A 72089-nucleotide genomic window follows, 5' to 3' on the forward strand; every position below is an offset into this window, starting at 1 on the left:
TTAAAGCTTTTAATTCTGGCCGGAAATAGAAAATAAGAAGTGATAGTAAAGATTTAAAATAAAATAAACGTTAGTAAAACTTAAGATCCTTACAGATGGGCCCTAATAGGGACCCCTGGGGGACCCCGGCCATAATGAGATGCTTGGTGGAATTTGTACCAGAGACGTGAACGACAAAATTTCTACCTGTTAGGTAGGACTTTGTGATGTTTGTGATGTAACCTGGAAACCCCAGATTGTGTATTTTGTAAACGAGTGCTTCCAGCCAAACTCTGTCGAAGGCTTTAGCTATGTCAATACACAGTCGTCCAGTCACTTTGTTGGTTGTTAGACCTTCAGAAATCATCTCCACAACCCTGTAGAGCTGGTTGGTTGTACCAAGTCCCTTCCTAAACCCGAACTGGCTTGGGATGAGAATGCCGTTATTTTCCAGGTGGTTGTTTATCCTTTGCAGTATGGTGGCCTCGAAGAGTGTGCTAAGAGAGGATAGCAGACTGATTGGACGGTAAGCTTCTAAATCTGTTGCTTGTTTTCCGGGTTTTAAGATTGGGTATAATCTTGGATAGTATTGCATTTGGATCATCTTACGACTGCGCATATGAGTGTGCGCAAGTGCAGAATACGTTTTCGCGTGCGCGTTTTATGTATAATGGACGTATAAGCTAAAATTATCTAATTATCTATTTCAGTTAATGTTGATGATTGCGTGGTTCCTTAATTTTCGAATTGCATCCGGCTTATTATTTTTTGCAGACTGTAAGAGCAATTTTATAAAAGTAAGCTTAAACTTTCGATTATATCAAATAGAATTTCCGATATATATTTGTTAATATGTAAAGGATCTAAAGCGAAAGTATGTTTTGAAATCCGAAATCTGTTTATCAATTTCACGCTGCGCGGTGGGGGGATCGCCGCGGCGGGCGCGTAATGAATTGGAAGTTGATCTGTCAAAACTATCCTTATCTTCAGCGCAGATGTTTTTATTTTATTTGGCTTATAATTCCTTACCAAATGTAGTATTTCATCTCGATATGCTCCGTCTTTGATATGATTTAAAACAAGTTCCTCGTCATTAAAAGTCGCTTTCGATAGCGAAGACAGTGACAGAGGTTATTGAAAACGAAAAAATTTCGATTGACAAATTAATCGGTGTTCTAGACACAGCAATTATAGGACTTGAACAGCGGTACTTTGTAACTGAACAAGAAATTATGTCTGTTTAATAGAATTAAAGAGAAAGTATTATCATATGAAACGAAGCAATACTTAAACAACTTACATTGAAAGAAATGTTTAATAAAGTAAACAAATAAATATTAAGCTTTTTCTTTTTGAAAATTTTGATACCCTTTAGATCATAATTGTTCTTTATTTCATAAATTACGGTTTCATATTTTTAATTTTAGAATTTCTGCATGCCATCTTACGAGATTTAAACTGATGATCTATAATCCGGAAAAATCGATAATCCGGAATCGCCGAAGTCCCGACGAGTCCGGATTAACGACTTTTGACTGTATATCATTTTTATTTTGTTCTTTTTCCATTAAAGGAGCTAACCTAAGACCACAAAGGTTCGATAATATTCAGGTCTGGTGACTGTGGTGGCCAGGGGAGATGGGACAACTCATCCTCGTGCTCAGAAAACCAGTCCTGGACAATGTGAGCTGTGTGAACAGGGTCTTTGTCGTCTTGGAAGACACCATCACCATCGGGGAACAAAGTTTGTACCATGGGATGAACTTGATCGGCCAAAATGTTCACATAAGTCTTGGCAGTCATGTGCCCTGACACAGTTCATTTGGGGCTAGCAGAGAACCACGATATGGCTGCCCAAACCAGAACAGAACCCCCGCCATGTTTCACTCTTGGCAACAAACAGTCTGTATTATAGGCTTGAGATGGCGTTCTCCAGACGTAAACTCGGCTAGAAGTGGGAAACAATGTGAAAGAAGACTCGTCAGACCATATTACTCGCTTCCACTGCTCTATAGTCCAGGCTTTATGACTTAAACACCACCTTTTCCTGTTACGGGCATTAGCGTCACTGATGAGTGGCTTCTCAATTGCAGCACGGCCAGCAATTCCCTGTTTATGAAGCTCCCTTCTCATTGTTTTGGTACTCACAGGGTTTGGTAACACAACATTCATTTCAGCAGTAACTTTTGCAGCTGTGGTCTTATTTTTCGTCACAATTGCCCTTAATGATCGTCTGTCACGATCACTCAGGACACACTTTCGTCCGCCCTGTGCTTTAGCAGATGATGTTTTTCCGCTTTTCAAATATGCGGAATAAATCTTCGATACAGTACCTCTTGAAACACTAAACACCTCGGCTACCTTGCTTACGGAAGCACCTACCATACGTGCTCCAACAATTTGCCCACGTTCGAAGTCTGTTAACTCTGACATAGTGCAATGACAACCTCACATAACAGTACTCCGACAACAACTGAACTGTTTAGCACATTTACGAAGTTGTATAGGTGGCGTCAGTAGTCAAAAACGCCAGCGCCACGTACATTTCATTAAAATCAATCTTTCTTTTCAAACATGCATTTCACAAGGTGTTTCCATATTTTTGTCCATCCACTGTATCTCATTGATATATTATAAATATAGCTTAAACATGTTTTATGTGCATACCCAAAGGGGGTGGGAAGTAAGCCTTGATTCAAAATCTGTTTTAAAGCAATAAGTAAATGAATAAAATACACTGGTTCTATTAGAATGTCAAAAAATACTGTTATGTATTCTATAAACAAATCCAAATTATCACATCATACTATATAACCCTGGTACAAAAGAAGAAATGTCTGATTAGAAACATACTCTATTTATTTGGTAAAAAAGAAGAGTAAAACATATGCAACATCCCATTATGAAAAATCCTGCAAGCCATTACAATACTATAAGACATTAATTAGTAAGGTAAACATCAGTTGATCATTCTTTCACAACAGCAATAAATGTTTTATTTAAAATTCCTAATAACATGCCAAAACAGATTCACAATTGATGCCTCATTTAAGGTCACACAAAAGTAAATCCGATTTAGCTGACTATGAGATCTTCTATTGTAGAGGACTTTCTAAGGAGAACTGGCTTGTATTCACATTACACATGGGGAAAAACCACAAAAAAACCAATCATGCAGCCAGCCTGTTCGGAAATAGAACAGAAGATGGAACTCCCAGCATTCAGTAACTTTAACCATTCAGCTGTTGGTGGGCCTAATTATTATTCGAAGAGACAAACAGCAATTTTTCAGTGACAACTACTCTACTTTTTTACAGACAGAACTGAACAGCAAAAACTTCTTAAACTCTTGATTAGATTCTAGTTTACTTTCTTCCTTTTAAAAGCAGGAGATGCAAAACTTTGCCGCTGCTGCCTTTTATTTTGAAGAAGCTTCTTGAGACCAATTCCACGGGCAGTCAAATAATATTTTATTATCTTTGTTTGATATTGCAACAGGAGGGAATATTTACCTCGCCTGCTTTCTTACAAATCATATTAACAAATTCCACATCCATAGTTACATTTCCATGTATTATTTCGTCTCGAAAATTTTGAATTATTTTTTCACACAGAAGGCACAATTTAAATATTTCTGGAGAAGGACATTTAAGCCCACCTAAATTTGCAAAATTAATTATGTACTGCTTATTTTCATCAATGGAAGGAGTATTTTGCTCACAAACTAAGAGAAACTGTGAGCATGAATTACAAGCATTTTTCAAAACAGAATTTATTGCAGCTCCTGCAATATAACAGACGTTATTTTCCTCACTAAGGGTGAGATTCTGTAGAGATACACCAGTAACTTCTGGTATGGTAACAGGCTCTAAAGCTTTTTTCTCCTTCAGAAATTCAAATTCATCTTTCGCATAGTTTAATAAGTAAATATCTGAATCAGTAGCATAACTGGAGTTCTTAATGTCAGATATAAACTGAGATAAACAGATAAGCTTTAATGCTTTCACAGCTTGCAAAGCACTTGGCTTCAAACCAGCTTTTCTGCGTATCAGAGAAAATACATTTTCTAGAGCATCTTGTGTCAATCTGCTCGTCAAAATAAACTGAAAATCATTTAGAAAACATGCCTCTGCTAACTGTATGGCTGATAAAGCAGAAAGAATCAAACCAGTATGTAATGGTTTCCACCCTTTACCAATTTTTATAAGCTGTATAACATTAATAAATTCAAAAAGTAACTCAATTTTTTTGCTTTTATTTGTCACAGAAATTGAGTTCTTTCTACATCTAGAGGATAGCATTTGAAACCACTGACATATAAATCTTATCCACCATGCTGTTGTAAGAGCATTAGGGCTTATCTCTTTTAAAGCTACTGCCTTCTCCAATCCCACAGCTGTTTTAATTGGAAAAAACCTCACAGCAGAAGCAACATTCATTTTACCAAAATGTGAGGGGAAGAGGTCTTCTTTGCTGAGATGATGCATAGTTCTCAAACCACAATTTTGGTTTGTTTCAGTAATCCAGATATCTTTTATAAATCCTGCAGATACATGCAAAGTAACCAAATTTTCTTTATTGCAAACATAACTGGGCAGTTTTATACTATGATTAAGAGTTGCAGACCAGAGATTTTTTAAAAGATGTGGCACATCTGCAAATACATAAATAATTTTGCCCTTAATTTCAGTAGTGAAATTATTTCTTTGGTTTCAAGAAACAGATATTCCCAAAGAATTCCACAGGCTTCTATTTACTGCTGCCATATCGCTAACAATACCAACAACATTAAATCCAACAGAATTGACAGCTTCGATAACATTGACAACAAGTTGTTTGAGCTGGCATCCTGTTACCTGTCCAGTTATCTCATGGGCAACCACTTGCTTCCATTTCAGCTTCAAACCTCTTAGTAAAATAACTAAATAGTGATTTCCTGCACCCTTTTGATTTCCTAATGTACATTTACCAATAAATTTCCGTTTTGAAATATCAAAATCAGGATTGCCAGAAATCTCCATTTCATCCAATGATAAAATACAGTCTTTATCACTAGCATTCATTTTTTCTCCTTTAATTTTCAAAGGTTCAATCATCTCACTGATGACTCCAAAATTCATTTCAATACCTCGAAGTCTTTTATTTAAAGTGCTGTATGAAGGCACGGAAAACCTATTCTGTGCAAGTAATTATAACCATGCTTGCCCAAGGCAAATCTAACTTTGAGGCCTTTTATTATTCCCTCGTTAGACCATTTTGCAATGCTTCTACGAGGAATTTTTAACATTGCTATTTGTTCATCTGAAAGAAATGTTTTCACTCCTTTCAGCAATTCCTCATGCTGTACTTGAAGGTCATGAAGTTGAATTTCAGTGCTATGCCCTTTTTTTAAAACATTAATTTCATTTTTTTTGGTTGCTGTAAGTTCTTTCAGTAATATTTTGTTCTGGCATTGCAGAAGCAATTTAGTCCATTTGTAATAAAAACATATTTTTTATGAAAAACCATAAAAATAAAAAACACATACATTACAAAAATTGGATGTAACTGAAAAGTGCTTTGGTAAACCAATGCCTTTTAGATGCTGTGGGGTCAACAGTTGTGGGGGATTAGGCACAGTGAAAAGAGTTGGCACAGCATTGGGCTTGAGTTTTTTACGCCCATCTTGCCTAGAGCATTCAAATTGATTTTCTTCAAAATGTACCTGCATATTTAACAAAAGCATGCATGAAATTTAACATTAAAATCAAAAGCACTAGTATTAAATTACAGTTACATATATTATAATTTAAGAATGTAATTTTCTGATAAATTTAAATTTTTTTATGAAAATAGAACAAAATTTTTAAAAAGTAATCATGTTTGTAAAACTACTTAAAACATATTTCCTGCTCACACACTAAAAATAAATTTAAAGTACCTATAGTTAAAAATACAACATTAAGATTTACTACTACAATAATATTTAAATTAATATTTAACTTCTTAAAAATGTCTAAAAATACAGAATATATTTATCTTACTATAAAGAAAAAACAAAATCATTTATTATTTGGATCATACCATCCAGTTTTTAACATTGGCGCCAACTATCCGATTTGGCGACAATACATCAGAATCAAAACATAGAATGCTACTTTAAATCACCAATCGTACAGTAAAATTAAAGAAAAGAAAAAGGCACATCACATTTCTAACTGAGCACAAAGTTTACATGAAATGTATGATACAAATTTTACAAACGGTATAAACTTTTCACAACAAAATAAACAACATGAAACAACGATATTTTACTGCACAAACACATACACATTCCGCAGTTGATTTTGTACTTATAAAATCAGTTGATCGTCAATAAGTGACAGTTAAATGAAAATAAATATTTTAAAGTACCAAGAAGAGTAATTTTTCTAACATTCTATGGAAAAATACGAAGCTGAACTTACCTCACAAAGATACGCTCCTGGGCCCGGGATCCATTGATCTCGACGAGAATTAACTATCCATTTTCTTCGTCTTTCTTCATTTCTAGGGAAACGAAACATCCTAAAGTCATTTTTAGACTGATTCGCACAATTTGGTGCAGCACAACCACCCATTTTTCTGAAAATTAGGTCGAAATCGATCCACAAATATGTCAAGAAATCAGTGCTAATCCAATAGCGAATACCAACAAGTTAGCTTCAAAATGGATGATGATTCAGCTCCCCTTTATAGTGGCCTTACCCTACCCCACATTTCGAATTTTTGACGTCATGGACAAATCGACTAGTTTCGCCTGGATGGTAATTCTTGAGCATGCGCTGAAGGGTGAGAAGTAACATAAACAGAACTTTGGCTTGCGCTTCTAAACAGTATTAAGTATATTGTCTGAAAGTGTATTCGTTTATGTTATTGCATAATTTTACTGTTTCTGTAATAAGAAAACTTCGGAACAGCTTTAGTATTGGTCCTTTTGGTGATTTTTTGATTTGGCAACAAACTTCGGTCGCCAAGGTAGACCCATCTTTGAAGATCGGAAAAAAATGGCGGATTGTCAACAAAACCCGAACTAGACTAAATAACAATCCTGAAAAATAAGCTCTTAATCAGAATAAACAGTCTTTCTCTAATTTTCAACATTTCTAGTACTGCTATGATAAATTCTTGAAACACTAACGTAAATGAATTTATGGCAGTGATTATGTTATGAGTAATGAACATGAAATTTACAAAAGGCTAATATTTTAAATTACAAAATATAATATTAATGTATTAAACATTAATATTTCAAGTAGTTAGCTAATATTTATATTATATTAGTACTTAGCTAATATTTCAAATTAAAAAAAGGTTAATTTTTATGTTATGAATAATGAAATTTACAAAAGGTTAATAAATGCATTTCAAACTAGTATATGTTACTTTAGTTTCTTAGATTCTGTTATTAAAAGAGAATAAAAAAAATATTTCAAAGTGAAGGAAATCAAATTAAATTGTAATGGGCAAGTTTTGTACCAGTGTTAGAAATACTTTTTATGATTAAATTTTGTAAATAGTAAAAATATTAAGAAGTGTGTATTTTTTAATCCCTTAATTTATTACAAGTAATTTATGATTATAATTTAAAAGCTAAAATTAAATTATCATAATGAGTAAATTTTGTACCAATGGTAATAATACAATCATCTTAAATGATGATTTCTGTGAAAAATTCGAACAGTCATTGGAATCCACTAGTGGTGGAGTGATAAGCCACTGAACAGTGGTAGTTCAGGCTGGCTATATGGGAGTTTCTGTGGTTTTCCGTACATGTAATGTGAATCTGAGCCAGTTTCTCTTAAAAAGTACTTTATGAAGGCATCCTTCTTCTGCTAGCCAGCATATATATTTATTTTCTATTCATAATTCTCTCTTATTTTCTTATTTCTTAATTCTAAATCTTACTTCTGAAGTGAAGAAGTGTTGCATCTATAGGTCGAAAAATATGGTCAGTATGTTTGTAAAATCCTGTTCAGTTTTGGACAGCATTTAAATAAAATAAATAATTTGTATATGATGCAAACAAAAATGCATTACACTATTTCATATAGTGAATAATTAATCAGGGAACAAAGTATATTGTAACGTTCCTTTATTTTGTAACCAGAGTTATTTTATGCTTGGGATCTTTACTGTCAATTTCCTCACCAGAATCCAAATGAAGTTTTTAGTTTGTAAAACAAATCGTGTTTTACCTTTTGAGGCCACATTACTAGGTTGCTAGATAAGGTAAGATTTGTAGTCTTCAGTCTTGCATTATAATTGCTGATCGTTGAATTCCATGCCGGTTAAGTTTTTAACCAACTTTGCATTAAATTAATTTGTGTAGCCTTTGGCTACAAATTTATTTGAATTTAAATTTTACATTTGAACTTAATTGTTATCAATAAGTTATCTTGCCACAAGTAGTTGACTGAGTCGTGAGCACAAAGTGTGCCTTCTGTTCTGTACATCTAAACTTTATAACAGAATAAAAGAATATCTTAATAAGAATATATCTAAACTTTATAATAATAACATTTAAAGACATTGAAATCGGTATCTAAGTGCTTGCCATGTAGTCAAATTTTTATATAATTGTACTTTTATTATAGAGTTTTTATTACAAAAAATTCAGATTTCTGTTAGGTAAAATGTTTAACTAATGTAGAAAATTTGCATACAATTTAAAATAAAAAGTCGACTGTTATGTCAACATACTATTAATGAAAGTAAGGTACTATTCGGTTTCGAGGGCCGTAAAAAAATTGTAGCGAAAAAGTATGCGTGAAAGCGCCAAATCTAGCAAACACGCCCATTTAACAGCGTGCCAAATCTCGCGTACGCGCTGATTTCAGATTGCGCAAGTTTATATAGTTCTATATTTCTTAAGACGCCATTGAAATACTAGTTTAATTTTTAATTCCTTTTTTGATATCCTATGGATTTAACAATTTGGGACTTGCCTATGATGAAAAGTCTGCGATAGAATTTTGGGTAAAGTGCAGAATCACCCACTGCTTGACGTGTTTTTAAGAATTGCACATACTCGGTATCCATGTACACATCAACTTATTTTTACTTAAAAAAAAATCCCAGAATTGCACAAAAGTGGCACTGCGCACACCCTTGACTTTATCTATGTACACATCGACCTATTGTCACTTAAAAAGTAAAAGAAAATTGACAAAATTCCAATTGTTTTTACCCTTGTAAAAAGCGGCAAAGAAATAAGCGGGCGATTCTGCACTTTACCGAAAATGTTTTCAAAGAAAAGGCATCATTCATTATAGAAAATTATATTTGAATAACCAACGAGATGACATTATGCTTTAGCGATAACTCGGCAGCGAAATATTATATGAAATTAAACGTTCATCTAAATTAAAACATCAATATTTAGATAGTTGTTTACTATTATACTTCCTTTCTTGCGTTAGGGTTGCCGCAATTACTTTTGGCAGCACTGGCATCAACAATAGTTTGGCGATTTTTTACGGCCCTCGAAACCGAATAGTACCGAAAATAATAATACTCAGTGAAGGTTATTCATATACAGCTATTAAGTTGTCAGATTTACAAAATTTGAGAACTCTAAATTATAAGCAATATATTCCATAACCTAAGCAACATTATATTTTTGATAGTCAGACAAATTATAAAAATGTTATAAAGCAATAATGAAACCTAATTTTGGTCCTGATTTGAACCTATGAATTCATGCAATTACACATCCCTATAGTTCTAACATGAGGAAAATAAGTATTTTTAGACCATGGTAATTTTGATCTCCTTAGCAAAGGAAACACCAAGAGTTTACCTCATGCTACTGAAAATGTTTTTTTTTTTTCTTTTTTTCTTGGCAGGGGGGGTGGAGTTTATAATATGCAGAGTTGACATATGAAAAAATGTACAGACTTATGTGATGTAATATTAAAAGCACCAGTTTTAACTATCAAATTTTGGCTTTTTAAAAAATATTTTAAATGTTGTCCTTTCCTAACACAAAAGTAACTTTAAGAAAAACATGCAATTTATCCCTCCTGCCATGAAAGCTCTGATATCTACCAAATTCGTTAAAGTTACATGGACAGAAATGGTGGCATGTTTTTATAGCTCAGTATTTAGGGTTACCAAGGTTATCATAATTTTTCATGTATCGCTCCAAAATGTCGCCAAACAAATTTCTCGCCTAAAAGGACTAATACTAAAGCTGTGCCAAAACTTCATTCGGATAAAATTTATTTTAACGCTGAATACTCTAGGTACTATCGTAATCTTCGCATAACCTTTCACATTGGATTTTGCCATATCATTTTAAAATATATTGTATAATAAAGATTAAATCAAAGCAAATTACTTTGTTAGAGATGTGAATGTTCTAACTGAATTTTCTTTTTATCACTTATTATTTATTTCCTCTTTGGAAACATATTCATATCTGGCAAATAATTATCTCCGCTGAAAATTTTTTGATCGTTTAAAAACTATATTTGTCAATAATGTTATAAAAACTCACTAATCTAGTGCTTCATAGATCAATATGACAACGAATTCCAAATGTTTTTAAAACCATTCTTTAATCTTTATTTTGTAGTAGATGCAACTAATGTCACGGAGAAAAATTATTTCAATAAAAAAGTTCTCCATGTTAATTCAATAGCAAAATTATTTCTATTTCAGTGAGAAATCCACTTTTAATGCTTAAATAACAGACAAATGTAAGCTAAGCATTTTAGAAGTTTTAAATATAAGCTAAAGGTTTATTGTACAGTTTTATATAAGAAACGTAATAATTTATTTTCATTCCTTTTAAATTGGCATATTAGTTTCCAATCAACTAAAATTTTTGGGAATTTAGAGACTTAACACACAGTATTCCGTCACTTAAAATATCAATTAATTGTTCTTTTTCATTTAGAGATACATTGGAATTGAAAATACCAAAGGCAAAATGGGTTACAGATCCAACCTAATTCCTTATTTGGAAATTTTTCAAAAAAATTTCTGTCAATTTTATCATATGTTGTTTTAAACAAGAAATCTGTATTATTTTCTTTAGTAAATTGTGAAAAAGCATGTTTCTGTTTCTTTTTTTTTTTTTTTTTTTGTTCAATTCTCCTTGCCAAAGTATTGGCTTAGTTTTAAAAGCTTACATTAATACAAACTGCGACACAGTGTGTCTAGGTAAGATTATTTGTTTCAAAATGTCTGTTAATAATTTCAAATATTTTCTCTCCAGTTGCTTTTCCTTCCCAAATATTACAACATAAAAAATATTCTACTGCGTCGTTTTCAAAAACACATCTCACATAAACGATGAAATGAAACATTTTAGTAATGTCGGTAGTTTCATCAAGTTTTATAGTAAAGACTGGATTTTGTATTCTCTAGTGTCTGATATGACAAAAATTTGGTAAGAAACAGTATCTTTTTTTTGTGCTATTGCTTTTAAATCGTTACTATATTTTTCTGCGTGCATAAATGATGTCATTTTAATTGCTGAAGGAAGAATGAGCGATGCTCCAATTGTATGAGGTTTTTAAATTTTTTGCAATTAAATATGAAACTTTTAAGATGCCTGTAAATCCTTTTCAAGAACTGCTGTATATTTTTTCAAAAATACATTTTAATTTTTCATGCTCTCAGTTCATTCCTTAAAAAAATTCTTCAGATTTATTTACTTAATCTTTATGTTTAGTTTCTGAGGTACTTTTCAGTTTCACTGACGCAAATCTCGCCAAGCAGACTTTGTTGACGACATACAGTATACACATAAAAAATGTTAACAAACGTTAGTTCTAAGAATTTTTTATTTTGAAGGCACAAATATTTTAATATCTTTTAAAATTTTGTAAAAAGCCAATAAATAAAGATAATAAATTTGTAAAAAAACATTAAGAATTTACTATGTTTTCATGGTTCAACATCCTGATTCGCCGGTTCATATCACATAACACCACGTGATCTCATCTCACGTAAAATACGCTACAAAAATCTAATTCTCTCAGTAATTATCTACATTAATTTCAAGTTAAATCTTAATTTGGAATACAAGTTTAAATACAAGAAATATTTCAATTCGTACAAATAGCTTACTCAGAAATTATGTAAAACCGCAGTGCTTTACTTCACTACTGCATTCTCATTAGAATTGATGAATTTAACCCTTCATTTTGCCTTCGGGTGAGTGGTGTGATTGCAGTCTAAATTTTAATTATCCTGTAAAAATTCTATGTAGTTGTATGCCAGTATTGAAAGAAACAATCTGATAAGAAATGGCTGCGACTTATTTCAAAAATGAGGCGGAAAACAATGGCAGTGAAGATATTCCGTTTGGCATCAGTAGCACCGTTGTTGGCGACTTTATTATTTGCGGCGGCAAAATAGGAAAAGTACCGTTTCTAAATGTATTTTGAATTTCGCAGGTTTCATGCTTTCCATTTGCCAAGTTTTCACTGCATTTAACACACAATGGATATTCTTTTTCCATTGATAATGCAACATGTAAAACAGTATAAAATAAACTCTTGATATTTACTCATTTTTTTTTTTTTTTTTAGAAGTAGAAAGAGAGCCAATGGTTAAATTTTTGTTTGCATTTTCATTAATAGTTTTTCTCTAAGTTTATTTGATGTTGGTGCATCCATCCCATTTCTCTTACAAGAGATTTTGGGCCATTTAACCATCATGAACAAAATTGCAACGAAAACAAAATTGTTTTTATTATCCTTTGAGACACTACTGAATTTTCCAATGCTTAGGAAATGTTATGTGCTTACTTGACAACAAATTTGATTAGAAATAAGAAACATAGTTTATAAATGATGTGTATTACAATTAGAAATTGCATGCAAGATATTACCAAGATAGCCGAAAAAACTAAATCTTAGCTGCGCGTATGCAGTTGCTTTGAAATTTGATTCGAGTTGTTTGGAAATCATCAAACATAATGCATAAATCAAGTGAAAGCAATAAAATAAGAATTAAAATATGGAAATGTTTAATTTAAAATTCCTGGCAAATGTTAAAAAACATCCAAAATTCTCTTCAAATTCTGTATATCTTTTATTGTCAAATAAATTTCTTTGAATTTGGTGACCCCCCACAAATTTGTTCATGACTCCCAGGTTAAAATTTTGTAAAAAAACAAGTTATCAATTGCATTTTGGAAAAAAAAAATCAGGCTTGTCTTCAACAGAACAGCATACAATAGAGTATTTTCAAATTTACGAGAAAGTACGACTTATGTGAAAATTTATAAACATTGACTGTCTAATATGAAAAGTGAATTACGGTTTAATATGTTATGTTCATAGCTTGTGTATTTTGATTATCTAACTAAATACAGAATGATCCATTCCTTCAAACTTCTGCTGGAATAACTGCTAGAAATTCTATGCCATTTCAGATGAACAGAAAGCAAGTGTTTTATTCTTATTAAACAATTACAGTACTCTCTCTAATTACAGTATTAATACTTACAGAGAATAAGTTAGGTTATTTAACTAAAGTGCAATCAATTTTATTCCTATTTACATGAATGACGTATACCACAATGCTGTGTTGGCTGGTGACCTAGCGATGATGAGTCAAAATGCATCTTTGCATTCAGGCATAACTCCTTATAAGAATATAACCATGCACTGGAGTCCTAGCTTCAGCAGGTACATTTTGTTATGCTATTCAATCTCTGTGGGTCTTAAATTCTAAAAACTTTTCACTCCTTAATTCCAAAAATTTTGTTACTTGATATTTCTGTAAATTCCAAAATTTGCACACCTGCCATAACTGCACAGGCTGTGGCCTCAGTTATCCAATGTTCCAACAAAATCAAATATTGTAACGTTATTTTAGACCAGACTTTCTTAAACTGTAGATCGCAACCCCCATCTACAGCAGGGGTCGCAAAAAATTTTAGTAGTTTTGGTATTTCTTAAACTTAATATAATAATTTTACAATTACCCAATACTTTTACACAATGTATCTGAAGATAGATAAAGATAAGACAATACAGACAAAGAGAAAAACAAAAATGTTTCAACGCATTCTGTTTATAATATAAATGTTCATTTTACTTGCTTTGCACGTGACGCTGTCATTTCGTCTGTTACTTAATTAAAATTTTCACATTGTTCTATGTCTTAAAATGAGAAATTCAAGATAATGACCTAAAACTGCAATACTATCTTACAATACAAGTGGAAAAATTGACATTTCACTCGCGCTTGTCAGATTTTTGCAATGCTTATGGGGTCTTGCAAAATTTTCATAAATATTTTGGGGTCGTGGAAAAAATCTATGATAAAAAAGGGGTCACGACTGAAAAAAAGTTTAAGAAGGCCTGTTTTAGACCAATCAGTTTCCTCACGCCAACCCATTTTTTTGCCTGCTTTGTTTCTCAGCCGAATAATGTTTCTGTGGGAATTTTTCTATATTTTTACCGTTTCAGCTGAATGGAAAAACACGCTAAAATGTTTCAAATGACTATTAGGGAAAGAGAATCAAATATCCCACATTATTATTATCTCTATTTATCTCCTGTTTGTTTCTGAGTTATGTTTTTTGGTAGAATTTTTCCATATTACATATTTCAGATCAACAAAAGATCAACTTTTAAAATATTGAGGAAAAGCATGTACTAAAATGTTTCAAAATGAAAATTTGGGATAAATAAATATATAAATTAGTTTTTTCTAGGAGTGTAGTTCTTATATATAGTATATAAAGAAATTTAGAAACAACTTTTCACAAAGACTAAAAAATTGAAGTTCAAATGATCTTCATAAAATCCTATAAATGTGGAACAAGAATAATTTAAAATGTAAAAATTAACACGTTGACTGCCGCGTGCATTTTACGTGATTTGCGCACGACGCCAACTTGAAATTTTTATTATGCGATATATATTATGTTGAAATATTATCTACAGAACATAATGTTATATAATTGTGCTTCATGCTGGGGGTCACCAGCGACCTCCAAACATCTCTAGACCATTTTTGTGATTTATAATTTAAATTTTTACGATTTATTATTCTTCAAACCATTATAGTAACAATGATACTATTTAAAAATTTATCAGTATCAATATTTATTTTAATTATGTATTTTACTATTGGTCACATTGCCAGTGGCACCCACGGCGCTGTAGCCAAGTCGAGTGCCGGTCACCGGTTATCCCCACGGCAGTCAACATGTTAAAATAAACCATCACAAGGAAAACCAAAAAGTAGTATAAAAGAACAAACAAGAAAGGTGAGGAATCCAACCAACTTTAACATAATATCGTCAAGAGGAGGTATGTCGAATTTAATTACATTTCCCCTTCTAAAACAAAATCCTTCCTTTTCTGTATCCAGAATCAGCTGATGAACCATTTCAATATATTTTTTATCTTAATAGTTCACCAAAAAATTCTAGTCCTCCTCAAAGCGAAGGAAAATCATTGAAAATATCTTTCGATTTAAAAATATTTTTCTAGTCTAAAAAGAATCGAAAAAGAAAACATGCTCTTAAAAATGTAGAAAAAATTAAAATCCTGCAGTGGAAAATCTTTGAAAGTTCAAAATAATTTTAACACAAAACTTCACTAGAACCTCTTATCAAACAGCAGTAGCAAAGGAAAATGGGAGGGGGGAGTAAAATCATTAAAAGTATCTTCCAATTTAAAAAGATTTTACTAGTCTAAACAGGATTTTATCAAGTTAATTTGAATTTGAATTTTTATTCTTTCTGAAAAATTGGTTCTAAATTTCTTTCTTTATATATTAACTGATCAATTTTTAGCAGCATAATGCACAAAAAGTTTTGGAAGGATTATAAATTTTCTTTTTAAAAAATTATTTGTATATACATAGTCCAAACACATCTGTATATAGTGGAATACGTTTAACGTGAAAACGCTTAAGGCGAAATATCGGTTAACATGAAATAATGCAACGGTCCCAACAAACTACTATGTATTTTCATGCAATTTGTTTCTCTGAACATGAAACAAAAATTGCTTAACATGAAAAGATATCCTTTCTGGAAATGAACAAAATACAGAAAACACTGGCATCGCTGGCGAGATTTAAGTGGCGTGAAATGAAAGAGAGGTGGTTTCACATGTTTCGTAGAAAAGAGGCTAATTTGGCTTTGAAATACCCTCGGAATAGCCTGTGACACGAGCCAGTTTTGTTTATCTACGGTACTTTCGCCTTCCACGTCTACAAATGCCACACAAACATCTCATCTCTCATCAGTTAGCTTTGGAATTCAGTGATGAATATATGGCAGTGTGAGTAAAAATTAGTGAGTTTGGCTCATATGTTGCACTGCATAGAATTCAGCGACTCCAAGGATGAATGAAAATTATTTTCATTACACACAATTCTCAAAAGTATCAGATTCTTCGGCGCCGAAAGAAATGGAGAAGTAGGATATTGAAACTGAGCTGACACTTAATAGAAATGTTTGAGAAAGTTTATTAATGAACTGTCTATTGTACTATCAGAAGAATTTGTTGCAATAGTTTATGATAATGTGTGTACAGCCTCAATTATGGCAGACAAAGTTATTTTGGAGTTTGTTCAAAGCTAAAAAAGGTTGATCTTTACAATATGGTAACTGGTAGTTTGACGACATTTTGGAGGCGATAAAGGTTACTACCGGGACTTTGGTAATAATGTGAGCAGTACTCAGTTCCGATTACGCATTATTTTGTGTGAGGGAAATGAGAGATCATGGGATATGTCATGTGATATTAATGGACGAATTACGGTTCTTGAATCGGAAAAGGGGGGAAATCGGGAAAAAATCTGGAAATTTTGTATTTGGTTTATTCTGTGTTGTGTGAAACAGTGTTCGTGAATTTTTGGATCCCATGGCCGTAACTAAAGAAAAGTTTATCGGACACGTAATCAAGATTCTGAAGAAGATTAGGTAAGTTAGTATTTTTAATTATTTGAGGATATTATTTTTATGCATTGTTCTAAATGTAAGGTGGAAAGGAATTTTGTATTATTGGGAAAATTGTTATTAGCAATGATTTAGTTTAAAGTAATTAGGATTGTAAGGTAATTTTTATTAATTTAATGTATGTGCTCATTTATATTTTAAGTAGTGTTTTTGAATTTAATTATATTTTAATGAAATGATAGTTATTTTGTGAATTTTATGTTTGTAGGAATTTGGTATACGTTTAAGTTGAAATAAACGTGCATGGAAATAATTTAAATATTTGATATTAAGTATTTGTAACGCTTGCGGTATGAATTCGTTGGTGACGTGTATAATGTAATAGATGATTTAGAGGTTAAAGTTTTTGGATATTTTATTTATTTTATATGTGGAAATGTTCATATTTGTAAAGGGTAAATACTTTTTCGCGATCAGGTAATTTCATATACGTTCTTTTTACCGGGTTTAAAGATTGAGAAAATTGTCATGTATTTTTGTGAAATTTTTCTAATTTATGAGAAAGAAGCAGTGTACATGGATATAGTGAAGAGTGTGCGCAATGCCATTTTTGTGCAATTGTGGGATGTTTTTTTAAGTAAAAATAAGTCGCCGTGTACATGGTTTATGTGTATGTGTTATTTTGAAAAACGCGTAAGGAGTATGGTATTGTGCACTTTTTCCCAATTTTGCAGTGAATATTTGTCATGATTAAGCAGTTTTGTTTGATAAAATTTCTAGCATAAGTGTAATTCGGCTACTAGATTGTTGGAAGAAGTGTTTAGTAGCTAAAAAGAAACATGTCTTTACTTCGTGAAGATAAAATGGCGGCGGGGGGAAAAAATAGAGGGTTGCTGTAGGAGAGTTGGTCGCCAAAAAAACGCCAAGTTACCATAATGTAAAGATCAACCCTAAAAAATTATCATTGATGCAGATTCTGATGACGAAAATAAAGTGAATAATGCAGTTCCTGTTCCCACCTCATCCGAAATGAGGAACATCATAAAAAGTATGGACAGTTATTCAGACACACATTCCAATGGTGAAATGAATAACAAAATGTTTGACATTGAACAATTTGATGCTAAAAAAGACAATGCAAAGAAAAATATCAGATTATTTTCCCAAAACTCAATAAATGTTTTGTTTTTCAAAAACTTGAAAATTTTGTATTAAATTCCATCAAGTTCTTGTGGATGTTTTAGTTTCATTGGTTTTTATTAAATACATGCATATATACATATCTATGTAAATAAAATGTACTCTAATAAGCTTAATTTTGTTGAATATATGCTTTTTTTTTCTTTTTTTTTTTTCTTTTCAATATTCTTTATCACGAAAGAATATTTCAGTCCCCTCAGTTTTATGTTAAATGATTTTTCACTGTATATCTGTTGCACATAAATCCCTTTCTTACATAAAATATAAATGTATGTATAGAATAACTAAATAAATTGTAAAGGAAGTTTAATTAGCAACTATGAAATCTTAAAAAAGTACATAGTATGAAATTTATAATGGCAAACATTAAAAATAGATGAAAGTAAATAAAATTTAAATTATAGAATGCACTTTATAAAATTAATAATAAGTGGTTAAAAATATATTTTTTAATTACTTCAAACATGGAAGTTATTTGGCAGAGATTGTTGGATATAAAATTACTACTTCAAATTTTCAGATTACTATTATTCATATTTAAAGTTTCAACTTGCAGTCTTAATCCACATAATAACCATTGTAAAAATCACCCGTTATCATATTCCAAAGATCAGCAGCATACATTCTTTTCAAAATTGTGCATAATATTAAATATTGGCTTTTGATAGTCAAGTTGATACAAATAAGATGAATTGATTCTATGATTTTAGACTAGTAGTTTATTCTTCCATTCACATATTACAATATTTCATTTTTTATATGCCCGGCTATCCAAAACTTCAAGAGCTTTCCGGATATTTTTTTTTGTTGAGTTTTTACTATACATACATTTCAGCATTTACATCGTCACAAATGCACAGACACATACTTGAAGTGAATTTACTTTTACAGCTAAACACAGGAACTGGAAAACAAAAAAGTACTTATTCGGAGATTGTATTTCTTTTTCCTTCATGAAAATCAAAGTTCATTACACAAACATGCATTCACACTGCACAAGCATGTATGGAAATTCTTAATACATTTAGTAATCCTGATAATTGATTACGCATTTAGTAAATAAATCAGAAAATATTTTAATGTATAACAAATGAATAAAGTAGTTAAGCTTTTATAAAACAGAGCATAATACAACAGTTACGAAGATATTTAATGTTATAAAGTTAGGTAATTTAGTAAATTTCAGTTGTTCACCAAAGCAATCAATTATAAAGTTCCTTGTATATCTTTATAAATGAACTTTATTGCTGTTTTAAGCAATTAAACAACTGTTCAAGTTATTTTAATAATTTTGAAATATATACACTAAAAGAAACAATAAAATGTATTAATCTATTTGTCAACCTTGATTTTGGCACTAAAGTCTGCAGAATGCTTCGTAGTTTTTAAGCACATAGAGGTACTGCAATTCTTTCTTATTCCTTGATTTGAAGTTTTCTGCAATTTTTTTTTTTTTTTTAAATTGCTGTATTGGCACACATACAATTTGGAACAGCTTTAGTATAGCCCACCTTCAAAGTTTGGTGAATTTGGTTTGGCGCCAAAGCACATGAAATACGTTGTTTTGAAAAATGGTTGCCATCCAGATTTTCGACGAAACTCCGTGTTTAAAAAAATGGTAGCCATCTTGATTTCACCAGAAATCGTGGATAATAGAAATAAGTTTATGACTATTATACACGGTTTTAAGAGAAAGAAATATTAAGAAATGATTAATAAAAATGATTAAGGTTAAAAGGATGTAATTTTAAAAACAATACCGGAAACCTTTAGCTATTTCACCTTTAATAAATAATTTGGTGTGACGTCACAATGTATTCTCCATGCTACGTGTAATTTGTAATTTCTCTTTAAAAAAAAAAATAATGAATTGTTTATTATTGTAAATTAACATCAAATTCTTTAAATTTACATTTCTGAGCTTAGGCGTAACTGAAAATAAGTATAATAAATTGTTTATATTTAAAATTATCATGATACAGTAAGCGAATTCTACCAGTTATTACAATGATAAAGAACGTCGCAGTCTCTCATACTTGTATTTCATACAGGTTCCATATTTTCAAAGATTTTTAAGCTTTAGCATTTATACAAATAAAAAAAAAGTTTTTTTTTAATTAATACTCTGGAACATATCAATTTTATCATATTTACAAATTAACATTTTGCTACGTAACAACATAATCCCTTATATACCAGTAAGTAGACAATTTTCATTATTTTCTAAAAATTTTGAAATTCACATTAATGAAAAACAGGTTCTTAAATTTCTAAATCACATTATATTCTCTGTAGGCAGGCATACTAGAATTCTACACATAAATAAATAAAAAATTTAATTTCTCGCAATGAAAGAAAATAAATACTACAAATTAGGAACACTAAGCAATGCTTCACATACACACACACATACAGTGTCTCACAAAAGTGATGGGACACTTGTGCTTTACAAAAGGAAACTGTAGTAAAATAAATTAAAAAAAAACATGTAAAAATTTTTTGTGGGTGTGTTTCATAATTAAATTTAGTAACAATTACTACATAACATACATTTTCTCAAAATATTAAAATATCAATTTAATAAAAATACAATTGTTTAGAACGGAGCAAAAAATGGCTCACATAAGTGATGGGACACTTACTTTTCCATCAAATATTTATCCAAAAATTTTACTTTATAAAAGGTTTTAATATTTTGTTGGATTTCCTTTTACTTTTAAAACATGATTTAATCTTCTTGGGATGGATTCGACTAATTTTTTTGCGATTTCTGGAGTGATTTTACCCTATTCTTCTTGAAGCACCGATATTAATTAATTGTCTTTCCTGGGTTTTCTCCACACCAAGATTTTACCGTCAGAATCAAATATATTAAATTTACTCTCATCAGCAAATATAACTTCATTCCAGTAATCAGAATTCTTATTTATGTTGGATTTTGCGAAAGCCAGTCTGAGGTTTCTATTCTTTCCACTCACGAAGAATTTTTTCCCGGCTGCTCTACCGTGATATCCAGCAAATCAAATTACTCTTCCAATAGTCTCAGGATTAACAATTACTCCATATAATGCTTGTAAATCAGCAGCAACTTTGGGAGCACTCATTCTTGGATTTTTTTAATATTTCGAACGATAATTCGCTTTAGTCCATTGGATAGCTTTGATAGTCGGCCAGGTCTTCTTTATCCTGAATCATATGATTCTTTTTATATCGTTTAATGATATTAAAACCTGTTGAATGACTCAGGTTAACGGTTTCAGCAGTTTCTCTAATAGAATTTCCACGTTCAATATGCAACTTAGTAACTAATTTTCGAATTTCAGGCAAAGTTTCTTTTCGTTTAGCATTCATGGCTGCACAGAGATAAAAAACACAAAAATTCCAAAACAAACTGGAGAGAAATACTGCAGACGATTGCGATAAATTATTGCCAATTGCTTTGAGTAAAAGTACAAACCCCAAAAAAATATTTTTATTGCTTACTTCAGACGATTTTTGTTGCATAGTACGTAGTAGTATCTAATGGTGTCCCATCACTTATGTGAACCATTTTTTGCTCCGTTCTAAACAATTGTATTTTTATTAAATTAATATTTTGAGAAAATGTATGTGATGTAATAATTGTTACTAAATTTAAGTATGAAACACACCCACAAAAAAATTTTACATGTTTTTTTAATTTATTTTATTACAGTTTCCTTTTGTAAAGCACAAGTGTCCCATCGCTTTTGTGAGACACTCTATTATCAAAGAACTCATATTATCAAGTGCGATTACGATTGCAAACACTACGTATTATAATAATGAGGTAAAAGTTACTTATAGGGTCAAAGTTTACAGTTTTGCTACTGTTGAGTAGATCGTCGGGCTATCGATATATATCGTAAGTCGGAAAGCATTATAAACATATCAAAACCAAAACATTAAAATACAATTTAAATGAAAAATGATGTCTTAAATATAATTCACAATTAAAACAACAATACAAATTTAAAATACACAAACGATATGTTAAACATTGCATATAAAATACATTACATTACAGCTCGTCATCACACATTATCTCATTTTCCTTTGTAAACGACGATCCGTATTCGCCCGAAAAACATCAAAGCTCGGTGTCCATGTACACATCCATCTATTTCCACCTTAAAAATATCAGAGAATTGCACAACCTCGGCATTGCGCACTACATTGGCTTTGCCCATGTACACATCGATCGATTTTCACTTAAAAAAACATCCTAGAATTGCACAAACTAGGCACCGCGCACAACCTCGGCATTGTGCACTACATTGGCTTTGCCCATGTACACATCGATCTATTTTCACTTAAAAAAACATCCTAGAATTGCACAAACTAGGCACCGCGCACTACATTGGCTTTGCCCATGTACACATCGATCGATTTTCACTTAAAAAAAAACATCCTAGAATTGCACAAATTAGGCACCGCGCACAACCTCGGCATTGTGCACTACATTGGCTCTGCCCATGTACACATCGATCTATTTTCACTTAAAAAACATCCTAGAACTGCACAAACTAGGCACAGCGCACAACCTTGGCATTGCGCACTACATTGGCTTTGCCCATGTACACATCGATCTATTTTCACTTAAAAAACATCCCAGAATTGCGCAAACTAGGCACCGCGCACAACCTCGGCATTGCGCACTACATTGGCTCTGCCCATGTACACATCGATCTATTTCCACTTAAAAAAATCCTAGAATTGCACAAACTAGGCATCGCGCACTACATTGTCTTTGCCCATGTACACATCGATCTATTTTCACTTAAAAAACATCCTAGAATTGCGCAAACTAGGCACCGCGCGCAACCTCGGCATTGCGCACTACATTGGCTCTGCCCATGTACACATCGATCTATTTGCACTTAAAAAAATCCTAGAATTGCACAAACTAGGCATCGCGCGCAACCTCGGCATTGCGCACTACATTGGCTCTGCCCATGTACACATCGATCTATTTCCACTTAAAAAAATCCTAGAATTGCGCAAACTAGGCATTGCGCACTACATTAGCTCTGCCCATGTACACATCGATCTATTTTCACTTAAAAAACATCCTAGAATTGCGCAAACTAGGCACCGCGCACAACCTCGTCATTGCGCACTACATTGGCTTTGCCCATGTACACATCGATCTATTTCCACTTAAAAAAAATCCTAGACCACCAGGTGCATTTTGTACATAACATATTAACAGTACATTATGTACAAAAATGCACTCCTTAATGTTTGCCCAATCGAAGACTTCAAATGTGATAGATGATGCAGTACGGAAACTCGTACAAAAAATGTGAAATCAATAGCCATTTGGAAGTGTGCTATGTGATCAATGTTCATAAAATGTATGTAGCATGCGAGGTAATTTTTTAATTTCTAGTTCATTTCCAAAAATTGATTATTGTATGTATACCATTTATGAAAAGGCAGTGTTTTTAAAATCTGATGAATCATTTATTATTACTCTGAGGTTTTCGAAGCTCACTGCTGTCTATCTTTACAGGTTGTCTGGAACTAGTGATCAACAAGGAATGTATGGCACATAACAGAGAACAAATCCTAAATTCCCACCATTTTTTTTATTGATCTATTAATCCCTTGATCTATGATTTCATCAGATCGGTTATCCACTGAATATATCAGGCCTATGATTATAAAAAAACTAACGTACCACAGTCTACCCATGGCTACATCAGCTGAAAACTGATAATAACTGAAATCTACTTTTCTCACATATTCTAGGTGCACATCCAATATCTGTTTATCTTCATGCAATGGCTGTACGAGGTGGTATACTCCAAGTTTAACTGTTTTTTAAACCATGTACTTTAAGTCTAACTGATTTGCTTACACATGTACAGTTAAACCGTGTATTAAAATTTATTTGTATAATAAATATGGCTTTATCTCCCGTCTTCAGTAATGTTATGCTTTTAAGGGCCATCAGTGTTTTAAGATTACAACAGTTATTTATATTAATGTTAACCCCCCAAAATAATAAATCATTGTGGAAATCTACAAATTAGACAAACTGCAATTATCATTTTCTTCTAATATTTAATCTAAAGCAACGGTTCTCAACCTTTTGACTAACGCGTACCATCTAAACAAAAATTGAAAACCTTTAATATCACCACCACTCCTGAACAAAGCTCAAATCACATAAATTTACGAGTGTTAGAAAAAAAACTCAATCAAGATGTTGGGTTTTAATTTTTTAATTTAATAGTTAAAGATACTTTGCTTCTTTGTATACCATGGTTGAAAACCCCTGATCTAAAGAAATGTTCCTATGTTGTTTAGATTCATCCATAATCATTCTGCAAATAAATTGAGGAAATTTTTATATTTTTATCTATTAACAGTCAAATGGTAATTGCGTTAAGTGATAATATCAGTAGAACATATTCGCTGTACTGATGATTTTCATACTCTTTCTCAAATGTACACATAACTACTAATAATTTATTCATAGTAAATCATTAATAGAAGATTTTACTCTTTGATGAAACACATTTTACTTAACTTATCTTTTATGCGCTTTTGTAACATACATGTTAAACGTCAGTTTACATATTTTCTAATTAATATTTCTTTCACTTAAATCATCATTTCCTAGAAACCGGTATTGCTGTTTGTTATTAATTTTTCATTAAAATGCTTTCATAAGTTTTTTTTTCCTTCTCAGAATTTTACTTCATGTGATGAATAAGCATTATTTCCATTAAGTTGGAAAATTTGGATCTAGGAAAATATAAAGTTTGTCCAGTTTTGTCTGACATCATTCTAAATCTCAAAACAAATCTATAGCACATTACTTTAGAGACAATTTTGATTAAAAAATTTGAGCAAAATAACATTAACAAGAGAAATTATCCTAGCTGTATCTAAGCAAATGTTCTGTGATACATATTTATGTAGGTATAATATATTTATGATATATTTTATTATAAAAATTAAGAGTTTTACTAAACATACATCACTTAACCTAACTTCATATTTAAAGACACAAAACATTTGTACACTGATCTCAGGCAGGTCATGGCTGGCTTGGTCTTTCATGTATTTTCTATTCAGAAAAGCAGGTATGAGACAAATATCATTTAGTAGCTTCCATGAGAGCATCTCTCAAGCAAAATACTTGTCAAAATTAATTAATTAGCTTTTAAAGGTACATTAAAAGCATGATGTTATGAAGAAGAGAAAAGTTTCACAAAGCAGAAAAAAAATCTAAATTACAAATTAGCAGGAAATCCAGCCTTAGTCCTACGAAGCTTTATTATAGCACTATTATATTTATTGTTTTAAACTCTAATTCATTTACTCAGAAAAACCATTCTATTAAGAAATTTTATATAACCATCATTAAGAAAAATATATTGTTTTTATATGACTACTTCATAATAGATATACAAGACTTAGTTGAATATCAATTGTGTAGATCTTGTGAAATTTTAATATATAATTAGGTGCTTTATTAGTGTTGGAAACATGATTTTGTAAGTAATTATTTTCTTCTCAGAAGACATGCTGTATTTTTGTCTTAAATCTGGCTGGTATTTTCTAGGGAAGATAATCTTTTAGAAGACTTTTGCTTAAATTTTTGTTTGATTTATCCCTTAGAAAATTTCATGAATATCATGATGTTGACTGAGCAATGCTACTAAGGCATTAGTTTTATATCATTATGCCACAATGGCAAATGGTATGAGAGCGACTAAATGGCTAGTCAATAAGACAGTGATTATTTCTGGTGTTTTTTTACTAAACACGATCTGTAGCTTTCATAAGTATAATAAAATCTGAGATAGAGTTAGTAATTCATCATGAATCTACTTGACTGCTTTATGTAATTTTAAACAATGCCTAAGACCTATGGAAAAGCCACTTTAATAAGGAAGTGTACCAAGTGTCTTTCTAAATTTACAGCTGATATCACTCAAAACAGTTTTATGTATCTTATCATGCACATAAATAATGTCATGATGCATTTTCCCAACATGATGATAATATAAGTCGAGCCTCCAGCAATGCACACTTCACATTATCAGATATACCCCATTAAATAGAGAGTTCCTGATTTCGAAGCAGAGAACCACTGTACACATATATAGCAATCCTGTAACTGTCTAGTAGTGGGTGGTTTTACTATACTTTACCTTGTTGTAATGATGCTATTAATTATATCTTCAAAGATATCCCTAATTAATATATATTCAAATATTAATTTGATCCAAGACACTCTGATATTTATTAGTAACAAAGTGTCATGCACATATTATGCGAATATAATTATTTTGGCTTTGTATATATTGTTAATGTTTACTTCAGGGAAGTTTGGCTATGTTGTAATTGTAAGTCACTTTGTTTTTTATTTGCAATCTACTGGTGGTTGGGAAAAGTATAAAAGAAAATCATCTAATATGAATGTGTTGTCAACTCCATTGATGGCTGCATGAAGTCTTTAGGCGCTATCTATCCTGCATCAATAATTTTTTATACAGAAATATGCAATAGTTTTATAAACTATGTAAAGTACTTACTCTTGAAGTCTCTTAGATAACTGTTAATCAATAATACACTAATAGCCATTAAAATTGCTATAGCATGAAGGAAAGCAAATAAAAAAATATTTGTCGTGCATAAATAGCATGGCATGAAGATAAAATGATTAAATTTGTAAGCAGCTTGGGGGTTTACAAGGGTGCGAAATCAGTCGAAACAACTGCTCCACCTGGCAGCTAAAAACGGCCCTTATCCAGTTAGGGACTGAGTAGAATTTCACTTGAATGACAGAAATCGGCATCTCATTCCATTCTGATTCAAGTCCATGCCACACTTCATCAATCGTATTAGATGGAGAGGGTTGCTAGGCCAGTCCTCAGCAAACCACGAGCAGGTATTTTCAATGGGTGACAGATCTGGAGACCGTACAGGCCAGGGCAGCATTCAAATGCACTGCATACCGAGGAAGGTCAGAACACAATGTGCAACATGTGGTCTTGAATTATCCTGTTGGAAGATTGCATTTGGCAGGCCTCAAAGATAGGGCACAGCCCCTGGATGTAAGATGTCACAAATGTACCGATCTGGCATTCAAATTACCATCGATCCGAACTAAAGATGTGTGTGCCATGTGCTCAGTGGCTGCCTATACCATCACATTAGGGTTCTTATGCTGATTTTGAATGCAACCAGGCGATGTGCGGTCTCCTTGGAGCCTCTAGACACTTATACGATCATCAGAATAATGCACACAGAAACGGGACTCGTCTGAAAAGACGACATTGTACGCCTCCTATATCCAGCTTTGTTGTTGGACACACCACAGTAGCCATCTTTCTCTGTGCTGCATTGTTAAGGAAAGCTAAAGTAATGGACACTGTGCTGATAGTCTATGCTGATGCAAACGTTGACATACCGTACGAGCAGATACTGGGCATGCTGCAAATATGCCCGTTTTCTGACTAATGGTCTGTGATGTGGTTGTAAATTTGGAGGGCTGACCTCACAATATGCCTGTCCTTTCAGATATTAATGGACGGCATGGGACAGCAATGAGATCCTGCATGCCATTCAGTATAATCCTCAGCATTCCATACATGCCATGTTCGCTTAACAGTGGTTGGATGTCGACTAGTGCAGCGGGCGATATCACAGAACGATAATCCACACACTCTATAGGCAACAATCCTGGCTCTATTGAATTCTGACCCTTGCTGGTAAGCATTTCTTCTTATTATGCAAGGCATACCATCATATTCTGAGCACTTTCCAACCTTGCAAAGTGCTTTCCGAATGACAAATCCACTACACAACTTTTTGAAATTATTAATTCACCATGCCAAACTTTGCCTAGAAATACCATAATGACCGTTTCCAAGTTTTTGAATGCTTATTTTTTTCCTGCGATTCACATAAATTAGTATGCAACTGAATACCCACATCCAAAACTGAAACAATGTTTTTTGATACATTACTTGTGACAATGACAAAGTAGTGTTCTAGTTTGCCTTTTTGTACCTTTTTAAAAGACAGACGTCATCAGAAGTTGCTCTATATTTTTAAATAATCGAAAACAATATTCTTTTTCAGAATATCGGTTATTACTGCAAATATTAACAGTCCTCCATTTTTTAATTTTAGTTCCAGAAAATATTAACATACCAATGAAATATTAAAAGATTAAACTGTTCTTCTGTCAAAAATTTTCAAAAATACAAAACCAGTCTTGTTTTATTAAAAAATAAATAAAAAATCCCTTCATGCCAAGCTCCAACTCCCTCAAAATTGAATCTCTAATGTTAAATAAAAATTCTCTTACATTATATCACAACCTCTGATATTTGAAAATCTAAAGTACAATAATAAATACTTTTATGTTCCGGTAACGAAATTTTTTTTGCATAATTATATATTTTGTTTGCCGAAATTTGTCTTCCTAGTAAACGTATCTTATGCCGTCCAAATAAAATACTTCAAGCGTTATGTCTGAAAAGTTTTGTGTTCTATATTCTTTACCAGCTGTACCTTTCAGCGGTTTATTATTAATTCAGAATTGTATATGCATACAAAATTTATTACGTCTTATACAGCAAACTACAAATTACACTTTCACAACAGTTCAGAATCCATGCAATCGGCTTGTCACGTGACCAAACAAGTGACGTTTTTTACGTAGCAAGTCGGTCAGCCAATAGTGATTCAGCATTGTCACAGCAGGGCGTACGGCGAGTACGTTTTAGGAACATGCATACCGTGTAGGTGTTTTTGGAGCTGCTATGTGTAATCCTGCCGTACGGGCTAAATTTAAAATTACACGTCCAGTGTCGTTTGAGTTATAGCAGTTCCACGCGCGGTGTCGTGCATTTAGGTCTCTACCTATAATATTGTGTTTTCCAAGACTAAGTAAAATTTGTAAGTCAGCCAGGACTGCCGAAACATTACGTCGTGGTGGCATGTAAGTGGAGACAAAAGTGTACGTTGTGGAAGTGTTTGTTGTGAGTGTAGTAGCAGAGGCCTGTACGACCGAAAGCTGCGGAATTGTGACAGGTAGATGTGGGATACAGCGTTTTATCAGGAGTGCGGTGCCTCCCCCCTTGGGCAGGAGATGGTAGGAGATCTGTTAGATCTGTGCACAGCATAATTCTGTACAAAGATAGGTGAGGCAGGGCCAAGCTTGTGTTCTTGTAGGAACATAATATCAGGAGTGTACTCATTTATAAAATCTCGTAACTCATGAATTTTCTGAGATAAGCCATTTGCGTTCCATGTAATTACATTCAAAACATTACAAACATCACTCATTATTCACAGTATTATCAGATCCAAAAATCTCTTCAAATAATTCAAATAATAGAAAAAGTTTATCAACTTTTCTATTATTTGAATAGTGTTTGTGTATTTGTTAGTGTTTTCAGTGGCCTTTAATTCAGGCATTTTACTGGTTGTTTTACGTAACACAGTTATAAGAGAAATACCATTAAATATATACACAATATCCTTAATAAACTTAGTTATCTCAATAAGGCCAGAGAGGCCAACATCATTGAAAGAATTCTTATTTTTGTTCAACTTAGTTTCACTGCTGGTTTTAGTAATACTAACACTTTTATCATTAGAGACTGGAGTCTCTTGCTTTTTAACAGTTTGATTACCAGCAACATTAGCATAAGAGAGACCAGATTTTACATAATTACTATTTTTAACTGCATGTTTATTCTCAGATGGGGTGGTTTTAGATTTAGTAGCAGGGTTTTTGGGACCCTGAAGAACAGGAAACTTGGGGCATCCACGATAATTCGCAGGATGACCAGTTTGTCCACAATTACAACATTTTACATTTTTAATGAATTTACTGGAACATTCCTCGGTTTTATGAGGACCTCCACACTTTACACAACGAGGTTTTAATTTACAATTATCAGAAGAGTGGTGGAAGTGCTGGCAGTTATGACACTGCACAACACTTCCATTCACTTGGTAGGGCTTAATAGTCACATAGAATCCTAAAAACTTAGTCATATCATAGATTTTTTTGATCCCAGGCATTTTTTCGATTTGAATTTTAAACAAGGGCATGGGAACTCTTGTTTTTATGCGGTGCATTTGTGCTACGCGTCTGACTTTGTAGCGAAGCTGCAGTAGTTCTTCATGAATATCTTCAACCGGGCAGTCGATAGGCATTCCTCGTAGTACCACTTTAAGCGGTTTATCTAATTTTGAAAGAATCACATAATGATCAATTTTTCTCTCGTCCAGGTACCTGGTGATGTCTCGATGATCATCCTCAGTCTCAGGAAAGATTTTTAAAAAGTCCCCCTGCACCTTGCCTGCAAATTCGCATTTTACATCTTTTTTTAGTACTTTCATGAAATCGTTAAACTTAATTTCCGGCTTGACCCTAACAGGCCTTGGTTTAGTAATTTTAACATTATCAGTATCATCCATATTTACATCATTTTCAATAATTTGAACATCATCATCATTTGTACTAAGTTTTTGAAATTTGTTTTCCAAAGGGATATCAATATTACATTTAATCAATTTACTGGGGCGGGCGGTATTCTTTGATAAAATAAATCCGTCCTCATCACGGTCATCGTTAATTGATCGCTTGGCCAATTTTTTTGAGGGCCACTTGGGCTTAGGTTTACTCAAAGCATCATTAGTTACAGTTAGGCCAGCATTCTTAGAAATTTTTTCATTATCCTTACACATATCATTAATTACAGAATATAAACGTTTAATGAGTACATTATTAGCAGAAAATTCAGAACTACTTAGATCAAGGGCAGGAATACTTTGGCACTTACCTTGTATATAATCTTTCAGAGCAATTCCAATACTTCGATTTTTATCCAAGTCCTCCTGGATCGCCGCAGCACTAGCTTCGTCTTTAACAATTTCCTGGAGATTAGCACAGTTGTTCCCGCGAGAAACCAAGTCCTTGTTGATTGTGTCCACAAATCCGAGGGAACGGTAAACATCATCTTTAGTCCAAGTAACTTTCACAATTAAATCTTGCCAGTCAGGGTCGAGCGTAATATTTCCATAATCCAATATATCCGAAGAAAGTCCACACAGGGTCTTCTTGCAAGCCCAATTCACAATATCCGAATTAGATTTTTCCGGTAGCGAAGGAAACTCATTTCCCTCCATGTGTAACGTAGAGCACTATCACAGTAGAAATAAACTCAGAAATGTACAGAAATTTCACACAGAATCACTATAAGAGAAGCACTACACAAAAATCAGTAGTAAACGTGTAATCCAATTTCCGAAGAACCATGAAAATGCAAAAGTAATCATGGAATTTAAGTCGAAACAAATTCACAAACAAGATGACGGCGAAAATGGCACACTGGAACCACGAGGCACACGGAGCTAACTCAGAACACGTCCTTCACTCACCAAGTACACCAGCGAACTCCAAAAAACTCCAAAGTCCCTACACCATCTAGTGAGATCCCCGAGAAGCCGGCTGTAAGTACGTCTCAGACGGAAAGCATGGTGCGGCCTATCGGTACTGCAGATGAGATCACATGCCCGGCTGGGCTAATAAGTGATGTTCATAATTATGAATCTTGCACCAATGAGATCAGTTCAATAACACTAGGCCGCGCCCCCACACAAAACATACCCAATGTAAACATGGACTCAAGACCAGTTGAGAAGGACTTAGGTAAATTTACATTTCCTAAGAAAGTAAGTACCAAAGCCCCGCCTATCATTATTGAAGATGGCAAGTATACATGGTCCAAATACAGGGAAATGATAAGGGAAGCAGGTATTACGCTCAAATCTGGTAATATGAAGGCGCAGGATCACTACGAATTAAAAGTAGATGACATACAAACGCACAAAATTTTGACGGCGTTACTAAACTCCAAGGTAATAAAATATCATTCATTTATTCTGCCTGAGAATAAGAAAGTTTAGGTTGTAGTACGCAGCCTACCAATCGATAGTCCACTCACAGAGATCGCGGAAGAGTTAGTTGATAGAGGCTTTCGGTTAGAAAAAGTTACACAACTTGTAAGACGCCGAAATGGTGAAAAATACAATCTGCCTTTATTCTTAGTTATCCTAAGCAGAAATGAAAAGGCAAGAGGAATTCACAGCATAGTGAAGTTATGTGGTCTCAATGTTAAGGCTGAAGCCTACAAAGGTAGAAAAGGGCCAGTGCAGTGCTTTCGGTATCAGGCATTTCATCATGCTCAGGCAGCATGACCCGAAATGCATGAAATGTGCTGGCAATCATTTATCGATAGATTGCCCTAAACCACGTGAGGGGAAACCCAAGTGCATTAATTGCCAATTAGAACATACAAGCAACTACAGGGGTTGCCCGAACTTCCCTAAAACAGATTCGAAAAGCCCACCCACTAAAACGTTTAACGACAGGGTTATCACAAACAAAACTTATGCGGTTGCTGCTAGCGGTCAGAGTTTCAATAATAACACACTGAACGAAGCAAGGACCATTTTTGAAGGCCTTAAAAATCTTGTCGAAGCCATTAAAGCATCGGGAATACTACAATTAAACTTAACTTCTAGTACCGCCACTAGCAGTTTCAACGCGCAAACTAAATCCCTACCAAATCATGGGTAGTAACATCAACAGTAGAAGGCCAATTAAAATGCTAGTTTGGAATGCTAACAATCTTAGGGATAAGAAGGATGAACTCGAGGATTTCATCTACGATAATGACATAGAGATATGCTTAATTTCTGAGACACATGCCAAACCGGCTGATAGGCTCAATATTCGTAATTTCAGGTCCTACCGATGTGACAGATTGCATCACAGAGTTGGAGGCGTGGCCATATATGTGCACTGTAAATATTCTTCATGTCTCATCTTCACGGATAGAAGCAAAGGTTACGAAATTGTGGTCACTTCCATACAACTGCCCAAATTTGGGGACACTTTGTTCGCCGCCATTTACAACCCGCCGACTAACAGGCTATCAGAAGAGCTTTTCAGGTGCATTATCCCAGATTCTATGAACATTATAGACGCAGTGGCTAATCGCACCGACAGTGCAAATAGCTAACAGGCTATTCACACCACCTACGCTTGCGCATGCGCACAATCAGCCCAGGTACCAGCATTTTCCGCCGATTTCCGTAAGGTAGGCGGTAGTGAGAGCGAAAATTGTTAACCCTAACTCAGCAATAGAAAGGGTTGTCAAATGTTCACCAGCAAGAGAATAATTTGCAAGTAATAATTATCGGTTACAAAGACGAAGTCAATCTATATACATGATAATGTTCAAGAAATGATTAGATAAAATAGGGATTTAACTCTTTCGCATCCAGAGACGACCAAATCTGTTTTCAACAAACATCGAAAACGCCCGTGTTTACGAATTTGTCTTGGAATAGTTTTCCTTTCCCCCTTCTGCGGTTTCATCCATTCATCCATTGTGTGCAGTTTCATTTTAGGGGCCGGATTGCACCTGCGAACGTCAATAGCTTTCCGTATTTCTCCTTTATTTGCTTCAAAAGAATGATTGACATGTCTTTTAACAACTCGCGAAACCAATGAGCTATACGCTAACGTGGAGGGGAAAGAACTAAATAGAAAATAAACGAGGCGTTGGGGCGGTTTGCCGTTGCCTGAATGAACGGGCGCTACAGGCGACTTCGATGCGAAAGAGTTAATGATGGTTCTATTTGCAAGAGGATGTGTAATTAGTTAAAAAATCTTTAATGTATTGACAAAAAGCTACAGAAATTACTTAAATTCTTTTATTTAACAGAGAAACTTTATGCAAACTTACACCCGAGTCGTATAGCATTGGTCTGTCAGAATTATTATTCAAAAAGAAAACTTAGTGAAAATTATAATATTCTTATATATTCATCACTTTTTCAGTATCCACTCATGTTTATAGGTTAAAATGCCATATTCAAAATCAAAGTTATAAATCTGATAAATCTGATAAATAAAACCTTATAAAATCTGATAAATCATTGTGTGTGCAAATTTTTAAATCTAAAACTCTTACATTAAATTATTTCTGTCTTTTAAATTACATCTCATTATTTATTTCAATTTAATTTATTAATGTGTTTGTACTAATATTTCAAAGTTCCTTGAAGTACTTTTTGTGTCCTGAAAATGCCAAGTACTTCCATAAAAAAATAAGCAGGTATACAGAATTGTCAATAACCAATATTATATGATTCATTTAATCGCTTTTAAATCATTTCGTGTCTAAATTTTCTACACAGAAATCCTCTGTCTAATTTTTATTATCTTTCCTCCGACGAAAATTTTCAAAGAAGAATGAAAGTCTTGAATGCGCAAAACACATCTTTGAAGCTAAATGTATTCTAAGAAGCACAAAAAATGTAAACAAGACCCCCCCCACTAATCAGTCATTTAAACTATTCCAACCGTTCAGGAAAACGATAAACATTGCGAACATAAAAATCTACTCTTTTTTATATACACTTTAATAAAAAGAAATCTTTCTTCTTTTTATAAGAAAAGGAACCCATTTTCCTTTCTAAACTTTTGAAAGTCGCCAACGCTTAAAAAATGATAGACTACGCCAAGGTGGTAACCCGCCTTCAAAAAAAAAAAAAAGATTCGAGCAGTCCGCGTACGTGGAATCCGTTGCGGATCTGACATTTCAATGCGCCTGCGTGGTTGATGGTGGTGCGAATAGCTTAAGCGGCTAATCGCACCACTGGGGAGAATAGCATCGGCCACATTATAGTAGGAGGAGACTTAAACAGCAAACACAAGTACTGGGGATGCCGCGGCACCAACCATAATGTCAAAGTTCTTAAGGAATTCATAAGTAATCATCCTGTGGGGATCTATGCACCCAATTCGCCTACGTTCAGGCCGCATATTACAGGGCGCATTCCAGATATCTTGGACATTATACTGTCGAACACTAATATTAATATGATCCTGGAAGTACATGACGATCTGAGCTCGGACCACTGCCCGGTGGTAGCGACACTGGGGGCTACAAGTATAAGCTACCCAACTACTAAGACTTACAGAGATTGGACGATGTTTCATAATGTTGTTAAGAAGCAGCTCCCTAGGCCAGGAGTACTTAAAACCCAAAATGACATCGACAGGGGAATTGACTCTCTCACTGCATGCTTAAACAGCTGTTACTACGAGTCTACCAAAATCACTCATATGACAGATAAGCTTACTAAGTTCCCTAAATTTTCTAAGGCATTCAAGACTGAAACAAACCGGTTACGCAGAAACTACAATACTACCTGGGATCCGAACACGAAAGCCAAGCTCAATAGAATAAGTAAAAGACTCAGGAAGGAAATACAGGATTTCAAGCAAGAAAACTGGAATGACAAAATCCTTGAGCTTGAGATGGATTGCGATGCTTTCTGGCGCTTCACTAAAATACTTAAGCGCGCGCACCAATGCGACAGGCCTGTAGTAGCAAATGGTATGACAGCCTACACTGATAATGATAAATGTAAGATCTTCGCAAATCACTTAAAGAAGCAATTTAGTCCCAACATAACACCATGCAATAATTCGCTTGCACACCAAGTTCAAAATGAAGTTATTGAATGGCTTAAGATGCCTACTGCACTTAATGCTAGCGGGCTCACTACTCCGAAGGAGGTTACGAAGATAGTCTCTAAACTTAATCTAAAGAAGGCGCCAGGCATTGACGGGATCACCAATCTCATGATCAGGAATTTGCCTAAAAGTGGCATGACAGGACTCACAGGCATCTTTAACGCTTGTATTACGTGTTGCTACTTCCCAGAAAGCTGGAAATGTGCGAAAATATTTTTGCTTGCCAAACCCGCTAAAGACATCACTAAAGTAGAAAATTACAGGACGATTAGTCTTTTATCCAATCTTGCCAAATATTTGAAAGGATTATCTTACAGAAATTTCAGCCCTACTTGCAATTCCTACCTGATGAACAGTATGGCTTTAGGAGTGAGCCGTCTACTGCGAAACAACTAATTAGACTTGTTGAGTTCATTGGATCCGCACTCCATCATAAAAGCTGCAGAGCACTGCTCATGCTAGACGTGTCCAAAGCATTTGACCGCGTCTGGCATGAGGGTCTAATTTACAAAATTAATCAAGCTTAATATTCCCAGAATGATTATCCTACTGACACATTCTTATATCACAAACAGATTCTTCACTGTGAGCTGCAGACAGAGTCATTCTGGCTACAAGATGATGTCAGCAGGGTCCCACGGGGGTCCTGTTTGGAGCCAATTCTTTACTTATTCTATGCGGCGGATTTTCCAAGGGACAAATTAAATTGGAACACGCTACTCGCCTGCTATGTGGATGATACGGCGGTAGCAGTTAAATCAGTAAATCCTAACAAAGCCATTAGCTTTTTGCAAGATATTGTCCTTGATATTGAAGAATGGTGCTCCAACTAGAGGATTTCTATTAATGCTGATAAGTCTCAACTGCTTATCGTACTCAGGAAGAAATTAAAAGTTGTTATTCAGTCACTACCTATTCGGCCAGCGGGTACCCACAGTTGACAAGGCCAAATATCTAGGAGTTTATCTAAATCAAAGGCTAACGTGGAACACCCATATCAACTATGTAGCTAACAAAATTAAAAGTGTTGCGCAGCAGCTGAATCTTCTACTTGGTAGGTGTTCAAAATTGGACTTACGCAGGAAGCAACAAATTTATCTTTCCATTTTGCGACGTACATGTGTTACGCATCGCCAGTTTGGGCTACGGCAAAGAGCAATGAACTGCACAAATTACAAGTTGTACAAAATAAAATTTTGCGCACCATTACAAACGCACATTTCTATATTAGGAACAAACTACTGCATGATGATTTGAAGGTAGAATACATTGACGAGTACCTCCATAGAGGGGGGGGTCGCAATTTATGTCCGTAACTCCCTGCAATCCTGTATGATAAATGACGAGCGCTATAATGGGCATGAGCTAGTCACTGTGACTGTCCTCCTTCCGCATTGTGGAAATGTTTATTTCAATTCAATGTAGAACCCGCCAAAAAATATCCTTGATAAAAATTACCTGGCCAAAATTCTGGACACCAATAAGCATGTCATACTTGCGGGAGACATAAATGCCAAAAGTCAGGAATGGAGTTGTAGAAGGACGAACAAGAATGGAATTAAATTATCTGAGTTTATTAAAAATTACCCAGTTTATTTTCATGTCCCTAATGAATACACATATCTACATCAAAATCCAAATACTGGTGATATTCTGGATATTTTCCTCTCCACCATCTCTTTCTCCTTCGATCTAGAAGTACTTCAAGAACTGGATTCGGAACACTGCCCGGTCATTGCGACCCTAGGTACGAACAAGGATGTCCTGGATGAGCATATCAACACGACTAATTGGAAGGTCTTTCATGAAATTCTTACTGAATGTCACAATAATAATCTTAGAGTACGCACACCGGATGACATTGAACTTGCTGCCAATCAGCTTACTTTAGATATTCAAAATGCCTATAAAGCGTCTTCTAGGAAAATCCCTAGAAGTCAGGTTACTGATAAGTTACCTAATAGGATCAAAAATCTCATCAAAGATAGAAATAAACTTAGGAAAAAGTTTCATCTTACCTGTGATCCGAATACGAAGAAAAACATGAATAGACTTAGCAGAGAGATTAAAAAGCAGATCACTTATTCTCCGCAAACAACTTTGGGATGAGAAGATCGAGAGTTTTAATGAACCAAGTAGCTCTTTCTGGTCATTCGTAAGACGATTAAAAAATAAAACCATTGGCAATAGGCCAATTTATCACGAACAAGGCATTGCACTCACGAACATTAAGAAAAGTAACACGCTTGCAAAGCACTTTGATAAAGAGTTCACCCCGAATACCGCCCCGTGCAATCAGGAGTTCTCGACTATAGTCAGTACCACAGTGACCGACTGGATTCGTGCAAACGACATGCAAAGTCATTTACAACTCACTTCGCTTCAAGAAATCTTGAACATTATTAACCCCCCCCCGAGCGTTACGGGTTTTTTCAGGAAACGACGTAAAAATAATCGTGTTTTCCTACCAGGTCTGTCGAAAAAACGGCAAGCATTTTTACTCGAACTACTTCAAAAGCGGGCTCCCCTTACCATGTGGATATAATTAAGGTAATTCTCCTCTCCGTTGAATTTAGCGAGTGAAATTAGTTTTTCTCCCTATGGTATCTTCGTCACAAGACTGGTTGCTAAAATAGTATTTTATCTCCTATTTGGCTACTTTATAATTTGCACACTAACACATATGCTATATATTACTCGTACCTTAAATCAAGATATGTGCCGAATACAGAAAGTTAGTCAATATTCATCAGGAAGAGAAACTACGTAAAATGCTTTAAATTTCCAGTTTCTTTAAGGAATTGCTTCGATAATGGTGAAAAATTAATCTGCATTTTTTTATCCTTATTTTCTGAGGAAAGACTTTTTAATATACAAAGGGAATTTGTGAGAATTTTTTTCTCTCGTGTTCCAATTTTTCGAATACAAATTATTCGCAACTTATTTTAGTATTATGTTTATATTTAATTTTCAAATATTATAAGTTTATTCCAGTTTAAAGTGTTAGATTTAAGTAATTCTTTAGATTGCATCATAAATTTATTAGTAGTTAGTTATTTATGACACCGTTTTGACTTGTGAGAAATAAATAAAGTATTGTAATCACGAAACATTTCGATTTTCATATTTCAAAGGAAATTTCCATTTTGAATAGTTCCATCATGACGTTTACACCTACGTATGTCGCATAACTTAACATAAGATATTGAAATTTTATATTTGGGACTTATGACTAGTTTTAGCGCGACGTATGTCCGTACGTATGTATGCATATATATCGCATAACTCAACAGCAGAATAGATGAAGTGGCTGATGAATGAGATCAGGCAGTTCGACTTTTATAGAGTAAAATCACTTTGGGGGTAGAAAACAAGTAAATAGCTTGGTCAAAGGAGCTTCTTGAGAAAATAAATGTATTTTCGAGTTACAATGCAATTTCCTTGTAATTAGCTATATAACAGTTACAATGCAAGTATTTATATACTACGTGCATTATCGAGATGTTAATAGAAAACAAAAAAAAAAAAAATTCTTTGTAGCAAAATTGTTAACGATATTATTTCTCCAAGACATTTACGCAGGTGTGTATTCTTTTCTTGAATGATGAAAAATAAGTTAACAGTTTTCCGAGCAGATGCTCGAAATTATACAGCTTTGAAGATTAAGTAAGGAAAACATAAACTTTTATTTCTGGTTATGTGCTGAAAAAGATATTACCCTTTTCAAAGAAAACACCTAATAGCGGAATCTCCAAGTTGACTTCAACGTAAATATACCTCCAGGGGGTACGGAACTAAAAGCTTACAACCTTTGTACATTTTCTACTTTATATGGGAGACCATTACCTTTGTGCAAGGACAAAAAGCATCCGCTATCTATAACTCTGATCTTTCTCAGTTCTTTCATTTTGTTAACTATGACGAGAAATGGAGCTGCCGTAAATTCTAAATTTATTGCTTCTTCCAAAGACTCTGATTTCAAGTTGTGTACTTGCCGTCTGTTAGTAATTTAAGCTACCCTGACTTTAAATTCAGAAACATCCTTTCATCAGTAATTACAGTACATATAAACACAATATCATTATTTAAATTCAGACTTTAAAAACTTCATCTATGTTAAACTATGGAAAGCGCAATATATATATCTATGTATATATATGTGGATTCTTTAGTTTCAAAATCACAATTCATGCTCAAACAAAGCACATTTTATAAAACATTAATACATCTATAATATAATTCATCTATTAATACAGCATCTACATCATCTTACATCTAAAAAACAATATGTTACATCTCTTAATACCACATCTATATCATCTTACATCTCCTCTCATAAAACAAAGTGGAGAGAGTGCTATCAATTTCACTCTGCAGTCAACAGCTAAAATTTAAACAGCGCGCGAGGCAAAAAATATTAATTGTGGATTTAAAATCCCACATTCGGCCTTCCTGCTATGCGTCGACCTCGACGACATTATTCTACTTTTGACAACGTAAATCATTGGTCATCCATCTTATATCGTCGTTGTCTTCTGTAAAATAACCATCATCAAGAATAAGCCGAAACCTGAAAAGAAGTACGAAGAAAGGGGAAAAATGTGTATGTGCTAAGGACAATATTGAAAAGAAACATCTTAATTGTCCTTCATCTTTGCAACTATAACATCCTCAACAGTCCCTTCTATTTTTCAAAAATTTCATCTCAATCGAAGAGTATCTTCAATCTTTAACATTTTTGGATTTCATTATTGTTCATTTCATTTCATCTTAAAAATAACATTAACTGAAATAAAAGTCATTATTAGGTGAAACATCACAGTTCGGTTATCAGTTGTATCACTTCTGGTTAAAATGTCATAGTCAGTATTATTTTATACATCTTCTTCTGCTTGGGTCCATGGTTTTATGTATTCAGCGCATGTAGTTGTTTTTGTGAGTCTTTCATGATCTTCTTCTTTTACAACATCATAAGAGTCATTATTCTTTATTTTGATAATCTTATACGGGCCTAAATACTTTGATTTTAACTTAACGTTCGATCCAAATTGCGCTGTTGTGATTGCTACTAAATCTTTAATTTCATAACATTTTGGAGAATGTCTTCGAAAGTTATATGTGTTATATGTTTTCTTGTTTCGTTCTTGTACTTTAAATATTTGTTTCTTCGCGTCTTTTCTAAGTTCTTCTTGTTTAGCAAATAATATCTTCTCCTTAATTCATCTCATGCGATTCTTTTCAAAAGGTAGCTTTCCTTGCATTTTCAGTTTAACATGTTGAATTTCTTTTTCTTTCTCAGACAGGATTTTATTTTGATTCTCATCTGAAATTTAGCAGCTTCTACTTCATTCTTTGCTTCTGATAGTTGCTTTTGTAACGTGTCTACAGTATGTTCTGATACGGAAAGTTTTCTTTCCAAAGATCTGACTTGTTGTTCAAGAGCATCCAAATCCATTTGTAAAATAGTTTTTTCCTGGTTTAGTTGTTCTTTACCTATAATTGGTAAACGTCTGGGTCTCAAAGAAATAGGTTGGTCATCTTTTAAAATACTACCCATTTCAATATTAGTAGTAGATTTTCCTTTGGCTTCTCTTCCTTTAAGATATTCAGATGTACCAGTATCCAGTTCTTTAGCTTGAAGTTTCTCTTGCTGTTTACTCTTTCTTACTATTGATATTTCTGTTTCACCAGAATTATCTTCAACCAGTTTCTTAAATTCTGAATTCTTTCTTTTCCTAGAACTCTTTGATTCTGAAGTGTGGTTTTTGGAATCATTAATTTTTTCATTTCTCTCTTTGATTTCCTGAACCTTCTTAGGTGGAATTTTTCTTCTTCCTTTAGGAATGGGATTCTTCTCTTCCTCTACGTTTTGCAGTTTTTCTTTTCTACGTTTAACACCACATTTCTCTTCCTGAGATTCCTCTTCCTTTAATTCAACAGCAACTGTTTCTTCTATAGGGTTTTCAGTTTTATTAGCAATATGATTTTCAAATAAGTGTTTTACTTTAGACTGACATGCTTCATTAATATCCGAACAATTATCTAACCTATTTTCTTGATCAACACTTATATATATTAAATTCAATTCAGTTTCATCTTCTACTTCTTTCATAGATATGCCGTTCTTGTTTATAATAATTTCCATTTGCGAAAGCAATTCATTTCCAATAACAGCATTTTCTTTCATTGTTCCTTGAGGCACAACATAAATATTTCACTTCATTTCACAATCATCAATTCGTATGGAACCTTTAAAATAACCAATAGGCTTTACTTTATTATTACCAAAGCCTACTAGAATCAAGTCGGAAGAATTAACCTTTTGAAGACGGGATAGCCATTATAGTGGCCATAGAGTCCTCTCTTTGAAAAGACGGGGTTGTCCACTTTAGTGGCCATGTCTTTTCCCCCATTTTCCAGGCTAAAAACTGGAGTGAAATGTCAATTTTGACGTCCCTGGTGTTTTAACACCTTATGTCTTTCAAAGGTCTTCCTTTTGCGACATAGATGCACCCCTCTGAGAATCCATTAAACTACACACAATAATCTTTGTTGCAAACAGTAGGTGATTTCTTAAAGGGAGGAAAGCATTCGGTTCAAGATTCCCCGTCCTTTGGTAACTTTTATAGCTACCAAAGCCCCGGCCTCAAAAGGTTAATATTAGGTGAGCCAATTACTTTATAAATATTTTCCCATACTATATTTATATCACTTCTTGTATCAATCAGAGCTTTTACTTCTACATTATCTATCGATACAGCTTTATGCATATCATTTAACTGCTTCTTTACAAATATATGACTCACTCTGGCAAGGTCTTTTATATTTGTCTTATTTTTTATACATTCTGCGGCTACGTGACCAAATAAATTACAACGAAAGCATTTTTTTCCCTTGCTTTTATTTTTGCAAAAATTCTCCGCGTGACCAAGATCTCCGCAGTTATAGCAACGAATATTTGTTTTTATTTTACTTTCAAAATGGTCGCTTCTGGTTTTAGAATTAGGCTTGACGGATTTATTTTTATCATTATCTAATTTAATTTTTTCATATATCTTCAGTTTTTCCTGAAATTCTGCCAAAGTTTTACATCCATAAAGAATAGCTTTATTAAATGCAGAATCGTTTATACCTTTAATAACATATTCAAATAAAGCGGCGTTTTCAATATTACCTTTAGAACACATATTTTTAATTACCAAAAATATTCATATAGCGATTCCTTTTCCTGCATTTTACGTTTTGATAATAATTCGTGTAATCGAGCAGAGTTATACTGAACACTATATTCATTTACTAATAAAGCCTTAACAGCATTCCACGAAATAATTTTCGTTTCACTTTCAATAAATAATTTTGCTTTACCAGTTAAAGATCTTTTGGCGAATATCAGTTTCTGTAATTCATTTAGTTTTAACAAACTAGATACATCCTCAAAGTTTTCAATGAATTTGTCAACCGAAATATAAGCATTACCATCAAATTTAGAAATCAAACTTTCAATATCATTAATATTTATATACATATTTGAAAACTGTGAAAACAGAAATTGAACTGACGACTTACTAATATTTTGTTTTACCTCATGATCTTCATCAAAAACAGCGAAAGAAGACTCGTTGAAAATTCGAGCAGTTGATGCATTTATTTCACTATTAACAGAAATATTCCTTCTGTCATCCAATATTGCTTCATATTCCTCTATTTGTTGCTTGTAATTTGATCCCGATTCTGACAGACAGACAGACAGACAAAGTAGACAGATGTCTTGTTTTGCACCCGCTAAGTCTTTCTGCACCGATGGGCGAAAAATCAAGCATAGGTGCGAAGGAAAGGTATATAGAAAGGGGGGCAATTTCGTATTTGAGGAGAGTAAAAAGAAACTTCGTACATTTTTTACGAGTTCAAAAGGCCAGAAAGAAAAGATGGGACAAAATAAAATTTAAAATAAATGGCCCAGAAATAATATAGGAAAAAAAAAAAGAAAGGGCCTAAAGAAAGAAAAGGAAAAGAAGTAGAAAATATCCTAAAATACGATTGTGTCCATGTGTCCATGAGTGTAGTTAAGGAGTTCATCTGCAAAAATTAGTGTCTTTAAGAAGCAAACTTTAGCTAAGTTTAATAAAAAAAATAATAAATGAATGAATTCCTACATGGTAATGTGTATGCCCTAATCTTGAGACCTAACTAGAAAAGACATATATCATCACAGAGATGTACATAATATTTTAACTAAAGTAACATTAACTATTGCCGTTCCCAAAAAATTCATGTATATTTCAGAAAAACAGTAATTGACAAAATCATAAATCCATACACAGTGTGAGAGCATATCAACAAAAATAAATTATACAGTTTATTTTTCTTAAATATTAGTTTATTAATTTAACAGTTGTAATTTATTATAGTACAAGTTTAATAAATTCCGTCACCCTGTATTTATATTTGATCATAATTCCAAGTTTGATACCTGAAAAAAAAAAGGTCGGGGATCTTAGTTACAAAAATCACAATCTATACTCATCGATGGTCAAGAGATCCCCATTTTTTCCCTCTCAAGAAATTCCTAAGCACGAAGAGGGGGGGCCTCCGAAGGGTGTGAATTGCTGATAAGAACGGAGTACTGATAAGGAATGTGGCGTCTCTACGGAATAGTTACGAAGAAAAGAACCACATGACTTGCTACTATTACTAACTATTGTATAATGCTAGAATCTTATGAAAAATAATAAATAAAGAAATTTAATTGCACTCTAGTGATAGAGAAACATATATTGTATAAAGAACAGAATGTTACTTATCTGAATATTCCGTGTCAGGGCCTCTTTTAGATTTCTCGTGTTGATAGTAAGCAGCTAACAAAACATCTGAAGTTTCGAAGAAGCGAAGTTTCCTTTTTTCAATTTGATGAATGAGACATTGCATAGGAAAGGTGAATTAAACTTTTTTAGAGAGTTGAAAATATTTACTGAAACAGTTATTTAAAAAATTTCGGAGCTATGTTTAGACACTGCCTCCAGCTTTCGTGTCGCAGCGCCCTCCCCTGATCCCGATTCTGACACCAATTTTGTGGGTTCTTTAGTTTCAAAATCACAATTCATGTTCAAACAAAGCACATTTAATAAAACATTAATACATCTATAATATAATTCATCTATTAATACAGCATCTACATCATCTTACATCTATAAAACAGTATGTTACATCTCTTAATACCACATCTATATCATCTTACATCTCCTCTCATAAAACAAAGTGGCGAGAGTTCTATCAATTTCACTCGTGCAGTCAACAGCTAAAATTTAAACAGCGCGCGAGTAAAAATATTAAGCTGTGGATTTAAAATCCCACATATATATATAAATTTAAGCAGTTTATTTCGTGAAAATTTATCAGATTTTTCGTAGGAATTATTAAAACTGCTTTGTATGTAAAGTATATATATATATATATGTAATCACACATACAAAACACTGTGTATACATATGGTGATGTATGTTTGTGAGCATGTTTGTGCGTGTATGTTATATTTCCCTATTATATATCAGTATTTTATTGAAAGTAGTTGTAGACGACATTTAATAAAAAAAACTGAAAAGTATAGTAAATCTCAAAATGATAGTGCAATCATGAAACTGAATATTACATGAAATCGAAAATTTATGTGAAGCAACTATGGAATGAAAATAAATTCTAGTTAGGTCTCACAGCATACAAAATAACACTTTAATCTAACCACTTCAGTAAAACGAATGCCAAAAAATATCCTGAAGATGTATATCGGGAAAAAAATCTCCGAAAAATGCCTCACGGTAAATATGCACCTGGTTAAAAATATCGCTTTACGAATTTGGTATTTAAAAAGCTAATGTTAGTTCAATTATAAATTAAATGGTTTTATTTCTCGCGCAGTGCAGCGCGTGACGAATATTAAAAGAAAGCTAAGCCGGAAAAATTAAAAATACAAGAGCGCGTGCGTTAAATAAATAAATATCTCTTTTTGATTTCGAGAAAGTGCTGGAAAATTCTAGCGCGTGATTTTAAAATCTTATAAAAGGAGGAAAACATCTCAGTTTGTAGCAGTTGCTTAATTTGTTGTTGTTTAGAAAACTGCTGTTGTTGATTGTAGCGAATTCGCGGATTAGCGTTCTTTAGCTGTTTTGAATTACGTTCTATTGGACATTTGAGTAGTTAAAAGAAAACTACTGTGAGATATTGTAATACTGCATGATAATTTGAGAAAATTTAAGCATTTTTGTTGTGATAATAATAAATTTTTATTCATTTTTCATCGGACTTGTGCATTCATTTAGTAACGAATCCGTACGCACGCAACAATTTTTGGTGTCAGGAGTGGGATTTGAATGCCAATCACAAGAGCGATGGAAGAACAGTTAAAACAATTCATGGTAGCCTTTGCTACATTTAAAGAAGAAATGAAAGACTCTGTTAAAGAAGAAATTAGGTCCGTTAAAGAAGAAATGAAGTTGGGCCAGGAATCTGTTAAGGACGAAATGAAAACCGTTCAAGCTGGTCAAGAAAAGATTGAAGCAGGTCAAGAAGAAATGAAAAGAGAGATTACCTGCATAATAGAAAATAAATTTGAAGCTATGGAAGGCAGAATTGACACAGTTGAAAATAAAGTTGGACTAATTGAAGAAAGAGTTTCTTCGGTGAAAGAAGAAATAGAAGAAAGAGTTTCTTCTGTAAAAGAACATATAGAAGGGAGAGTTTCTGCTGTGGAGGAACGAATTGAAGGAAGAGTTTGTGCCGTCCAACACCAAATCGAACAACAAATTGATGAGAGAGTTTCTGCAGTTGCCAAAGAAATGGATACTTTAAAGAAATTCGTAGCGTCGGCAGGGAGCAGGAGTGATGATTTTAAATTCTTACCAATGCCTGCTCGTCCACCTCTGAAGCTATCCACATATGATGGGAAGACCTCCTGGCAGGTGTATAAGACACAATTTTCTATCGTGGCGGATGCGAATGGATGGGATTCCCAAGCTAAGGCCTGTCATCTCGCCGCTTCTCTAAGAGCCGACGCAGCGGATATCCTTCAGACTCTTCCCGAAAACAAAAGGTTAGATTTCGAAGCTCTGTCCGGCGCCTTGGAGTTGCGCTTTGGGGAGAAGTGTTTAAAAGACTACAGCAGGCTCCAATTAAAATCTCGTCAACAGAAGCCTACCGAAACACTTCAGGAGCTCGCCGCGGATGTTGAAAGGCTGTCCCATCTCGCCTTTTCGGAATGCCCGACAGAAACAAGGGAAATCCTGTCCTTCCAATACTTTATCGACGGCATCCGAGATACTGAAATACAGAAAGCTCTACGAATGGCGGATGTAAAAGATTTAAAAAGTGCTCTAGTGTACGCCATGAAATTTGAGGCAGCCCAGCAAGCCACTCGTCGAGACCGCCACCCAGTCAGAGCTGCTCAAGTCCAGGAGCCAGGGGATTAAGTCACCGCTCGACTTGACGATTTAACTAGACAACTGAACGCCTTGAGACGGAATATTGGTGAGAAGAAACCGACCGTTAAGTGCTGGAACTGCGGTGCTGAAGGACACATACGACGAAACTGCAAAACACCCCAGGGTACTGATGTTAAGACCGCTTCTAACAAGCAGCAGGGAAACTAATTAGTGGCCATCTCGCGGGGCGGAGGTTGCCAGATAATGAAAAGCCCCCGTTTAAAGCGCTTCAGATTTCTGCAATGAGAGGCGGCAGTAATGGACTTTTCATAATAGGACATATTAATGGAGTTCCGTGCAATATGACTATAGATACAGGAGCCAACGTCACCATCATCCAAAAAGATTTGGCTCAGCAACTAGGAAACAAACTTATCTGGACGCCGCCCTGCGTTACCCTCCAGACAGTGTCCGGTGAGAAGATCGACATCGACGGAAAAGTAAATGTTAACATCACGTTTGGAAGTGCCGCTTACCATCACACGGCATATGTAGCAGAGATCACTGATTCTTGCATACTCGGATTGGACTTTCTAAGGAAATACAATTTTTCCTTGGATTTTAAAAATAACGAATTGCATTCTACATCTGAGGACATAGCGTTATTTCTCGTTAATGATGAAGAAGTTAAATCTGTCCATAAAATCATAGCACAAGACTATATCACAATACCGGCAAGAACAGAAATTTTACTTCCTGGATCCATAGCCGAAAATAGAAATTTCCGCTACGGCATCATAGAATATCCCAATAACTGTAATATCCCAAAAGGAGTACTAGTAGCCTCAATACTCGTCGACCTATCCAGAACGGTTATGAAATTGAGTCGCCAATGTAACTGAAAAGTCGAGAGTTATTAAGAAAGGTGAAGTGGTTGCAACATGTACTCCAGTAACCAGCGTTGAAAGAAAGAGTAACATCCCAGAATCCGTGTCCTCAGAGAGCATTACATCGGAGTTATTGCAGAATGCACAATTAAACGATAAAGAGAAAAATGCTGCCGATCGCGTCATTAAAGATCTTCAAGTTGTTTTCTCCCGCTCGTCTTCTGACGTGGGTCGAACTAGTTTGACACAACATAGAATAGATACTGGCGATCATCCCCCGATCAAGCAACATCCAAGACGTCTACCGTTTGCTAAACAGGAAGAGGTGCGAACACTGTTAAAAGATATGGAAGAAGGCGATGTCATCGAGCCTTCAGCGAGTCCATGGGCATCTCCCATCGTTCTCGTCAGAAAGAAAGACGGCTCAACAAGATTTTGCGTTGACTATCGCCGGTTGAATGAGGTTACGAAGAAAGACAGTTACCCTCTTCCTAGAATTGATGACATTCTAGACACTCTTTCTGGAAGCAAGTGGTTCTCAACACTTGATTTAAAGAGTGGGTATTGGCAGGTAGAAATCCATCCTGATGACCGAGAAAAGACGGCATTTACTACGGGACAAGGACTTTGGCAGTTCAAAGTGATGCCGTTTGGACTGTGTAATGCGCCGGCAACATTCGAACGTCTTATGGAGACTGTTTTGAAAGGCCTTTCCTACGAAGCCTGTCTGATATACCTGGACGATATCATCATCATCGGAAAGAGTTTTGAAGAGCATCTAGAAAATCTTAGAAAGGTGCTTCAGAAACTGAAAGAGGCCAATCTGAAGCTGACTCCCGCTAAATGCAAATTGTTTCGAAATGAAGTGACTTACCTGGGACATGTCATCTCCGCAGAAGGTGTGCGCACGGATCCTGAAAAGGTATCAGCGGTTAAATCCTGGACGCGTCCCGAAAATGTCCATCAGCTGAGAAGCTTCCTAGGGCTTTGCATCTACTATAGGAGATTCGTGAAGAACTTTTCTTCCATCGCAAGACCGCTTCACAAGCTGACAGAGAGCAAGCAAAATTCTTATGGACAAAGGAATGCGAGGATGCATTTAACAACTTAAAGGAAGCTTTAACATCTGCTCCAATCCTGACGTATCCTCAGCTCGACAGACCATTTATTCTCGACACCGACGCGAGCAATGAAAGTGTCGGTGCTGTTTTGTCCCAAGAAATAGACGGCCAAGAACGTGTAGTAGCTTACTGGAGCAAGTGCCTGTCTAAACCAGAGAGGAATTACTATGTCACTAGGAAGGATTTGCTCGCCATAATTAAAGATTCCATCAATATCTATACGGCAGAAAATTCCTCCTCCGCACGGACCATGCCTCATTGGCCTGGCTTTTAAATTTCAAAAATCCTGAGGGTCAAATAGCCAGGTGGATACAGAGACTCCAAGAATATGACATCACTATCCGTCATCGTAAGGGATCATCACACGGAAACGCCGACGCCCTGTCTAGAAGATCTTGTCAAGAAAGCTGCCGATATTGTTCCAGGGTGGAAGCGAAATACGAGCTGCTGACTCCGGTCGCAAGACAAATTGCAACATCAACATCGGCTGATCGAGAACCGTGGAGTGATGATGAAGTCAGGAAAGACCAGCTGGAAGACCGCGACATTAAACCCATACTTGATTTAATAGAGTCATCAAACAGAAAACCTACCTGGCAGGACATTTCTATCTGTAGTCGTACAACCAAACAATATTGGGCACTCTGGGATTCACTTCACATTCGAAACGGCGTCTTATACCGGAAATTCGAATCGGATGATGGGAAGACGTTCCGATGGCAACTTATACTTCCAAGATCCCGCATTCCTGATGTCCTTAAAGAGTTACATAGCACCCCTACTGGAGGTCACTTTAGAATAATGAAGACCTTGCAGAGAGTTCGTGAGCGCTTTTACTGGAATAATGCAAAGGATGACGTGCAAAAGTGGTGCCGATCTTGCGATGCCTGTGCAGGTCGGAAAGGACCGAGGAGACGCAGCCGAGGCAGACTGCAACGTTACAACGTAGGTGCGCCTTTTGAACGTATCGCCTTTGACATCCTGGGACCTCTGCCACGAACTGCTGATGGCAACAAATACATACTCGTTGTCATTGATTACTTCACCAAGTGGCCTGAAGCTTATCCTATTCCTGATCAAGAGGCAGTCACAGTAGCTGAGGTAATGATACAGCACTGGATTTCCAGGTTCGGAGTGCCTCTTCAGTTACATTCCGATCAGGGAAGGAATTTTGCCTCGGCAGTAATCAAAGAACTATGCAAACTACTCGGCATTGACAAAACTCAAACGACGCCATTGCATCCCCAATCGGACGGCATGGTAGAGAGTTTCAATCGAACCATCCTTAATAACCTCTCATTAGTGGTTTCCAGAAACCAACAGGACTGGGACAAGAAATTACCACTCTTTTTACTGGCTTACCGCAGTGCTGTCCACGAGACTACCGGCTATTCTCCATCACAGATGCTCTTCGGTCGTGACCTTCGTCTGCCTTGTGATCTATTGTTTGGCCGCCCTCCGGATGCTCCTTCATCGTCTGAGGAATATATTCAAGATCTCCAGGCCCGGTTTGAAGTGATGCACAATTTTGCACGAGAGCGAGTCAACTTGGCGACAGAGAAGATGAAGACCCGATACGACACAAGAGCTACTGAACATCAATTCCACGAAGGAGACAAGGTGTGGTTGTGGAATCCGACTCGACGGAAAGGACTTTGTCCGAAATTACAGTCCCCTTGGGATGGGCCGTACACAGTCCTAAACAGGCTGAATGACGTCGTGGTTCGGATTCGTAAGTCTTCGAACTCTAAACCTAAAGTCGTTCATTACGACAGGTTAGCTCATTACTATGGCCATAGTACGTAATGTAAATAATTGTAAATAGTATCAGACCATGGTCCTTTTTTTTATAAATGTGTATTTGATTTGATTTGTATTTAGTATTTGTTTTGTATTTAGTATTTGATAGCATTTGATTTGTTTAAGTTAGTTATTGCATTTATTGTTTATATTGTTTGATATTGTAATGTAATGTTTATGCCTCAGTTGCATTTATGCCACAGTTGTAAGTTTAGCTTCCTGTCCAGGGATTGTACTGCCCGGGACGTGCAGTCCTTGGGAAGGGGGCAGTGTTACGAATTTGGTATTTAAAAAGCTAATGTTAGTTCAATTATAAATTAAATGGTTTTATTTCTCGCGCAGTGCAGCGCGTGACGAATATTAAAAGAAAGCTAAGCCGGAAAATTTAAAAATACAAGAGCGCGTGCGTTAAATAAATAAATATCTCTTTTTGATTTCGAGAAAGTGCTGGAAAATTCTAGCGCGTGATTTTAAAATCTTATAAAAGGAGGAAAACATCTCAGTTTGTAGTAGTTGCTTAATTTGTTGTTGTTTAGAAAACTACTGTTGTTGATTGTAGCGAATTTGCGGATTATCGTTCTTTAGCTGTTTTGAATTACGTTCTATTGGACATTTGAGTAATTAAAAGAAAACTACTGTGAGATATTGTAATACTGCGTGATAATTTGAGAAAATTTAAGCATTTTTGTTGTGATAATAATAAATTTTTGTTCATTTTTCATCGGACTTGTGCATTCATTTAGTAACGAATCCGTACGCACGCAGCAATATTTTTCATTTATTTATTACAAAATATTCTTTCTTACTAAAAATATGCTTAATGATTACATCGTTTATGTATCCTAATTAATTATGAATATTTTTTTAGTTTCTTGTTATTTGTGTTTCGTTTCTGAGAATTATTAAAATTCAAGCAATGTGAATTTTACACAAAAATAAATTTATTCTTTAGTAACAAGTATAACTTTTGCATTAGAAATTATTCACGATAAATGCAATCTTGCTTTTTCGCCAATAGAATGTTTTGGCTTATTTGACTACATCAAAGCATACTAGAGCTGTCTACCTAAGAGGAGGGTCTCTTCGTGGAGGACTTTTTAAAGGTTAGGTTATCTAATTACGTCAAAGCCTCGAGGGCTATCTGCCTAAGGGAAGGGATAGCTTCGTGGAGGAATTTCTGAGGAAACTGGCTCGTATACACGTTACACATGGTGAAAACCACGAAAACACACATGCAGCCAGCCCGTTCGCGGGATTCGAACCTCGGACCGAACTACCAGCGTTCAGCGACTTTACCGCTCAGCCGCTGGTGGGCCCCAGGACTTTTTAAAGAAACTGCTCGTATATATGTTATATATGCGGAAAACTATGAAAACGCCCATGCAGGCAGCCCGTTCTCCTAGAATCGAACTCAAGTCAGAACTCGGTATTCTGCGACTATTCAGCGACTTTACCGCTCGGCTGACAGCGACAGAATGTCTGCTACCTATACATCTACTACAGAGGTATCTACTACATCTATAATCTACTACAAAGGTAGATTTGTTTCCGAGAAACAGATGCGAAACAGAAAAGAGATGCGAATCATATCCATCTCACTGAGATGAATATGATCATTTTCAATGTGCCATTTGGTAGTGCTCTATTTAAATGGTCAACGTGTAAGTTAAGTGGGTGGCCAAATCAAGTAAATGTTTTAATGATATATCTAGCATTTAGATATGATTCGAAATTTTTTTGAATTGGAAAGGCAACGATCAGTTTGTAAACAAACTTAAAAATAATTGAACATAATATTCATTTTCAAATACTATTGTATCTAATTTTCGAAGTTAAAATGTCCAAAAATTCATATAATGCTGTTATGCTAGTACATTTATAATGACTTACTGGTTTACCTTGCGTCCTGTGGTGGTGCAAGTAGTACAGAATATAAGGAATGATTTTTTTTTTGGTGCCCTTGTAAGGTAAATTGACAGCACGTCTAGATGAATAAGTTTGAAGATTCATGATTGTGATCTAAGCCTCATCAGTGGTTAAGATACACCTCTGAATACTGGCAGTTCGACCTGGTTTGGTTTCGATCACAAACGACTGACCGGCTGCATGGTTGGTTCTTGTGGTTTTCCCCCTGTATAATATGCTAGTTTCCCTCAGAATGTCCTCCACGAAGGCATCCTTCCTCATAGGCACGTAGCCCTCGCAGCTTTGCGTTATTTAAATAACTGAATCGATCATGATTTTGATCCTTCCAAGGACGTTTTGAGTTTACCTGTTTCGTGGCTTTACATATTACTATTATTAATGAATTCCTCTCAGGATGTTATCCAAAAATATATTAACAACTCAGATTTTTCGAGAATTTTTTTTTTCTATCCTAATACCCAGTAAAACACTTTTGTTATGCATAAAAACTCTTATTCATCAGTTTCGACTGAGGGATGGTAATTGAAAGAAATATGATTATTTTCTAAAGCATAAATGTGAGCTTTAGTATGGAAGAAGAAAGATACTAGGATGCTGAAATAATGAAATTTTTATTAATTTCATAAGAATAAACTGGCGGTTCTAGCCTCATTAATCGTTTACATTATGCTATTTGTAATAATTCAACTTGGAGTGGATCACTTAGTTTTAAAAAACAAGTGATTTATGCATTTACAATTACCAGACAAGGCATTTTTTAAAGCATAAAATAATTAAATGTATTTTAAAAATTGAGTTTGTAATCAAGCTTCGCTATCTAGGAATAAGATATAGCTTGCAGTTAAGTTATATTCTTTCTTAAAAAAAAATTTTTTTTTTTCACCTATTAAAAATAACAATCAGCAGCGTGTGTTTTTGAAAATATCCCTAAATGCAACATAAATACAAGGCAGATTTCTTTAGGGAATCCTTTACAAAGACAATTTTCCACTTAGGAGGAAAACGTTTTGCTAAATTAAAATCTAAATTTACAAAGACGATTTTATGAGAAAACAGAAGGAGGACTCTACATTGGACTAATAATTAGCAAGTTGCTGATCAGTGAAAAATAATGGCAATCTTGGATAAAATGAAAATCAGAACGATATTATTGCAAATTCTTCAATAAAGCATCTAACATATTGCAAATTAAAAATTTAAAAAGCGTTCTTTATTTTGTGAGTTTATTTGTGAAACTATCTGAGAAATAACCTCATTTTATCTTGTAATATTGGAAAATGTTTTCAGCTACCATTATCTATCACAAATTAAATACTTTGAAAGTGGATTCATTTTAAGCTGTTTAAAATATTATTTGTGTTCGAGCTTAGGGTGAAGAAATGTTTGTGTGCTGTGTTCATTCATAAGTATATGTATTTCGCCAGGATTTAGATTTTGCACTTCTCTGTTTTTATCAAATAACATAAAATTAGCATTTCATGAAAAAAAAATTTTTTTTTTTAATCTTTAATTTAAACATCAAAGGGATTAGAATTTTTGTTACTTTGCAAAAACTACTTAGTAAAAAGATGGATTTCGAATTTGAAATGTTTTTGCTATTTGGTTAGTAAATTAATTAATATAATGTAGTATACTACTTAGTTAACTATGTTTTTATTGGGAACCATTTAAGGACATATTATAACGGTGGAAATTACTTTTGTTCTTTTTGAAGTTCCTCTATACATTATAAAATTAACCAATTGATCAAAATTGCATTATACAATAAAATAAATACTGTAACACAACAACAACGATAAATAGCCTTCTTATATAACAGCCCCAATTAAAATTACTAACTAAAAACAACGAACGTGGAGACATTTCTGTTATGTAGTAAAGTAAGCTTTAAAATATTTTGGAAGACCTGGTCAGAAATTATGTGAAAGAAAGTGAATCCAATTTTCATTTTTAAAAATTTTCTTATAATGTGTCAGCTTATTTTAAGCCATTTTATCTAGTAATAACAACTTGATATTGTTTCAGATTAAAAGTAATGAATGCAATATGATCCATATTTCGAAATGGGCTTATTTAGTTATGCTGTATTAACTACTAATAACTGTTGATGAAACATTTTCCACAGCAACATAAATTTGATCTGCTATGCAAGTCTATTTATGTGTTTATTTCTTTAACAAATATTGAATCGTCGAACGTAAAAAAAAGCATTAATAGAATCTTTAAATACCTGTCTTTGAATTTGAGTTCGAACACAGCATATTTAAAACAAGAGACTATTACAACACTTTGCTAGGATCCTGCTAGCCGCGCAAGACGTTTTGTTAGAAGGAAACAACTGATTGAAAGCATGTGTTCAAATTATCACATGTGTCATTTATCTGTCGAAGAAAAAGTAGGACTTTTGTATGAGTATGTTTCAAAGCTTGTTTTTCCGTTCCGTATGTACGCCAATCCCCCGGGGTGTAATTACTCTTTTAGGACAAATCTGAACTACTGCAGTTCTTCCGAAACGTGAAGAGGATATACTTACGCTGACATTACTGTATGATCTCAAAGCCATCTGCTATTCTGAACTATTTTGTATTTTAAAAATACAGAAGGTTATAAGTACAGGTTATTGTCATGTAACATAAATGCAAAAGCATTTAATATTTATTTAGTCTTTCGCATAATATGTCAAAACAAATTTCTCTTAAGTCATCTGTTTATGGCTGAAGTTGCCATGTGTATTTCTTTAATTTATGCTATGGAAGTTAAAAATACAGCGATCAATAAAAAATATAAAAATTTTCACATGTGAAATAAAAATTATTTAAAATGCTTGAACACCATCTCCAAAACAAGAGACTAAATTTTAAAAAAAATCATGTTTGAGCTGAAATATTAATGTCTTGCAAAATCTTTTCTAACATACGTGACAATTTTCGATAGAGGGACAAGCTTTTTTTTACTGCTTAGACCTAGAGTACTTTTTTTTTTACTTCTTACTAAACAATCATAGATCCTTTTCCAGATTTTACTAATCAGGTGTTGCTGGCCTATGATGTAATACTTTGATAAAGAAATTCTAAAAAGTTTAGCTTTTTTTTATTTCAGTAGTTCTGAATACTTATAAAAATTCGGACTACTACAAATATTATTAAAACTCATCCTATGTTTCAAAAAGGTGCTTCAGACCGCTGACGAAGTTTTTAAATTAAAAAGAAACTGTATTTGATATTGTAATGAAGTTAAAATATCATTGCACCTGCTTAGACAATATTCAATCTAAGAAAGCTACTATTTTAGAGAATGCTATGTATTTCAAATAAAAAATAGCACAAATAAATGTTATATATTCAGATTATACACGACTACTGCGTCATTCGACAACAACATACAGTCAAAAAACCATAAAAATTTTTTAAAAAAATCTGACAAGTTTCATATTTTAAATTACGTCCAAAAGGACATTTCTTTAACGTTTTGTGTGGTACCTTTATTTATTAAATATCATATTCTTTCCAATTACACCATAAAATTCAGTTCAATAGCAATGTCGATAATTAATTTTAAAATGAGCATATATTTAGAAATTCCGGTACACAATTCCGCGCGCTAGAGATAAAAAGGTTTCCACCCCCGTAGTGTATTGCTATTGCTTGCTTTGAAATCGTTAAGTTTGTTACTCAAATTCGTTAAAGTTTCACAAAATATGGAATAGGTAATAAAACAAATTCCAAATTTCAAATTTGATCTTCCACATGCCCATATTCGTAGAAGGATTACGTCATTCAAACTTGGATGGCTTTTTTTCAAACCTTTTTTTTATCACAATGCGAAAAATATAGACACATTTACGCAGATTTTCATTATTTAATTACTTCAAATGTAATGCGGGACTCTAACATTTGGTGGCAGCAGTCTGAAAAGTGATTCGCCGTTTATAGTGATTCAACGCAAAATCGCAAAAACTAAAACAGTATTAGTATTTAAAACAACTAGTCTAGAAAAAACTAGTCTCTCAAGGATTATTGTTTTAAATACTAATACGCCCCTTTGGACTAATAAATAAAAATATGAAAGTTTTCAGATTTTAAACTATGTCCAAAGGAACGTTTTTAACGTTTTGTGTATTACATCATTAAATATCATGTTCTACGTACTGTAAACCATAAAGTTTAGTTCAACAGCAATATCTCAAAAGTATTTTAAAATGAGCGTATCTTAGAGTCTCTCGCGCTGGAGATAAAAATGGGATTTTTTTCGTACGGTGTTGACATTACTCACTTTGAAATCGGTACACAATTCCGTTCGGTTTTTTAATCAAAAATTCGTTGAAGTGTTATAAAATATGAAATCGATAATAAACCAAATTTCAAATTCAAATTAGGGCTTCCACATGCCCATATTGTATGGAAGATTACGTTATTTAAATTTTGATAGCTCTAGGTACCGTTGCTTTATTACAATGCGAGAATCATACGCACATTCATGCAGATTCTTCATTATTTAATTTCTTTAAGTACTTTCTTTTTTTAAGTATAATACAGAGCGATAATATTTAGTGGCAACAGTTTTAAAAGTGATTCGCCGTTTATAGTTTTCTACAAAAAATGCTAAAGCGAAATTAAAAGTCCTTCAGGGCAAATTGCATCTTTGGACTAAAAATAAAGTAAGCAAACATACAAAGTAAATTTTCGTGCTTCTTTTCTTAATAGTATTTCGTTTTATTTATTTACTGCAGTTTTTTTTAACTGAAATTTGTTACTTTTAGAAAAGTTGCGGGTTATATTTCGGACATTCAGTTGTTAGGCTGTACGTTGGTTATTTTAATAATTTATATAGCAAAATACAGAAATTTTAACACACCTTTGCCTTTCTGCTTGTAGTTATTTTGCGTTGAACAATGTAATTACAATTATGTAGGAAAATCAAACTCATTGAATTTTTTTCTAATAAAAATCGCATTGAAATCAATGTACATAAAAAAATTTGGAATATTTGAAATGAATTTGAACAGAACTTCATCAAACCAGTATAAGCGACGAATATTGTTCCAAAATGAATAAATAATTCGCCATTATTATTTTTACTATCAATTTAGTTATGCTTCATAAACCCATTCAAAATACGGTTATTATAAATTACTGTTCATGGCTAAACTTATTTGAATTATTGCTTAATTATGTTATTCTTTACATATAATTATATATAACTCAAATTAAATGTAGTAATTAAATGCGCTATTCGTTTCGCTCGAATAATTAAAACTTATAACTTGTCGGTTTTAATTATGTATCTATATATCCATAAGTAAATTTGTTTAAATATTTCCTAATGCTATTTTTTAATTGAATTCACTAGCATTTTGCATATTTCTGAACATTCAATTTTAAATACTAAAGGAAATTTTATGAAAATGTTATCTGTTTAAAGAGAGTATTGAAAAAACATGCTTACATGATACTTTTTTATTTCGCGAAGAATGTCCACGTTTGTTTGTTGTTTATAAACCACTACATGCTACAAGCTTTTCTTGGCGATTAAACATAGCGGTCTAAAACGAAAAAGAGCAACCCTCTTTGCCTCCTGCTGAGAACTGTCATTTAGAGATCTCCAGGGTTCCAGAAATAAGGGGGGCAGGAGACATCTGCACGGCCGCTTTATGGCGGCCGTCTTGACCTCCTAAACCCGGTCATAACGCTCAGAGGGTTAAGATACTCAGAAATAGAAAGGCCCCCTGGCAAGATAATGTGAACAATGTGGCGCTGAAATTGCTTCCTATTAATATGGTCAACCGTCTCACAGGTATTATAAACGCCTACCTGTACAATAGTTATTTTCCACGGATATGGAAGACCGCTAAGATGATTGTGCTCCCCAAGCCGGGAAAAATCTGACGAAACCGGAAGGGTGCAGGTCCATCAGCCTGCTTCCCAGTATGTGCAAGATATTTAAACGAATTATCCTTAGCCTTATACAGCTCCAGCGTGATAAGCTACCACTCGAACAGTTCGGGTTTCGGAAGGCACTTTCTACAACAAAGCAGCTAGTACGACTGAATGAGTTCATAGGCAGTGATTTACTCATGCTGGACGTGACGAAGGCATTCGACCGCGTCTGGCATGAGGGGCTTATTTACAATTAACTTAAAATTCAGCAGGGAGTTAATAAAGATCATCTACTCTTTCCTGTCCAACAGCCCGTTCTTTATTCAAATTGGAGAATGTATTTCAAATAAGAGGCATGTGAAGGCCTGGATCACGCGGGGGCCTATTTTATGACCTGTGCTCTACTTATTCTACGTGGCAGACCTACCTGCAGAACATCTTTATCAAAACTTCTTCATGGGTTAGTATGCAGACGGCACAGCCTTTGCTGTTAAGTCTGGATCGCCAAATTTTGCCGTAAAGAAACTACAAAGATTTATGCCCAAGCATGAACAATGGTGGGCTATGTGGAAAATCGCAATAAATGCGGACAAGTCCAAATTCCTAATTTTCAAGAAAAATAAAATGAACCATCCCTTGACTGTCCAGCTGGAATTCTTTGATACCGTAGTACCTGTTGCTGTTGTGAGGGGAATTGTGTCAAGCCGTTATTTAGAATGAGGGCCTCAGAGCAGTTCGTGTCACATCGTGTGTATCAGGTTACTGGAGAATGCCAGGGTAACACTATTGAAGATCAATGATTAAGGATTGATTGGAAGGCCTATAGTACTAAGATCTTTTTAAGACCTAAACGTTGTACTAACTGTTTGGCCTTTGGACATTCAAAAAGATTTTGTGAGAATGTCAAAATATGTGCCGCCTGCTCTAAGGAGCATGGAAAGGAAGATTGTCAAAGTGAAGAGTTTATTTGCATTAACTGTGTGGAATTCAATAAGAAGTTTCACACAGATTTTGATGTACACCATCATGCTTTTTCTAAGGATTATTCCGTATACTTAGAGGAAATGAAATTTATAAAGGATCATTTGGACATCTAGATTTTATTGAGAGATTAGGTGTCGGCGGGGACTTTTTGTTTGTTTATTTTTTTAATTCAATACTAAAAAGGAGTGTGATATTGTTTATTCTTATTTTACTTTTTTCTGTTATTATTGATTGGTCTTTGGGTAAGTATTTTATTTTGGAAGCCAGTAAAGAAGAAGAAGAAGAAGAAGATTTTGCCCTCACCCCTGGTAAGCTGCTCGGGTTTTAATAAAGACTTTGAACCTTCTGGTGTTGATTTTATTTATTTATGTCAATTGAACTTTTACCAAGACTTTTACTGGATTTTAATTGATTGATTTTAATACCGTTTTTATTTGTACATATTGATTTTAAAATATTTCTTTTAATGTGGATTGGTTTTATTTTGTTATACATGAATATTTTAAATATTAATTTAAATCATTGTGCAACCGCTTCTTGCCAGCTCTCTGCAATTAATAATATCATTAAAGAGCCTTTGAATGTGATTACGCTGCAAGAGCCCTATACTATTAAGGGTAAGATTGCTCATCTACTTGGAAATGGGAGAGTTGTAGGAATTGATAATGGCAGGACTGGTATTATTGTTGTGGATAGCAATTTAGAGTTTACAGTAGATGTACTTCAGGATTGTATTGTCGCAATCACTGTTTTCCTGGATCAAGTTAAATTAGCTCTTATTTCAGTTTATTTTTCACCTGCAGAGGATTTGGAGATGCATTTATTTCAACTCGAAAATGTTTTTAAACTCTATACTTATGATTTTATAGTTGTTGGTGATTTTAATTCCAAGAATTTTAATTGGGGAGCTAGGGAAATGGATCAAAGAGGAGTTTTAACTTATGATTTTATTGTACAATATAATTTGAAGCTTTTAAATATTCAAGATTTTACTCCAACCTTTTTTTCCTCTGTGGGGAGTGGCTGGACTGACCTTGCACTTTGTTCATCTGGTATGGATATCAGTAATGTTAAATATGAAGTTCTAGATTTGGATACCCTTAGCGACCACACATATATTTTGATTAATTTGAATGATATTAAAGTCAATAGTGACATTAGAAAGAAGTACTCTAGAAACATTAAAAGAATTGAAATAATGGTGAAGAAGAGTCGCAGGGATATTTTTGATATTGAAGACAAAGTTAGTTGTTCCTCCAACGCTTTAGAGTTGAATAATTGTATTAGTGAAATGGAGAGACTGTTGATTAGTAATATGAATAGATATCTATTGATTAAGAAGACCTTGCAACATAAGAACTATACCGTATGGTGGACTAATGAATTGGACAGTCTTAGAAGGAAATTAAGAGCCTCTAGGAAAAGCTACCAAGTTAAAAACATTCCTGATGAGTTGCGTATTAAAAGGAAAGTGGATTATAAAAGAAACCTTGCATTTTATAAGAAAAAGATTAAGTTTACTAAAAGACAATACAGAGAAGAAATATTTTTGAATAGTAAATATTATTATGATAAGTATTACAGTATTGCTACAAATAAAAGAAGACAACATATTATTTTGGATAGGGAAGATAAGAATAATGATTCAGTCGAACAGTACTATGACTGTATTATCCGCAGTGCTTTGAAATTGGATGAGGGCCATTCCGGTGGAGTGGAGGACTCTGTGATGAGAGACTCTTATGAAGAAGATATAGGACATGAAGAAAATAGTCAGGATTATAGAGAAGTTTATGATTCCCCTTTTACATACGAAGAAATTTATTGTGTGATTTCAAGATTAAGAACAAGATCTGCTCCTGGTTTGGATGGGATAGGTGCTACTATTATTAAAAAATTGTTTTGTGAATATCCTTCCTTTTTTATAATTTTATATAATCGATGTTTAATTTTATCTGTTTTCCCTGACTGTTGGAAAATTGGAAAAATTGTTCTTGTTCCGAAGAGTGAAGGTCGTTATCGTCCAATCTGTCTTCTGAAAGTTTTTGGTAAGGTTTTAGATAAACTTTTCACAAATCGTCTTAATTTTATTCTATACAAGAAAGATTTTATTAGCCCTAGACAATATGGATTTAAAAGAGGGCGTTCTACTGAACTTGCACTTTATCACACTATACAGTTGATTAGGGAAAAGAAGAAGGACTTTCATGTTGCACTTGTCTCATTTGACATACATGGTGCCTTTGACTCTATTGCCTGGCCTTTACTCCTTTCTGCCCTTAGGAAATTAGGTGTTATTGGAAGATTATACTACTTAATTGAAGATTATCTAAGAAATAGACAAGTGTTCTTTCAAGGTAATAGTGATGGTGTTAACCTGAAATATGAGATCACGAAAGGATGCCCGCAGGGCTCTTGCAGCGCTCCCCTGTTCTGGAGCCTTATAATTAATGAAATACTTATCGATTTACCAAATATTGAAATTAACTGCTTTGCCGATGATATTCTGGTCTTGGTGTATGATTCTTCTTTGGAAAAGTTGGAACAGAGGTTTTCCCAGATAGATAATTTATTTAATAGATGGAGCCATAAACAATTTATTCGCTTTAATTTGGATAAAACAAATGCTATTTTCTTTCCAAAGGGTGGCTTTCATACTAGACCACCTAAGTTGAAATTTAACGGAAAAAATCTACGCTTTAAGGATGAGATAAAATATTTGGGTGTTATTTTAGACCAGAAATTGAATTTTATTTCCCATTTTAAAGATATACAACGAAAGATAGAGAAGGTTTTAACTTTTTATGTTTATAATTTTAATCCAAGTACTCTGGCTCAGAAAGGTGCCACCCTGAGAGAAATTTATATCAGCGTTATTCTTCCCAAGATCATATATGGCATTGGCGCATGGGGTGTCCGGGCAGGGGAGCTCCTCCGTTTAAGAACTAAATTAGACTCTTTGCAGAGAGGCTGGCTCTTGGCTGTTACCAGAGCTTTTAGGACGGTCTCGACGGAGGTTCTGTGCATACTTGCCGGTGTGCCCCCTCTCTCGATTTTTTACCAGTTTTATTTTGAAAATTTTTTACTAAGTAATGGATTGAGAGACTCTTTTAATTATAATGATTTTAAAGTTTGTGCCAATTTTATTAAATATTTTAATCCAGAGAGTGTTTCTCCTATGGACTATTGTAGCATTAGTTTTGATTGCAATAAATTGGACCTACAGGAAATTGAAATTTATACGGATGGCTCTGGCTTCGAGGGGCGAGTCGGTTCAGCCTTTGTTGTCTATTTTTATGGACTTGAGATACATGTAGAGAAATTTAAAATGTCTGAACATAATTCAGTTTATCAGGCTGAGATGGCTGCTTTGAGGGAAACTCTTAACTGGATATTAAGAGAACTTACTAAGAGACAGTGTATACATATATACTCAGATGCCCTATCTGTGCTAACGGCTCTCTCCCGGCCAGAGCCTAAAAATGAAATTTTGGAAGACAATAAAGATCTGTTTAAAAGAGCATTAGGATATCATGTTATCCATGTTCACTGGATTAAGGCACATATTGGACATCCTGGCAATGAGAGGGCGGACGCACTGGCAAAGGAGGCTGCCCTGGGGGATGGTATGGATTATTTTGATGTAAGACCGGCTAGAAGAAAGATGATCTCAATTATGAAGAATTTTTACTATGATAAATGGAAGCAGGTTTGGTCTACCTCTATTAAAAGAAATAGGTTCTTGAATTTTATTGAAGTTTCAAACAGAATGAAATGTTATATGAATATTGATGCCAACCAGATTATAACCAATCATGGAAGATTTCCCTTCTATTTACATAGATTCCATCTCCAGGGCAACGATAAATGCCTCATTTGTGATAAGATCGGTGACGCAGATCACTTCGTCGAGTCGTGTATTCTTACCCGGGGTGTGAGGCTTAAGTATGGAGACAAGAAGATTGAAGAAATGATCGTAAATAGTAACAGATTTAAAGATTTTGCTCAAGAAATAATGAAAATTATTAATGGCAATAAAGAAAAGATCGGAACTGAGAGTTAAGATCTTCTGACCTATTCAATAATTTTGTGCTCATTCGAAGGCTGATCAAGATTTTACAAGAAGTTCTTTATATGTTTTGTATGAATGGTTCTGTGTTGTTTTGTCTTGGTTTCATGTTATTACTAACTTTGTGGATTTTACTATTTTCCGGGCCTGTCCCATTTTGGCCATGTGGCCGATTTAAATCGGCTGGGGGGGGGGCCGGGGCTGCGCCCATACAAAATACAAAATACCGTAGTACCTGTTGTTAAAAGAGCAAATTTTTAGGACTTAAATATAATTCAAATTTCCTCTGGAAGGATCATATAAATTACGTCAGAGGCAAGATCATTGGTGTCATGCAAAGTCTCACGCCACTTCTGTCTGCGACTTCCAGATTAGATATGAAGCGAAAAAGACACATCTACAATTCCATAATTCGGCCTATTTTTGCGTACGCGTCTCCCGCTTGGGCAACGGTTCAGAAAAAGGAGTTGCGCAAGCTTCAAATTACTCAAAACAAAGTTCTAAGGATGATTACCAACGCCCATTATTACGTCACCAATCAGACTCTACATTGAGACCTAAAAATGGATTCCATTGAAATGTATTTGCATAAGGCCAATGTTTAATTCTTCAAAAAGGCTCAAGAATGTAATCACATATGACTGACCCTAACCCCCGAGCGTTACGGGTTTTTTCAGGAAACGACGTCAAAATAATCGTGTTTTCTTACCAGGTCTGTCGCAAAAACGGCAAGCATTTTTACTCAAACTAATTCAAAAGCGGGCTCCCCTTACCATGTGGATATAATTAAGCTAATTCTCCTCTCCGTTGAACTTAGCGAGTGAAATTAGTTTTTCTCCCTATGGTATCTTCGTCACAAGACTGGTTGCTAAAATAGTATTTTATCTCCTATTTGGCTACTTTATAATTTGCACACTAACACATATGCTATATATTACTCGTACCTTAAATCAAGATATGTGCCGAATACAGAAAGTTAGTCAATATACATCAGTAAGGGAAACTACGTAAAATGCTTTAAATTTCCAGTTTCTTTAAGGAATTGCTTCGATAATGGTGAAAAATTAATCTGCATTTTTTTATCCTTATTTTCTGAGGAAAGACTTTTTAATATACAAAGGGAATTTGTGAGAATTTTTTTCTCTCGTGTTCCAATTTTTCGAATACAAATTATTCGCAACTTATTTTAGTATTATGTTTATATTTAATTTTCAAATATTATAAGTTTATTCCAGTTTAAAGTGTTAGATTTAAGTAATTCTTTAGATTGCATCATAAATTTATTAGTAGTTAGTTATTTATGACACCGTTTTGACTTGTGAGAAATAAATAAAGTATTGTAATCACGAAACATTTCGATTTTCATATTTCAAAGGAAATTTCCATTTTGAATAGTTCCATCATGACGTTTACACGTACGTATGTCGCATAACTTAACATAAGATATTGAAATTTTATATTTGGGACTTATGACTAGTTTTAGCGCGACGTATGTCCGTACGTATGTATGCATATATATCGCATAACTCAACAGCAGAATAGATGAAGTGGCTGATGAATGAGATCAGGCAGTTCGACTTTTATAGAGTAAAATCACTTTGGGGGTAGAAAACAAGTAAATAGCTTGGTCAAAGGAGCTTCTTGAGAAAATAAATGTATTTTCGAGTTACAATGCAATTTCCTTGTAATTAGCTATATAACAGTTACAATGCAAGTATTTATATACTACGTGCATTATCGAGATGTTAATAGAAAACAAAAAAAAAAAAAAAATTCTTTGTAGCAAAATTGTTAACGATATTATTTCTCCAAGACATTTACGCAGGTGTGTATTCTTTTCTTGAATGATGAAAAATAAGTTAACAGTTTTCCGAGCAGATGCTCGAAATTATACAGCTTTGAAGATTAAGTAAGGAAAACATAAACTTTTATTTCTGGTTATGTGCTGAAAAAGATATTACCCTTTTCAAAGAAAACACCTAATAGCGGAATCTCCAAGTTGACTTCAACGTAAATATACCTCCAGGGGGTACTGAACTAAAAGCTTACCACCTTTGTACATTTTCTACTTTATATGGGAGACCATTACCTTTGTGCAAGGACAAAAAAGCATCCGCTATCTATAACGCTGATCTTTCTCAGTTCTTTCATTTTGTTAACTATGACGAGAAATGGAGCTGCCGTAAATTCTAAATTTATTGCTTCTTCCAAAGACTCTGATTTCAAGCTTCGTATTTGCCGTCTGTTAGTAATTTAAGCTACTCTGGCTTTAAATTCAGAAACATCCTTTCATCAGTAATTACAGTTCATATAAACACAATATCATTATTTAAATTCAGACTTTAAAAACTTCATCTATGTTAAACTATGGAAAGCGCAATATATATATCTATATATATATATGTGGGTTCTGTCATCCAATATTGCTTCATATTCCTCTATTTGTTGCTTGTAATTTGATCCCGATTCTGACACCAATTTTGTGGGTTCTTTAGTTTCAAAATCACAATTCATGTTCAAACAAAGCACATTTAATAAAACATTAATACATCTATAATATAATTGATCTATTAATACAGCATCTACATAATCTTACATCTATAAAACAGTATGTTACATCTCTTAATACCACATCTATATCATCTTACATCTCCTCTCATAAAAAAAAGTGGCGAGAGTTCTATCAATTTCACTCGTGCAGTCAACAGCTAAAATTTAAACAGCACGCGAGAAAAAATATTAAGCTGTGGATTTAAAATCCCACATATATATATAAATTTAAGCAGTTTATTTCTTGAAAAATTTATCACATTTTTCGTAGGAATTATTAAAACTGTTTTTATGTAAACTGTATATATATATGTAAACACACATACAAAACACTGTGTATATATATGATGTATGTTTGTGAGCATGTGTGCGCGTGTATGTTATATTTCCCTATTATATATCAGTATTTCATTGAAAGTAGTTGTAGACGACATTTAATAAAAAAAAACTGAAAAGTATAGTAAATCTCAAAATGATAGAGCCATTATGAAACTGAATATTACATGAAATCGAAAATTTATGTGAAGCAACTATGGAATGAAAATAAATTCTAGTTAGGTTTCACAGCATACAAAATAACACTTTAATCTAACCACATGAGTAAAACGAATGCCAAGAAAATATCCTGAAAATGTATATCGGGAAAAAAAATCTCCGGAAAATGTCTCACGGAAAATATGCACCTGGTTAAAAATATCGCTATAATAAACAAAGTAAATATTTTTATCAGGTACATGTACACATGCACCTTGAAAACTATTTGTAGTTTTTATACTTTGTAGAGATATATAGAGGATTCTTTAATATTAAATATATTTTTCTTTTTATTTATTACAAAATATTCTTCTAACTAAAAATATGCTTAATGATTACATCGTTTATATATCCTAATTAATTATAAATATTTTTTTAGTTTCTTGTTATTTGTGTTTCGTTTCTGAGAATTATTAAAATTCAAGCAATCTGAATTTTACACAAAAATAAATTCTTCCCTTAGTAACAAGTATAACTTTTGCATTAGAAATTATTCACGATAAATGCAATTGCTTTTTCGCCAACAGAATGTTTTGGCTTATTTGACTACATCAAAGCATACTAGAGCTGTCTGCCTAAGAGGAGGGTCTCTTCGTGGAGGACTTTTTAAAGGTTAGGTTATTTAATTACGGCAAAGCCTCGAGGGCTATCTGCCTAAGGGGAGGGATAGCTTCGTGGAGGACTTTCTAAGGGAAACTGGCTCGTATACACGTTACACATGGGAAAAACCACGAAAACACCCACGCAGCCAGCCCGTTCGCGGGATTCGAACCTCGGACCGAACTACCAGTGTTCAGCGACTTTACCGCTCGGCCGTTGGTGGGCCCCAGGACTTTTTAAAGAAACTGCTCGTATATATGTTATATATGCGGAAAACTATGAAAACGCCCATGCAGCCAGCCAGTTCTCCTAGAATCGAACTAAAGTCAGAACTCGGTATTCTGCGACTTTACCGCTCGGCTGACAGTGACAGAATGTCTGCTATCTATACATTAATCTACTACAGTGGTAGATTTGTTTCCGAGAAAGAGATGCGAAACAGAAAAGAGATGCGAATCATATCCATCTCACTGAGATGAATATGATCATTTTCAATGTGCCAATTGGTTAAATGGTCAACGTGTAAGTTAAGTGGGTGGCCAAATCAAGTAAATGTTTTAATGATATATCTAGCATCTAGATATGATGCGAAATTTTTTGAATTGGAAAGGCAACGATCAGTTTGCAAACAAACTTAAAAATAATGGAACATAATATTAATTTTCAAATACTATTCTATCTAATTTTCCCAATGCCCAACAATTCATATAATGCTGTCGTGCTAGTACATTTATAAAGACTTACTGGTTTACCTTGCGTCCTCTGGTGGTGCAAGTAGTAGCAGATCCAGCTAGTAAAATTGGAAGATCTGTGGTTCGAATCCTGGTCCTTAAGGGAGGAGAATATAAAGAATGATTTTTTTTGGTTTGTTTGTTGTTGTTGTTGTGCCCTTGTAAGGTAAATTGGCAGCACGTCTAGATGAATAAGCTTGAAGATTCATGATTGTGATCCAAGCCTCATCAGTGGTTAAGATACACCTCTGAATACTGGCATTTCGATCTGGTTTGGGTTCGATCACAAGCGAACTGACCGGCTGCATGGGTGGTTCTAGTAGTTTCCCCCCTGTATCATATGCTAGTTTCCCTCAGAATGTCCTCCACGAAGGCATCCTTCCTCATAGGCAGGTAGCCCTCGCAGCTTTGCGTTATTTAAATAACTGAATCGATCATGATTTTGATCCTTCCAAGGACGTTTTGAGTTTACCTGTTTCATGGCTTTACATATTACTATTATTAATGAATTCCTCTCAGGATGTTATCCAAAAATATATTAACAACTCAGATTTTTCGAGATTTTTTTTTTCTATCTGAATACACAGTAAAACACCTTTGTTATGCATAAACTCTTATTCATCACTTTCGACTGAGGGATGGTAATTGAAAGAAATATGACTATTTTTTAAAGCTTAAATGTGAGCTTTAGTATGGAAGAAGAACCCAGGCAGCCCGTCTCCAAAAATATACGTATTATTTTGGTGAAATAAGGGTATGGTATTTTTTTAACGTTACTTTTACGAAATTTATAGGAATGAAAAAGGCTGAAGTTACTGTTGACTCTTGATCGTTATTTTCCACACGTTACTTTTACGAAAATTATACGAATCCGAATGTACTGAAAAAAACTACCGCCATAATGGTATATTTTATTCGTCACTTTTACGCATATTATGCGAATCGAATGTTCTGAAAGAAACTACTGCTTTTATGGTATATTTCATTCGTCACTTTTACGGATATTATACGAAGTCTAAAAAGATTGAAAATGAAGTTTATTAATTCAAAATGTTTAGTGCATTTTTGGCATTTCACTTTGTTCTTTCATATATGAGGCTAAAATTTTTCTATGAATTTTAACATGTGAGCTAAATCTTTTCGTGCATTTTTGCAAAAAAATATATTTTCTTAATTTAAAGATCTTCAAAATAACTTATTTATTTTCTTATATCAAGTTTGTTATTTTTATTCATATCAACACTTACATTAATTTACACAATTTAATTTCTTTTATGAAAATCCTATTACCCATTTAACTGGAATAAGCTGTATATTAAATTTGTGTACTTACTGAGTTTGGTACTATACTCGTCTTATTTTATTTAGCAAATGTGTGCATTTAAATTGGAATAAGACTAGCAAATCTTTCATGTCGAGGAATAGAATAATAAATAGAGCAGAAGATGCTTGAAATCTTTTAACTTCTTGAACAATAGTTTAATGTAGACTAAAGGATCATCAATTATAATCAAAGATATACTAATATTTTTATTTAATAATAATAATAATAACTCTACGAAATTGCAAGCTGAATCCTGATATTTTGGAAATATTTCAGTTCTTTTAATCTTTGTTATAAAAATCTCATGAGGCTAACATTTTTTAATTTTGTTTAATGTACGGGAAAAATGATATAGCGATTTTAATAATTTTTCTATGAGGAAAAAATAAATAAATAATGTAAATAAATAATTATATTATATTTTATATTTTTCCTGAAACAGTTAAAGACATTCTTAATATGGAGATCTACAGAATAAGTACAAGGGTCCAGTTAAATGAACTCAAAATTTCCATCGTTAATTTTACGCTAACTTATAAAAATTAACCGGATTCACAATTATACACTGAGCATGCGCATACACAGACATTTCTATTTTTCGTAGAAAAATTGAATTATTACCTTAATACAGAGATGCTGTGAATATAAATTTATATAATGCAAAAATAAGCTTATTTCATATGCTAATTTAGAGGCTCTCTTAATATGTTTAATTATTAAAAAAAAAAAAAAAAAAAAAAAAAAAAGAAGCGTTGCAATTCTTGTTCACTGACCAATGGCAAAGCAGACACTTTCTACTTCCGGTTGTGGCGGGATATTTGTGAAGTCAGCAATGGCGGTCGAAAAGAATGGTAAAGTCGCAAAGAATACTGTTTGTTTGTGGATTGGCGTTTGTGACTGAATCCATCGATGTTACTAATTATTTGAAGAAAGTAAGTGAATATTTTATATTTTGAGTGTTTAATACTCGTACTTTCTTCACCTATATAAAATTTTATAAATAGCGTCTGTGTAGGAAATGTGATTTTCCATGTGTTGTTCTTTTGTGTACGTACCTAATGATTCATTTTCAGGATTTGGTACTGTTAATGACATAGAATACCAAATCAATAAATTGAAAAAATTTTACACTAGTCTGTTTCTTACTGTTTGTGTCACTCCTGTGTGTATGTGTCTCACCTTTTTATACTTATATTATTTTTACTCAAACGTTTTAATATTTATCTTAAAGCATGTTGTAATTAAGCAGAAAATAGCTTTTAATGGAAAAAGAAAGGCAATATTAACATGACTAATTGTTCAGAAATCTGTTCTGGAAATATTATCTACCTTATGCCAAAAATAAAGCATGTAACTTTCATTTATTTATGAAATTCAAAATTTTTTATTTGCTTAGTGTTTTCCCTAAAAAGAATTTAATGTCTTATTTTTGAATTTAGTTTTATAAATTTGCTTTAATATATAATCTTTAGCTCAAAGATATTGTGCTATTAAAAAAGGAAATTTTATGCGATAGAAACACAGGTACTTTGTTCCAAATCTGTGCTAATTTTTTTTATATATATATACTGAATTTTCATGCACTTCTAATTACTGAAATATATCCTTTCATGAATAATAAGTAAGTCCTAAGTCCTTTCATGAATGCATTTCTTTTTTGTTTGTTTGATTTTGTTGTTTTAAAAGATCTGCCATAGTTAAAGAAAGAAAATAAAGTAAGAATGCTTTAGTTTCAGTTTTTTGAATAAATTTATTACTATTTACTGCAGCTTCAGGTTTCTCTAAACATAATTTTCGAAGTCAAAACTTGATAGTTATGTTGATTATTAGACTTGCATGAAAAAATTTATTGAAAAGTTAATATTTGATCTAAAATACCTTAAATTATTTGAATTATATTTTACTAAATCATGTATTTTGATATAACTAGATAGTTAAAAAAAAAGAAAATTGTAAATGTGTAGAAATGCTTATATAAAACCAAGAAATTGTTTATATTTTTGTTGCTTTTTACCTTGTAAATTATATATATATATATATATATATATATACAGTCAAAAGTCGTTAATCCAGACTCGTCGGGACTTCGGCGATTCCGGATTAACGATTTTTCCGGATTATAGATCATCAGTTTAAATCTAGTAAGATGGCATGCAGAAATTATAAAATTAAAAATATGAAACCGTAATTTATGAAATAAAGAACAATTATGATCTAAAGGGTATCAAAATTTACAAAAAAAAAAAAAGGAGCTTAATATTTATTTGTTTACTTTATTAAACATTTCTTTCAATGTAAGTTGTTTAAGTTGCTTCGTTTTTTATGTGATAATACATTCTCTTTAATTCTTTAAACAGACATAATTTCTTGTTCAGTTACAAAGTTCCGCTGTTCAAGTCCTGTAATTGCTGTGTCGAGAATACCGACTAATTTGTCAATTGAAATTTTTTCGTTTTCAATAACCTCTGTCACTTTCTTCGCTATCGGAAGCGAATTATAATGACGAGGAATTTGATTTAAATCATATCAAAGATGGAGTACATCGAGATGAAATACTACATTTAATAAGGAATTATA

General features: G+C 33.7%; 1 long non-coding RNA gene across 2 annotated transcripts; it reads left to right on the forward strand.

Moving 5' to 3' along the window:
* The first annotated feature begins 6789 nt into the window (after positions 1 to 6789).
* On the forward strand, positions 6790 to 26371 carry LOC146999326 (uncharacterized). 2 transcript variants are annotated; one of them, XR_015042591.1, is made up of 2 exons: positions 6790 to 6840; positions 23616 to 26371. It is a non-coding gene; the product is annotated as an uncharacterized LOC146999326 (long non-coding RNA). The 2 variants fall into 2 exon arrangements; XR_015042589.1 differs by lacking the exon at positions 6790 to 6840 and adding an exon at positions 11092 to 13646.
* Positions 26372 to 72089: the final 45718 nt, after the last annotated feature.

This window comes from Stegodyphus dumicola, chromosome 1 (genome assembly GCF_044657685.1).
Source record: "Stegodyphus dumicola isolate Sdum_Otavi_A_Nest chromosome 1, ASM4465768v1".
Classification (NCBI taxonomy): domain Eukaryota; kingdom Metazoa; phylum Arthropoda; class Arachnida; order Araneae; family Eresidae; genus Stegodyphus; species Stegodyphus dumicola.